This window comes from Lissotriton vulgaris, chromosome 4_1 (assembly GCF_964263255.1).
Source record: "Lissotriton vulgaris chromosome 4_1, aLisVul1.2, whole genome shotgun sequence".
In the NCBI taxonomy this organism is placed as follows: Eukaryota; Metazoa; Chordata; class Amphibia; order Caudata; family Salamandridae; genus Lissotriton; species Lissotriton vulgaris.
In genome coordinates, this window is record NC_141691.1 from 825,763,363 (window position 1) to 825,835,451 (window position 72,089).

Genomic DNA, 72,089 nt, shown 5'->3' on the forward strand with positions numbered 1-72,089 from the left:
TAGGTAAATTCAAGGGACTAAAAACACTATGCAATAACATTGAACGACCTAACATGTCAACAGGCAATGAGCCACTATGTTATAATAAACATTCTTTAGTGAAAAAACATTACCATAAACATTTTATTCACCATACATATGCAGATGTTCTGGGTAGGCTTGAATGAACACCGGGTGGGCTGATCTTCGCCTCCGTGCCCTTAATAGAATTGAAAACTTTCCTGCACGTTAGCTAGGAAATTTTGCATTCTATTGCAGGACCAGAGGCTTCAGATTAGGCTAGCTTGAAGCTTGTCCACCAAGACCCCAGTGACACTACTGGTTTAAAGTAAAATATTTTGAAGGTGGAATCTGAAGACCAATCTGCGGCATTCAAAATATCCTCTAGCCGTGCTTCCAGGGAAAAGGCCTTGGATGCCATTGCACCCCTTACTGAGTAAGCTCCAAAATGGGAAGTATCTATACCTGCCTCCTGTGTCTCCCAGCGGAACTATCTCGCAATAGTAGGGGACGAAACCACCCTGTGTGGTTTAGTAAGAGCAATAAACAGTTGTTTGACGCCCTGTGGGCGTATATCTACTGTAGCCACTTCGTAGGCTTTGAGCGCTCAGACCACACACATCTTTGGGACGTCAGGAAATGCAGGATAGGACACAGACCGTGAATTACACTTAGTTCATCTGGACATGTGAAAAGTAACTCCTTCCAGAGTGAAGACCCGGCCCGTGACATCTAGGGCCCTTACATCCCAAACCCTGCGATAGGAATTCAAACACAGCAACATTGCAAGTTTAGCAGACATTTGCTTCCTCAACAAATACTTGCTGGATGGCCAGGATCGAAACAGGTTTGGAACTTTGTTCACATCCCATAACACAGAGTAACCTGGTTCTGGAGGCACTGATAACCTGTTACCTCTCAATAATTTACAAACTAAAGGATGTTCGCCAATCGGTTGATTATTCAATGGAACATGGCCTGCTAAGATCGCTGAATGAAAAGTGTTGATTGGCCTATAGGCCAGTCCCTCCTTTATATAAAGAAACAACAATATTCTCTTGGAACTAATAAAGATCCTTTGTTTGTTAAATAGAATCAGCTATGTATACCTCATACATCCAAATTTCCACACAGCTCAAATGGAAACACCAGAAATGAACCCAAAAACCAATTGTAATACACACTGGAATAAGGAATTTTACTTAATATGGAGAGAGGATATATTTATTCAAACATTTTGCTTCAATAAAATACAATTTAAAAACATGACATTTATGCGATGTATAAAAAACACATGATTCCAGAAATAAAAACAATCAATCAAGGAGAGACAGACAAAAAGTGAACAATTCAAATTATCATACTAAAGTTACTCCAAAGGGAATACATACATTGATTCTCATCATTCTAGTCATTCATGATAATCTTAGACATCAAGCAGTTTCTTGGATGTAACCCATAACTAAATAAACCAGGTAATGCTATATCCTCTATCACTTCTATGAAGCAGGCCCTCTTTTCTTGTACCTACCGCTGACAGCGGATAGCGTCGTAAAGAGTATGGATCAACAAGGACCAGAGTGGAGGGGGTGCAGAGTGGAGGGGGTAATTGCTCCTTTCCTCAATACCTCTAAGATCTCTCTGTCTATTAGTTCCCTCTGCTTCTGCATGAAGACTATAGGTCTGGGGCGAAGGGGCTGAGAAGGTAGGCCTAAATACTCTATTTTAAACCCTCTGACGGTTTGTAAAACCCAAGCGTTGGAGGTAAGCAAAGACCATTTGTGAAGAAAAAACTGTAGTCTGCCCCTCAACTTCACCTCCCCCAAACTCTTAACTCTTACCTCGTTGGTTGTTATAGGCACCATCTCCTCGGCCTATGCCACCCATGCCGCGGGATAACTCCTGGTCGGGTAGAAGTTCCAGAATTTTTCTGGATCCTGATACTGTCCTTTATGGGACCCGCCCTGCTTGTAGGAGGCTCTGTTGTAGGGTCGGCCAGCCGAGCCCCCCTGCCACGACCGGCTGCACCAAAAACACGTGGGGTGTAGATGAGTTTAATTGACGTTTGGGCTTTGTCCAGAGAGTTAAATGTATTAACAAATCTTCCCAGTTCCATCACAAAGGGATCTCCAAAGAGATTGCCCTCCACAACTGGACCCCCTTCTGAGGTAGCCAGTTCCCCTAGTTTAGGATCTATTTTTATAAGCAGGGACCTGCGACGTTCGGTCGATATTGCCACATTGGCATTCCCTAAGAAAATGATCGCCCCCTGCGCCCAACTAGAGAGGGTATCTGGGGAGATCAGAGTGCCCAAAACCTTGGCTTCTTCAGCCATTTCCAGAATTTTGCCAAGGGACCTGCCGTCCAACAGCTTATCTTGGCACTCTCTCCACGAGCGATCAATACCTTTTTTGGGTTCACGGATGAATTTTGCTAAAAAGGTGGACATCTTAGGGTCCACTTCAGGCGTAACTGCGACCTTACCCTCTAGGGTAGGTCTCGGGCACCCTGCACAAAGGCAACTTTGTACTTCTTGGTCCAGTGGCTTGCGCAGTCTGGCTGCCATGTAGGCTGCCACCTTGGGGGGGGGGCAGGGACCCACTGCAATGAGCGAGGGTGCAATAACTCGTCGGGATTATGCATGTCTGTGCCCAGGTCTGTATACGTTGACTGGAAAGGCTTAGATGGGCGCCATGGACGCTCCGATTCCCCATTCCCTTCGGAGGTCTGGGGGGACTCATCTGCGACCAGTGTAGCCACATCTTCGGGAACACCAGAGGGTCCCACCAGAGCCTCCTCCAGTTTGCTGGGTGGGACAGAAGCCTTGGCATCCAGGAATGCTTTTTTGAGGCATGTAAAGATATCTGTGTCCACACCCACATCTTCTAAACGCTTACGTTTGGGTTCCACCGTGCTAGTGGAGGGTTGGCCCAGATGTAGCGGAGTTGTAGGCCCCGGCAAATCTTCCCTCTGGGTGAGGGGTTGACATTGTGCTTGTAAAAGATCAAATTTCTTTTCCAACTGCGCAACCACTTGGGACACCGCCTTTAGGATGGAGAAGTCCATGACCTGACAAAAATGGTTATCCACGGGTAGGTACATGACCCACGGGTAGGTACATGACCTCCTCCTCCTCATAGTAGTCCTCATATTCCATAGTGGAGCGACACCCCAAACTCAAGGATAGACAAGGGGAATCAATATAGGGCAAAAACCTTTGATTATTAAAGCACAGAATGTGCACCTTAATAGTGGCACAGGCCTGCAACCCAAATGCCCCTCTTTATTCCGAGGGTACTAGAACCTGCCTGGGCCGGGCCCTTTGTATGAGCAATGGTCTTACCCATGATACGGGTGTGCAGGCTCCAGGCAGGGGTTCTCAAACTGCACAATTAGCCCAAACGCGGTAAACTCTGACCAGAATTCTTCCCCTACGGCCGAAGCGAGTCCATCTGAACCGCGCCAATTCAAAAGGCGGAACTAGACCACTCGCAGGTGCTTGGGGGTAAAAACGCACTAGTAGTGTGCAAAGCGACAGGGTGCGCGGTCCCCTAGCGGCGGGAGACGGCAACGTGCCGAGATCCTGAAGAAGACGTTGAGGCCGGGAAGGAGCAGAGAAACGCTGCCACGGCCAAACCTGAATCACAACGGTGTTAATGGGCAAATCAAAATATTCACGAGGCAAAAACCCACAAGTTTCGTAATATCGTCTAGGCAATACAGGTAAAAACCGAGCAAATCTAGAAATCCGTATCAAGAAAAACAAAGTCACTCATCTTAATGCTTCTGGAGCAGCAAAGAAAGAGGAAGATAGAGTATCCGTGGGGGAAGTTATGGGACGTCCTTGCTCAGGATTGGCTGCTTCGGTTTGAACTTTTTCTGTTTCCATTTTCCTTCTATTCATGGGAAATGTAGTTTTAATTGTGGTTCTTTGTAAAACTGCTTGAATGTAATAAATGGAGAAAGAATCAGCCTAATCTGAAGCCTCCGGTCCTGCCATCCAACTTGCACATTCAAAACATAATTTAAGAAGTTGGTGCCCGTGACGTTTCTAAATTGAACAATGTCCCAACATTCTCATGAGAGCATTACCTTGACCTATTTACCAAGAGTACTGAATTCCTTCCCCTTTATCGATTCCCACTTCGTGTCCTAGTCAGAACATATTTTAATTAACATCTTTAATATAAGATAGTTCTGCAAAAACCTTTCTTCCACTACAAAAGTAGTAGATTTCATAGAAATTTAAGCTTTAACCTGATTCTGGAGGCACCAGAGGAAATATTAGTATTGATTGGCTGATTAATTGATTGATAGATTGACTGGGAAGTTTTATAAAGCATGTTGCTATCTGTTTGGTAGTCCTGGCGCTATACAGGCAAGCTGAGTTTACCATGGAAGTTATGAATAGGAGAAAAAGCGGAACTCTATAAGGTGTTTCCTCTGATATGATGGTCCAGAAAGGAGAGTGGCATTTTGCTTCAAAAGGAAGTTGCCAGATAACTGTATTTAGTTTTCGTCCCATGTGGGACAACATAAAAGATTTTCAGACCTGAGACTGTGAGAAGGGATGTCAATGTGGAACAGATCCCTTAGAGCATTTTGACCCTAAGCCAAAGAGACCAGTATGTATTGTATTATTAACATTTTTAGATTTTTTCATATTATTTTCATGTAATAATGTATTAATTTAAAACGATTCTCATTCTATATTCCCAATCGTGCCCTGCGATCGGCCAACCAATGCCAATTGGTTGTTCCCAAATATAGATATGCTCGACTGGGAGGCCAATCTATCTCAGTTAAGGCAGCTTACGCTTGGAATGCCCTCCCCCTATACCTTAGAGCCTCTACAAACCATTACTGTTTTCAAGAAAGATCTTAAGACCCACCTTTTTAACGCCCCACTATAACAGACTTGCTCCTGATCTATCACTCAAGAGGTTAAACTACTCACCGCGCCAGGATACCCCGTGGTAATAGAGCGCGCTATAAAAGTTTTAAAATAAAATAAAATAAATAAAATTTAGTTAAATTAATATACTTAAAAATTTAACAATTACCTAACAAAAAAAGAACAATTATCAATAATAAATATTCAATTTAAAATGTAATATTTTAAAACAAACATTTACAGATACCATACTTACAATCACATTATAAAACATTAAATAAAATATAAATATTAACAAACACTTTTTTCAGTTAAATCAATCAAAATAATAAAAGACATAATAAAAATAAAATACTTAAATATATAAACACTACACATTTATTATTAGCAAAAGACACAAAAAAACAACAAAGTAAAAACATAGGGCCCGATTCACAGAACTAACTTACGACAAAATCCTAAACCTACTACTCCTGGAATTAACAGATTGCACTTACGACTGTCCTAAGTTTATGTCTGCACTCAGGCCTGAATTTGCGCACCCGGTGTGTAAGCTCCACACCCGGAGTGTAAGCTCCACACCCGAGCGGAATTTCCACCATTGGGTCGGAAACTCTGCTTCCGGGCCGGAATACCCACAATCTGGTGTTAATTTACTATTTCTGATGCATTGTGGGTATTCCGGCCTGGAAGGGGAGATTCCGGCTCGATGGTGGAAATTCTACTCCGGGTGTGGAGCTGACAGTCCGGGTGCGGAACTTCCGGCCCAAGTGCAGACGTAATCTTAGGACAGTCGTAAGTGCTTTCTGACAATATCATGAGTAGTAAGTTTAGGATTTTGTCGTAAGTTAGTTCTGTAAATCGGGCCCAAAATATTTTACAATTCCTTTACATTTTAAAATGAAACTTAAATGCATATTGAAATAATACATGTATACATTTATAAAATATCAACATTAACACATAGGGCCCGCATACGAGGTCGGGCGGAAAGCTTTCAAATGCTGGTCAGAGGCTTTCTGTCCGACATGATAAATTTAAAGTCTGACCACCCAATTAGGATAACGACGGTCGGAGTTTAAACCTGCAGGGGAATTCGACACGGTTCCAACAGGCTCAAGAAGCCCATCGGTCAGTCGAAAAGGCAGCATAATCCCTTAAGGACGGCAATTCCACCGTTAGGATTATGATGTATTTTTAAATTAACTACATAAAGTACATTTATAATCTAGCACAACAATTTAACAAAAATATCAATACTTTTGCAAATTATATATTGAAAATAAGACTAAAACAATATTGTTACCGTTGATAATTATATCAGCAATATTTTGGACATCATGATATTACTATAACAGCAATTTTTGTATCACAATATTGTTTTCTGATATTCTGTCTAAACTCCACCTATCGGTGCTATGGGGCCCTGGAGGAACATCAGCCATTTTTTTTATAATATATTCATTTTTTGCCTACCTCTCCTTCCTCCCTCCATGGCCTTGAAGAGACAGCAAGTATTTACTAAATAATTTATTTGACTTTTACCTGTCCCCCCTCCAACTCCCATAAAACCCAAATGGCCATAGAGGAACACTCAGTATTTTTTTCGGGGGGTTGAGACATTGATTCTCAGCTTCCTGAGGGACCTATTCTCTTGGATGCAAAGCCAGGGTTAGATACGGGACTAGCAGGGAATGTACTGAAGCCTTTAGAGTGGAGAGAAGGGTGAGACAGAGCTGCGTCCTGACTCCTTTTCTGTTCACCCTATATATACACACAGTGTGGGTGCAATACTTGCTGTATCTTCAAAAGACCTTACACAAGTAAGAACTCACCCTGTATCGGCCCTCCTCCACGCTGACGATGCATTTCTCATGGCATTTACTCCACTAGCTCTCCAGAGCCTGTTCACAAAGTTTATTGAATACATGAAGGAACTTGGGGGCATATTATCAAGCCTGTGCGCTAAAATTATCGCCGCTTTATCGGCCGAAAACGGCCGATAAAGCGGCGATAATGGGCTTGATAATATGCTCTGTGGAATTCCAATCGAAGCCCATGTTAGATGTCTTCACATCTAACATGTGCTTCGATTGGAATTCCATAGAGCATATTATCAAGCCCATTATCGCCGCTTTATCGGCCGTTTTCGGCCGATAAAGCGGCGATAATTTTAGCGCACAGGCTTGATAATATGCCCCTTGGTCTCTTAGTGAATCAATCCAAAACCTTGGTTATGAAATGTGGGAGGAACCGCTAACTGTCAAGATTTGAAAATACACGGTGCAACTATTGGTTTTACTAATACTTTTTCTTAATTGGGGATTTTAATTGACACAGAGGGCTTATGGAACAAGGCTACTTCCAATAGGAAATTACAATTTAGTAAAGCTTGTATGGCCCTCAGAGGGTTTGCCAGACAATTGGGTTCCAATCCACCAAAGTTGATGATATTGATTTACAAAGTTAAATGTCTTAGTTTTGTACTTTATGGGGCGGGCGTGTGGGGACACAAGAAATGGAGTGACATACAACTGGTCACTTCACTGGTAGAGAATTAATTATTTAGGTATCTCCTTGCCACCCCTAATAGCACCCCACTACATGTATGCCATGCCGAACTTGGCGGTCCATTCCTTACAGTACAAATAATGCTACGGCCCCTCGTATTCTGGTATAAAGTATGGACGTCTGAATACACTGATTTAAATCATGCTATAATCAGGGATTGCCCGAATACAAGTTTAGACCAGCGTATACCATGGCTTGTTTATATCCAATGTTTTTGTAACGACCTGGGTCACCCTGAGTATTTCAAGAAGCCTGAAAACTTGACCTCATTAGTAGGACATTTTTAATAAATGAAGCCATGTCACACTTGGAAAATCTTAGACTGACAATAGAAATTCCCAAGCCCAGTGTCCTGAAACATCAAATGATTTTAACCACTTTTGGTATGCAACCCAATCTAAAAGCAGTTTTAAATGCAAGGTTTGTTTTGATTAGTTTAAGAGAAAATGAATGACTGGTCCACAAATCTAACCAACTGTCCCTGTGATGACACGATGGCACAGAATACTATGCATGTGTTTTTTCTGGCAGATTTTATAACTATCAGAGTAAGCGATACATTATACCTATCATAAGACCTCAACACTTTACTCAATGTCGACCTGCTTATCTATACCTACAATCTTTGCCTTCCTTGGAGGTATGATATAGGATGGCATCCTTTTTATGGACTGTGTTTTACGCCAGAAAGAATATTTCCCTAGCTCAGCTACAGTAGAGGGATACAGTGTGCAAATCTATTATGTTCCCAGGATATGCACACACTACCCACTGTTTCTCTACGCCCTTGTAACTGGAAAAGATTTTTGCATGTTTGTTAGGGTAGCTGGAGAGTGCATGAAGGGCCCAATATGAGGCTTGTGTCCTCCCCTTCACTCTAGTTTCATCTAATCTTAACCAACCATGGTATACACATTTTGTGCTCCTGCTTTTTTCCACTGAACGTATGATGAACTTGGGGAAATAATTTATGTAGATGTGATGGTACTCTTGTTCTCTTTTTAATTCCTAATTGTTACACACCTGTCCTTTTATCACAGATATACAGTGGTATTGTTCTTCGATTTTAAATTATTTTATTATGTGTTTCATTGTATACCTACGCACATATTCTGATTTGATGATATGAATTTTATTTTTGTACGCTTTTTTTATGGCTGCTTTGTATTATATACTGCTTTTATGGATGTCTAACTGCCTCCGAATAAAGTTATTATTGATTTATTGAAAACAATGAGGTGAATCTGTGGCCAATATTTTACCCAACCAATTTCGGGTATCATCAGCTGCTACTGATGTTTTACAGTGCCTACTTGACACTGCCTCTGGTGTACTGGGATAAGGTGGCACGAATCCCCAAGAAGGAAATGACCTCAACAGCTACTAATTGCTGGCTTATCTCAGTTGCAGCTTTTTCAAGCAAAGTGTAGGGTTACAGCAAGAACCACTGAAAGTAAGTATCCCAGTTTACAGAGTGCTGGATGACTATAGAATCTTACCTTGGATTGCTTGTGTATTTGGAGACACAAAAGTATGACTAAGTACAAACTTAGGGTTTGGGACGAAGAAAATGTGGCAGAGTCGCCCAAGCAGTCAAGCAACATCACCAATTAGAGAATCCAGCTTTTCCCTGATTAGAGCTTTTGGTTCCAAAACATAAAGCTTCTGTGTGAGTCAGACATGATGAGGCAGATTTACAATTACTGAAGCATTCCTTTAAATTAGCAGGGATGCACCAGTAAGTGTGCGCCGCAGCTCCGCCACCCATGATGCGCCACATATACAATGCAGCGCACCAGGGGTAAAAATGGCACAGATGCATCACGCATCTGACCTGTAAAAGCGGCGCATTGCTGGAGTTGCTCGCAAGCGCGACCCAGCTCCAGCAATGATCAGGGGAGCCCTATGTGCACAATGCTGCGTCAATCCTTACGCCTGCTTCAAGCAGGCGCAGGGTTTTGAAGCAGCATGGGCCCAAAAGCGACTGAGTGAAATCTTGTAGATTTCACTCAGCCACTTTTGGGAGGCGTTCCTGTGACGGAACGCCTCGCCCTGCGATGGTACGCCTCTTCTGGCGCAGGGCTTTACAACGCGACGCATCTGGGAGATGCGTCATGTTGTAAATACCCCGCACCATGGCGCATCTTTTGCGCCGCCGCTGCATCACAAAAGTGACGCAACAGTGGCGTAAAAGAGGCGCAAGGGGCTTGTAAATCTGCCCGATGTATCAGATTTCATGAGTATCCTGCCTTGCCCTGATGGAGGAATTGCACTTTTAGAAAAACTACGTTGTTCTAAGTCAAAATATTTAACAAGTTTTTTAGAAAATCTAGTAATGCAAAAACATGAAAATAACTTTGAGACTAAGCATAAAAACAGTTGTAGCATTAATGTCCTTCCCCACCTGTACCCTGAACAAACAAGTGTGTTTGACCCGAATACATGTGGCCATCTTGCTACCATGACAAATTACGCATAAATAAAAATAGGTTGAATATCTATAGAGAATACACAGGCACAGTACATAGTATTGTACAAATGATTTATTATATTTTGTGGCAAAATCTACCCTAGAACCATAGAAAACATGTTGATAATCTCTGCTGTATGTAGGACATAACAGGGAACTGACATATTGCACAAATCCAGACTTTGTGTGTCAATTAGTCTTTGGCAGAGTAGGTGCATCCCTATAAATCGGTGGTGTTCCTGCGACATCAAACTCACAGCTGTCCCATCCCAGTTAACTTAGTTAGGCAGCAGAATTATGCTGCCACATAGTAGAGTTGTCAAAATGGTCCAAAGAGCGAAAAAACTGCCTTAGGTAATATAGTGCATCTGGAGGGACTCAGCTTCAAAATAATGGGGCATATTACCAAGCAATAGCGATAATTATCGCTATTGCTTGGTTAGAGACAAAAATTTACTGCTGAGCTGCGGCGATTTTTACCGCAAATAAAACTTGGTATTACCAAGGTTTATCGCAAATGCGATAAAAATCGCCGCAATGCATGAATATCGCTGAAAAGTCAGCGATATTCATGCATTACCGAGCTAATGCTCTTAGCCATGTTATCCACCTCCCATTGGATAACATGGATAAGAACTGCTCAGGGCAGGTGTTAGCTTTTGGAGATATTCGCGGTTAGCGCGAATATCTCCAAAAGTTGGTAATAGGAGATAGCGATGTTAGCCACTGTTTCCAGTCGCTAACATCTTGGCACGCCCACTTTGCATGTCATTAGTGATAAATATCACCGACATGCAAAGTGGGGCCCAAGATGGTCGCTATCTCCTACTAGCTGTCGCTAACTGGTGCTAGCGACAGCTTGGTAATAGGGAGATAATTTTATCTCTGCTTTCTTGGCTTTTAAAGCCAAAAAAGCGGAGATAAACCCCCTTGATAATATGCCCCAATGTTTTGTCAGGAGCACTGGTGGATATCGTTTAGAGGTCGCAACTGCAACCCCTGGCCTCAAAGGTGGCAAAATCAGTGCCAATAACACAGGGTGTGGCTCTGCATTCCTTATTTTTAGCCCTTTTTCTTTATACTAACAGTGAACAATAATCTATTATTCAGTATTAGTGTAATAAAAAATGAAACACACTTACATGGAATGGGACCTTTCGTAGCAGGTGTGGTAAGTAAAAAAACAATGTTGTATGTTGTGTGCGTTCTTGCGGGTGATAATGTATTTATCTGAGAGAGAGTGTGTGTATGTGGGAGCATGTGCCTGCATGTATAATCACGTGAAAGTGAGCGTGAGTCAGTGACAGGTAGTAAGTGACGATGTGTAAGATTGAGGCCCAGATTTGCTATTCTGTCACGCAAGCAATGCTGCACCAAAGATGCTGCGCCACCTTGTGTCAAAGGGAAACAAAAAAATGCATCATATCTAATAACATATGGTGCATTTTTCTCTCCCTGTGCCTTCGTGCACTTTCGACTGCCACACTCCAATGCACACACCCCTGTGTCATAGTGCAAGGGTGTGCGCGTTCTCTGAAGTATAGATTTTGTACTGGAAAGGCTGCCTCCCAGTACAAAAATCATGCGTTAAGCTTTTCCTACTTTGTATGTGTGCTGTGCAATGCGGTACACACGGAAAGTTGGGAAAACAAGCAAAAATAAAAACATTTCTCCTCGTTATGCCTGCCCCAAGGAGTCACATGATTGTAGTGCAAATTCCTCGTTAGTAAACCTGGACATGAGTGTCAGTATGAGTGAGAGTAAAAGTGAATGCAAGTGAGTGAGAATGGATACGAATCAGTGTAATGGGGTGTAAGAGAGTATGAGTGTGATGCTAGGGTCACGTGACATGCCTTCCTGGAAAAAGAAAGAGTCAAGGGACATATGACTTCCTGTGATGTAACTTCCACTACCCCTGGCACTTTCGTAAATTGACGCCCATGAAAGCACTGAAAATCACGACACTGTTCCTGAAAATATTTTCAATTAAATTGAAATAAAATGACATTTACAATGATTATGGCTACTGCCTAATAGTATCTGGTGTTTCAATTTTAATTGGCCGCCTACTCACTGAATCGAAGTGAGATGTACCTAAAGATTGGTAATCTGGCCTGAAATGTGCTTTAGTTCCAAAGTCCATGAAAGGGCTGAATTCACAGCACCTCTCTCCGGAAAGATAGTTACAATTAGCTGCTTACCACAGACCACAGAACACTGTTTCCACCTACTTCTCACACATACACCTGCACTAAAGATCATTCTCCTTATTCTCTTTCTAGTCAATGAAATCCATAATTAAAGTTTCAAAAAATTACACTCGCTAACATGTCTATAAGGAACAAACAGCTCAACTGCGCGGCCTCTATTTTCTCGTAAATAAATATGACCCGATGTAGTAGTGCTTGCAGCGCCGCCCGAAGGATTAATAATGTGCCCGAGCCTCTTTTGCTGGGCTCTGGGAACAAACAGCTAATTTATGATAAAAGTCAGTGACTTCTCCTCACGTCATGATATATATGCCTCTCATGTGATTCACGAGTCTCGAGGCCCACGCTTGTTATCACTACACCAGTACCACTTGTTGCAAAGGCCTTTTTTTCTAATCTCCATGTCATGCGTGTTCGTCACTGCACACACTGGGAGGCTCAATCAGTAAGAAAGCACTGATTGTGCTCGTTTTTCTAAGGCTATTCCCTAATGAATAGCCAGCACAGGGCATCTGAAAGTTGTTAAATGTCACTTGCAAACGTTTCTCTGATATTACAATTTAGCCATTCAGCTTCTGAATAATGAACTTGTATGGTTTGAATCAGACCATAAAAACATGCTAAATTTAATACATGAATAGGATCAATCGTACACTTCTTCTATAGATCACCCAAAGTAATTCCTGACTATTTCTGGGAAAAAAATTAAACTAGGAGTCCAGTATCCATAAACATAATACTCAAACTGTTTTTTGACACTTTGCATGTACAAAATACTCGAATTATCTGGTCAGTTCAGAGAGAGAGCAGGCAGAGTGCGTTTATAAGCTTGGGTGAGATCACATTGCGGACATGATAATGAGTTTATAGAGTGATTTCTACACTGGTTTACTGTGGAAAGACTAAGAGGTAGATTTTCAAACATTTTGCGCTTGGTCAGCGTCACGAAAGTGCTGCCAACCAGCATAAAATGTTTTCGTTACCAATGTATGTTCCACCGTAAAATTTGTTTTGTGTTGGAAAGTACCCTCCAAGTAATGAGAAGCATCGTGAAGCATTGCTTTGTGTTAGTAAGGCCCCCATTAGGATGGCGGGCGGACTTTGCCCGCCCACCATCCTCGTGGAAAACGGGACCGCCCGCGATCTGAGCTGCGGTCCCGCCATGCACATTATGATGCGCCCGCCACACTGGCGGGCGCACCATGCATGTTTACCATTGCAGCGGGCGGTGCTTTCTCCAGCACCCGCCGCAATATTAAAAATGCATGTTTTGCATTTGCATGCAAGCGGCAGGCACCGCGGGGTGCCTGCCGCATTGTGCGTACAAATGCAGGAGGGTAAAATAGGTACGCCCGATGTGCACCCCCCACCTCCCCTTCCCCATGGGGGCCTGCAACGGGCCCTCAAAGTAAAGACTGCATGCTTGCCGCCATGGAAAAGCATAGGACCGCCCTCATTGTAATATGGTTGGCGGTGTCTCGCAGACACCACCACCATGTAAAAGCACTTTTTCCGCCAGTAGCGAAGTCGACCGGCGGAAATGCGGCGGACGGTCTTTCCATCCGTCGCTGACCCCCCAGCCATCCTAATGTGGCGGGGGTCATTTTGCTGAGGATGGCGGGTGGATTGCCTCCTCCTGGCCGGCGGTAGCTAACGCCGGCCAGGCGGGGGCAATCCGCCCCCCATCCTAATGTGCCCCAAAGTGTCAAGGGGTCGTTACATGGGTGGTATATGGGCGTTCCCATGTCTTTTGATACAAAACCCTATCTACAAACAATTTGTAGACAGAGTTTAGCGCCAAAAGTTAAAACCATCTGAAAGGAGGAGTTCAGAAGAGAAATGTTTTAGTTTCTCCTTTCTTTTCCTACTTTGCATGCGTGCTGCACTGTGCGGAACACATACAAAGTGGAAAAAGTGTTTGAACCTGTCTAAGTATAGTGTTTTGTACAGGAAGAGTACCTTTCCTGTACAAAACCTATGTTAGACTCAGGTGCACACCTTACATGGGCCCCCTGGCAGGTGTTTGGATAATAATACAGCAGTAATCAGGGTACATTGGGCCCCTCAGGCCTCTGTGCGCTGGTGCCACTGATCCTGCTGCACCAAAGGACATTACAACCCTGCCTGAAAGGGCTTGGAATTTAGATAAAAACATGGTAATTGCTCCTGTCATTCTGTGGTCTGTGCATTATTCCCCATTCTGACCCCAGAAATATTCGTCCTGTAGTAGGGCGGGAATACCAGGCGATAATGGTAATACTACACTTAGGGCTTCATTTATAGGGATTTGGCGTAGAGCAAATCACGTTGCTGCACTGCCTTACATCAAAGTGAAAGGCCAGGAATGCACCATATTTAGCCAATTGGTACAAATCTGTCCTTTCCCCCTGCACTGGTAGTCTAGAGCCAATGCAGGTGCCTATGTTGTCGGCAGGATTGTTTAAGTGCAGGAAGAGGTACCTTTCTGCATAGAAACAATCCATTGAGTCACGTTCCTCTTTCTATGTGTCTGTAGCATGCAGCATACATAGAAAGAGGAATAAACAAGGAGAAATAAAGTTATTTCACCTCGTTATGCTTTACCTCGGGTGGTGTAAGGTTTTGGTGCAACCCCACGTTTACATGGTCTTGTTAATCTGGGGAAGCATCAAAATCGATGGCTGTTGCATGGTGACGCCCAAAGCAACACTCATGGATCGCTTCCTTAGTGCTGAGTAATGCAATGCAGCTATTTGCGCTTCCATGCCTTACTCCATACCTAAGAGGCCATTTAAAGCCATGCAAAGTGTTTTTGAGTGGCCTCAAGGTGTTCCCCATCGGAGCATCACAACAACCGGTACTACGGTAGCGCAACAGGCTCATCAATATGCTCCTTAGTATTACAATGCCCTCTGAGGAGACAGGGCTTTCTGGCCAGCACTTAGGCATTTCTAACTCACCCTACCCCCTCCAAAAAGGAAATAAATAAATAATTAAAGCCTTTCAGTCTGCTTAAAACATTATTGGGATATTTAAAATACCCCAATGTACATGGGCTGTGCGACTTCTCCAAATACGGGCTAGAAACCGACTGTAATCAGGAGTGTTCAGCTCACCTTGTGTTTCACCATGTGGCATCAGCTCCATACTGGGTAACCATGAGAAGGGAGTCTAAATTATGTGATACCATGTAATTCGGCCATTCTTTGTTACCTGGGTTTTTTTTATCAAACACATTGGGCCCCATTACAATGTTGGGCAGAAAGCCTCTGCCCGACACCGTCTCAGAATCAGGACCAACCGACTTGCAGTCGGCGGTTCTGAGTGAAGGATTAGAATGTGACCGAACACTGTTCAGTCGGAGTCCCATTGTTCCCTAAGGGAGCTCATGTTCCACCCGACAACTGGCAGTAACACAGGCTCCTATGGGGAAATGGGGTGTGTGCAGAGAACCCTGTCACGTGCAACCCATTGTACCTGCCACACAGTGCCGGGTTTTAAAGGGGGTCCCGAAAGTACCCCCTCGCCACCAACCAGAGGCCACAGGATGAAGGGGGCCCAAGTCAGTTGGAAGGGTTTCGACGTGGTCGAGGAAATTCCGAATGTCAGGTGGAGGCTTTCCACCCGACATTGTAAGAAGGCCCATTGTATGCCAAAATATCTTTAGTTGTGCAAGAGCGAATATCAGTTTAAAATATTTATGATTTATTGTTTGATATGCAGAGCTGATCCTCGCTCAATATTCTCTCAGATGTGCGGTGGATCTTGGCCACCTTGTATGAGAATAAGGAGCTAACCATCGTATCAATAACAACTATGAAGCTTAATACTAAATTTTAGTCAATAAAGAGAGTTTAAAATCAGATTGAAAGGGTTCATTTTCCTCAAAATTTTAGTATATTCTCTTCATTCAGTTAGTTCAATATTTCAGTCATAGAACAGAATTGATAATGAAAAATATGGTTAGATCAAATTATAATCAACAATACATTAAACGCGTTCCATGAAGGAAAAAATCACTATTCGAAGAATGGGGCGAGAAATGTTGTACGCAAGAACCTATATAGAGTTCAAGTTTGAGAGAAAAGAGTGAGATAGAGCATGAAGCACAAATTCAATAAATCAAATGTTAGCAAAACATCCCATAAAGAGAGGTTCATGAAAACCAGTCTCAGCAGCTAAAACAGAATAATCATGCAGCAGCAGTAGCAAACTGTAATTAGCAAGAGGTTCGGATAAGGATAACCATCATTTCGTCCTCAGCATTAAGCCATTAGCATTCAGCTTCTGTGTGGAAAGAGCATATAGGGTAAGCATCTAATCAAAGAGTTTTGAAAAGCGTTAAACTACACTAGCAACATGCTCTAATATAAGTAATCTGCAAGAAAGGTTGCAGTCCAGGTCTATCTTCTCCTTTCGCCCAATCAGGTTTCAGCATGCTCCTGAGAACAAGGCTCTCTTCCTTTCCCAAGTCTTGGACAATGCATTTCAGACAGTTACAGACAGTTATCGTGAGGTATAAAACACATTTGCAATTATGACTACATATGAGACCTTTCGGTTTCTGACCTTGCTTGTCTATGAGCATGTCTACATTTCTAATCTTCTAATAAAGCAAATTGTATGACACCTAAACAATGGATTATGTAAAACGGAAACATTAGCTGCAATGAAATCATCATATTCTTTATTTTGGCGTATGCCATAAAAGCACAAACACAAGGAAACAAGATTAAAATAAGAAGTTACATTTAAACAAACAGTTAAAATTAATAAAAACATATACAGTTAATATTAAAACAAGAAAGATCATAATTAATTTAATAAAAAGTTAACCAAACTTCATACAACACTGGGAGAGACAAAGCAGTCAATCAACAATTATAAATATAAATTGCTTTGCTGAAACCCGAAACTACTTTAATAAGAACCGGGAGATTACAAAAATAACATGTTGTGATCTGTCACTTCTTAATTCCCAGAAAGCACCCCAAGGTTCCGACAGAGAGGCAAAAGCTACCTTCTATATACATAATACGTAGGACAAAAAATGAAAACATGTTCAATGAATTCTGCCACTTCAGAGCAAAAGGGAACGGATGGATCAAGATTAGAACCAGATTGCTGCCATTTAACAGTTACTGTATGTAGAGGCAAGGACCTGAATCGAATTTTCACATACAGTATCTTTGACAATGTTGGCTCAATCTCATACAAACAGCCTTCCAATTTGAAATCATCTTTAAATTCCAGTAAGGCAGCATTGATTGAATACCCCCTTCTGTGCCTAAGAAAACTTTCATCTATATGCAGGCAGTAAGCCCCCTTGAGCTGATTTTGGAATTACACAAGGTCTTGTGGGGCTGTCCATAGCTCCTCTTGGCCAATTTCAATAAGGTGACTTTTCATGAACTGGAACCAAGGTATCCTAGTGGCACCTGGTAAGCTCAGGATTTCCTCAAGACCCAGCAGGTATGTCAACAATTCAAAGGAGACCCAGATCCGTCTCCAATAGAGCAAGGGTCTAAGACCAATTTTTGGTGCCAGAGATCTGTGCCTCAGCTCTAGCCTCAGTGGATGAGCGGAGTGCTAGTTGAAAGGTTAAGCAAGGAGCAAATGAACCAATTCTCCACAAGCTCTAATATGCCAATATCAGCATGGCCCTGAAGTTCCCCCCATATGAAGGTGCAACAAGGGCTTGCATAGTTTAAATTTGTAAGGCAGGAGAGACTGGGCAAAGGATAGAGCCTCTTAGAGCTCTTAGCAACCCTCCTGTGTATTGCTCCAATTTTATTCTGTTCTTTTGAATGTGCAATGTCCAACCAAAGTTTTCTGTAAGCAGAAAGTTAAAATCCTAAAAGTATATACTCTCTCCAAGGTGATTCCGTCTAACACAGGATGGGAATGAGATGATAAACAAGGATTGAGCATCATGTACTTGGTTTTTGTAACATTAGTTTCCAGGCCTCCCTGCTTGCTGAAGATCCCAAACTGGATTAACAGGTTTTGAACCCATTGGTGATCTGGAAACCCACAGGGTGTCATCAGCAAACAGGAGTGCCAGAACCTTACGTCTGGCCAGTAACATGGCATCATTATTACAATGCTCTAGCTGAAGCACCAATTCATTGATCTACAGTAAAAATAAGGTCAGAGCAAGGACACATCCATGCCTAACACCCTGAGTAACTGAGATGGGTGGACCTAGCTCCCCTGAAGACGCACACCTGACCTGTGCATAATTGTTGACATGAAGCCTACAAATACCTTTAGTAAGATACCTAGGGGCCCCAAGGTCAACCATAGCCCTCCACAGGGCCTCCCTTGGCACCAGATCAAAAGCAGATCTAAGGTCCACAAAAATCACATGCAAGCAACACCTTCCCAGTGTTACGTACTTCCAATAAATCAATTGAAAGTGAAATACTTTTTGTAAATAGGGATGATATCTGCCCCTGCCCATGTAGGGTGAATAGAGCGGTACAAAAGGAAGCTTGTTTCCGGTCCAGGGAAGGCATGGCTTGGCAGTTCGGGCGGGACTGTTGCCATGAGGCACAGGGTCAGACTGATTTGCATATGGCCATGTCTGAACTGGGGTAACAGAGTGGGCTAAAGAGCGGTGATGGATTAAACCCAGATCTGTTGACTGGGTGTGATTGTTTGATTGGTTCAGATGCTCTGTCCATCACCACCCCCTATTGTACCACTTTGTTTGCCATAAGTTGGCAGGGTATGCTCAGACGTGAGTCCCTTGCTCACTTTGCCACTGGATTCAAGCAAGCCTGGCTGCAGACGGCTGGAATGCCAGAAACCGGTCCTAGGAAGATTGTTTCCGGTCCAGGGAAGGCATGGCTTGGCAGTTCGGGCTGGACTGTTGCCATGAGGCAGAGGATCAGACTGATTTGCATAGGGCCATGTCTGAACTGGGGTGGCAGAGTGGGCTAAATAACGTTGATGGATTAAACCCAGATCTGTTGACTGGGTGTGAGTGTTTGATTGGTTCAGATGCTTCGTCCATCACCACCCCCTTTTGTACCGCTTTGTCCGCCATAAGTTGGCAGGGTATGCTCAGACGTGAGTCCCTTGCTCACTTTGCCACTGGATTCAAGCAAGCCTGTCTGAAGATGGCTGGAATGCCAGAAACCGGTCCTAGAAAGCTTGGTTCCGGTCCAGGGAAGGCATGGCTTGGCAGTTCGGGCTGGACTGTTGCCATGATGCACAGGGTCAGACTGATTTGCATATGGCCATGTCTGAACTGGGGTGGCAGAGTGGGCTAAAGAACGGTGATGGAGTAAACCCAGAAACAAGCATCCTAGGACCGGTTTCTGGGTTTCACCCTTATCTGCCAGGATGGATTTTGGCCCAGATCTAGGTACTGGGGTGAATGTATGACATTGTTCTGCATTCTGTCCATCAATTGTTCTTTTTGCATGTAGGGTGAATGGCAGACTCTCCTTACAGCATTGAAGTACAAGGCAATATATAGGCACTCCAAATGTCCTTGTCTGCCTTAAAACAATGCCCTGGAACTTTTTCTAACCCAGCTGCTTTGCTGGGTGCAATCCAATCAATAGCATCAGCATCCGGACTAACCAGAATAGGCATATAATTTTCCTACCTTAATATGCAGTCTCCCCCAGGTACAAAAAACACAGGTCGTTCCGGGCCTTCCTGCACTGTGGGCCCCATATATAACTGCAAAAAATGGTCACTCCAGGCATCAACAGTGATGCTGCAAGGGATTTCAGTAAATTCTCCCCCTCCCTCATTGACCAAAGCTTGCCAAAAGGAACGTTGGTCTTTATTCCTCGCAGCGGTCAGAAGGGTTTCTCCATTTAGCTAGTTCAAAATCTTTCCTGGCCCTGAATATGGCTGCTTAAACTGTGGGCCTAGCTTCCTGGATTAATGCCCTTCACCCCCCTTTAGGACATCTAGAAGTGCCCATTAGGCTATTATAAATGTTTTGGAGTACCATGACACTATTTTCGGTCTCCTTTGCAATGCCTTGGACTCCACTAATAAATTTGTTTCAAGGAGGAGAACAAAGTATTGTATATAACAGAAAGCAAAGTTGTTAGCGCTAACATTGGCTGCCATAACGGCCAACAACGCTGAGATAAAAACCTTGTAAACTTGCAGTATTGTACACAAGATACAGGCTACAGCACTCCATTTAAGCCTACGTCCAATTTTGGCAGGCACTAGCCTATTGTCAAAAAATTCATTGTCAGCCTAATAGTCTCAGAGAGAGGTCGAGGGCATTATGATCACTGGCTTGGTGGAAGATCCCCTCTATATCAACCAACTGTGGCCATAGTCGAACATCTAATAGAATGTAGTCTATTAGACTAGTACTTCCTGATTGATTGCAAGTATGTTTCCTCTCTTTATCAGAACAAGTCCTTCCAATACAGGCATGCAGGCCATTGTTCAAGGTGAGAGTGTTAAACTGAAGGGCAGCTGAAGACCATTTCTGGGTCGGGGAGAGTGACAGCACGAATAATGCATATGCTAACAAAAGAGAGAGCAAGGGATCGTGTTCACTGAAGGTGAACGGAGTGTACTCCCATTCCCCTGTGGAAGAACTAAATAAACAAAGAGAGGAGTACCATCATGGGAAAGTCAGAATGAGATTCCTAATGTGGTGGCAGGTTGATAAAAGGAAAGAATTTATCCTTTTGTTAAAAACCCCTCACTAACCAGCCTAGTGGTGACATGCTTCATCATCGGGGTCCACCCTAGTGGCCTAGCGTCACTAGGGTGTGCTATGACACCTGGGTTACAGTGGAGCAGGTTGTGAATGTAAGTGCAGAAAAAATGTTAAAAATCGTCCTGGTTTAACTTAAATAAATTTTATTAACAAGAAACTGGACAATGTTAAAAAGGGTGAGGCGAGATACTGTGTGGGTAAGTTAGGAACCAAAGTATCTCATATATGTGATGGTCTACATGTTTCAACCTTGATTGGGATGTACCAGGTTTTCATCAGGACCGGATAATCAGGGAACTGGTAGGTATGTGCCCCCTAAAAGGCACACCCTGTCCTCGTTCTCTGTGACCCAAAATAGCAAACATCTGCTATCTGGCGTAAAAAAGGACTCTAACCGCAGTGGGTGAGTCAAAAACAATGAAAAAAAGACCTGTGGGAAAGAAGAATAAAAACAGACATCAGTCAAACGTGAACAGTGTTACATGCCTGTTACGTAGTGCAGTGTCGTGTCATTCGACTCTTCAGGCTTACTACCACTCTCAGTAGAAGGAATCTTGTGAATTTATAAAGTGAAACTATCACCTGCTGACAATACCCAATGCAGGATATTTGTCTGGATGATGCACGCATATATATCAAGAGGTGCGTGCTCAACGGCAGCGTGATTGTTGCCGTTACTTAATTTTAATTCAGGCGTTCGTCCTGATTATATAGGTGTTGTGATATCACTATCTCGCCATACATTAATGGTAATCGCGAATAAGAAGTTAAAAGTGCGTAATTTTTCTGTGGCAGTTCAATCGACATACTCGGGCTTACTTGACATAAAACAAAGACAAGTACAGACACATGGTTGTTGTAAGTGCTTAGCTTACTACTGTTTTGAAGTCCTATCTTATCGGAGGGCGGGAGGGGGTATCCCCACTACTTAACCGATTTCTGTAACAACATGGGCAGATTCGTTAGAGGGCAAATATTTGTTATTAAAAGACCGCTGAGTTGCGCCGTAAGGGCGAGTGGGTCGTTTTCAGCATTGGTTCCTGTTGAGGGAAGAGTTTCTACTTACAGTTACTTCATGGTGGAAATGCCGGTTACCTATGCTTCTCCTCCACTGCCCTGCTACGAAGCCGGACTGTCTTGTGTGTGATTAAGTACCAGTTGGGCTTCCGGGTTGGGCAAGGACTGCCTTCGGTCACGTGATTGTTGCTATCGCAACGCGTGAGCGTCTCTATTCTACGGAGGCCGTGGGTTTTCAAAAGAGGTCAGCAGTTTTCTCAGGTTCTTATTTTAGGACTGTGGCCCAAGGAACATTGTCATTTAAACCCGACTTATTTGTAGAAAGTCTATAAATCCATCTTTGTTCCTTTTCAAATAGACGGTTTTGCAGGTTTGGGCCGGGTTGTATCTGCTCGATGACTGTCCACCTCATGTCATTTGGAGTGTGATTTGCTGTCAGGAAGTGTTCTGTGAGCTTGGTGATATTCTTTTTGCAGCGTATTGTGCTCCTATGTTCACTTATTCGTTGTTTTACTTTTCGCGTTGTCATGCCTATGTAAGGTTTCCACATACACATTTAATCAGATATACCACATTGGCACTGTTGCAATTGGTGTGAGCTCTTTGTTCCCTGATTCTTCCCGGCTCGAGGTTCAGGGTCTTGGTGTTCTCTGTGAGGTGGCATACGCTGCAGTCCCCACATTTTGAGAGTCCTGTCACCGGGGGAAGCCCCCATATTTGTGTTATGGAGGGATTTGTGTTGATGGTTGTTGTTTTTGGTCTAGTGTTGACCAGGCTGACTTTTAGGCTCTGTCCTTTTTTATATGAGAATAGAGGTTTGTCCCATTGTAAGTTGCCTGTGTTAAGTATCAACCAGTTTTTGTTAATGCTTTTGCTCACTTGATTGGATAGTGCATTATAGGTTGTAACACAGGTTAGTGGTGTTTCTCCAGGCTCACTTGTTTTATCTTCCAGTAGAGCGTCTCTGGGTTGATTTCTCACTCTCTTCTGACATTTGTTTTCAATTTTCGCAGGATAGCCTTGCTGCTTCAGTTTCTTTGTGAGGTCCTCTGCTTGGTTCTTGTAGTCTGCAAGTTCACTGCAGTTTCTCCGAAGGCAGAGATATTGTCCGTAGGGGAGGCTTTCCCTGAGTGGACGCGGATGGAAGCTCTCATATCTCAAGAGGTTATTTTTAGCTGTGGGCTTGAAATGGGTTTTGGTTGTTAGGTGCTCTTCTTCCCTACTGATCTCAATGTCCAAAAAGACAATTATGTCTTTGTTGTGGCAATGTGTGAACCGTAGGTGTGGATCACAGGTGTTAATCTAAGTTATGAACTCAGCAAGTATCTCCGGTGGCCCTTCCCAGATTGCTAGGACATCGTCAATATATCTGCGCCAAAACGTGATGTGTGTGGCGTACGAATTGTTGAATGATAGAATATGTTTTTTCTCCAAGTCATAAACGTATAGTCCCGCTACACTGGGGGCAAAAACACTCCCCATTGAAGTGCCCCCTATTTGTAGGAATAGTGATCCTTCATTCTCAAAAAAGTTTCTTTTCAGCGCTAGTGTAGCACATTCCAGTATAAATTTCTTTGCTGTTTTGTGTTCCCACTCGGCTTCCTCCAATGTTGTTTTCAGTACTGCGATGGTAGCATCTTGAGGAATGCTCGTATAGAGGCTCTCTATATCGAAGGTTACCAGGATGGTATCTGTCTTCATCTTGATTTCTCTCAAGAGAACGAGGAGGCTTTTTGTATCCTTCAGGTATGTTATAGTGTTTTGTACTATTGTTTTTAAGAAAAAATCACAGAACCTGGATAGTGGTTCAAGTAGTGAGCCTATCCCCGAGACAATCGGTCTTCCAGGGGGGGGATTTTTGCCTTTGTGCATTTTGGGCAAGATACAGAAATACGAGATCTTACCTTCCGTATTGCTTAGGTAATCAGCTTCCTGTTTAGATATCTTGCCAGCTGCCTCAGCTGTTTCCACTAGTTGTAAGATTTTTGTTTTTAGGTCTTTTGTGGGATCAGATAGGAGAGGTTGATAGTTCTTGATATCTCCTAGCAATCTTCTACATTCTGGGTCATAGTTGACCTTATCCATTATTACAAGGCCCCCACCTTTGTCCGCAGGTTTTATTATGACGCTGCTGTCTGCTTTCAGATCTGTAATGGCTTTGTTTTCTGCTCTGCTATTGTTGTGGTATTGTTTGGTCACTGTCATTGATTCAATCTTGTTAAACACAGCTTTCTCGAAGGTGTTGATCTCGACAGGGATAGTATGGGGTGGTGGCACAAACGTGGACTTTACTCTAAGTCAAGTTTCGTTGGTCATTGCATCAGATTGATCAGTGCCGTGTTTCTCAAAAAATGCTTTTAATTTGAGTTTCCTGAAGAAGGAGGCCAATTCGCAGTGTAATTTGAATTTGTACAGATTAGCTGTGGGCACGAAGCCTAGTCCTTTATTGAGAACCTTGGTTTCTGTCTCAGTGAGGGTTCTGGATGATAGGTTAGTTATTAGCTCTTCGCATTGCTTGGACCCGCTTTGTTCTGTCCGGTTCTGCTCCTGGTATAGCTCCCTATTGGTTCTTCCTCCTCCCATTGGACATTGTTCCCCTTTTTTTCAGCCTCTCCCGCGCCTGCCTCTGTTCGGAAAAGGAGGGCGGAATTGGTTCTGTGAGAAAGGGTATTGTTGGAATAGGGGTTGCCATCCATACATTGGGAATTGTTGAGGTGGTTGGAACGGGTGTTGGAAAGTGGCTTGGTTGTATTGTGGCCATTGGTAGTGTCCCCTGTATCCTCCTCTTTGTCTCTGTCTCGGGGTCCCGTTTCCCGAACCCCCGCTACTATTGGAGGTGTTGGAAGTATTGCTTGAAGCATCTGAGTCGGGATCTGTGGCTGTGGACGTTTTGTAATCTGGGTCTGAGTAAGGGTATGCTTTTACAAATGAGAATCTCTTTAGATCCTTTTGGAATTTGGTAACTTTTTGTTGAGTTAGGTTATCCCTGTACTCATTGATCTCTCTATTGAGATCGTCCAGTTTCTTTTTGTATCCCGTTATTGTAGCCTTGATTTGTGACTCGGTTACCTGTATTTCTACCTGTATTTTCTCCGATAGGCGCAGAGCTGTTTTAAGGATCAGCATAATCCAGTCGTGTGTACAGTGCCATGCTATGAGGGCCCAATCTTTTCTGAACTCGGGGTCATCCAGAAAGATGCGGGGAACGTTGGTAACTAATAATCCTTTTGGTGCCATGGTATTTGTTACATACTCTTTTAGTATTGTCCCATGTAGTATAGTTATTATGCGGTTGCGTTTAATCTCAGACAGTTTATCCCAATCTGAGGTTTGGGAGATGGTATTGCTGATATTTGCATCTGCGAATACTGTTAGATTGCTCATGATGGAATCAATCTCGTCCGTGGAATAAGATAGGCCTTGGTTTTCTACGATGATTGCCCGGTGTGTCTAGATGTATAACAGATGTAGCACTTTGTATGAACTCTCACAGCTGTGCGCTGCCAGAACATATGCTAACATAAGAGAGAGCAAGGGATCGTGCAGGTGAACGGAGTGTACTCCCATTCCCCTGTGGAAGAACTAAATAAACAAAGAGGAGGATACCATCATGGGAAAGTACGAATAATGCCCCATCACCATCTTCATTATTAACCTGCCCGACAGCCAATGTGGGACCCTGGAAATCTGCACCAAGGCCAAGGGGTTCAAAATTACAATCAAAATCCCCCAATATGAATTTAAAATAGCCTGGTGGGCATTTGTCAACGTAATGGCCAGACAATTAGCCATGCCCTCACACTTCTACAATAAATTTAATAAAAACTAAAACAATAGCTGAGGGAAACTGGAATACAACACACACAAAATTAGGGGAGGCAAGATTGATTACTTTGACTGAACAAAACAAACTAGTTTTAACCCAAACGACAAGCCCCCCAAAGGCAAACCCTTCCATGATGAACTTGAGGGGCAATCAAAATGAGCAAACCCACAATGAAAACTGGGTTTGGCCCTACCAGGTCTCCTGGAATAATCGTACATCAAAACAATCAACACTTTGACCCACTCTGGGCAGGCCAGCTTATTGCTTATCCCAGCACTCTTTCAGTAAATAATTCTAGTTTGAGTATTCTCCTGGAACCAAGTACCCCCAGAATTAATTGTGGGCATATCGAATGCTAAAAGAGTCTATACGCCGTCACCTACAAACCCACTGACTACAAAGGAGGACGGGTGCGGGGAGTAGACTAGTGTTGAAGGGTGGGCAACATCACCTGCCTGCTCACTGGAAAGGATTGATTAGAAAAGGCACTGCAGATACGTCCTTAGGCACAATAACTTCCAAAGCAGTAGCTAAATCATTATCCTTCTCTTTATTGTTCACCCCCCAAGTAGTATTATATTGCTGGTCGCTCTGACCCCTTGGCTTTGAAGAGCCTTTTGAGTGGATGATATCAGGTCCTTGAATTTTGATCAGACCAGGAACAGGTCCTTGCCTTATCTTTCTCTTCTGCCTTACATCAGGATCGTCTGGCTGGTATTAGGGCATGCAAGGTCAGCTGATCCTGAAGCGTTGCTACACATTATCAATCGGGAGTTACCAGAATCAGCTACATTGGACAGGCTCATTGTACTGGGGAGTAAATCACTAGATGTGTCTAAAGGTAGTGGCTTAAAACAAGACAGCAATGCGCATGGCTCTAGAACCATATCAAGCTAGGTCTATCTCCTTCATGATCACACCTACTGCACAGGCAAGAAATGAGCCAAGCATAGTCCCTGCTTGAGTCCCTACTTGGGATTTAGCAGTGATGTTGTGGTTCCCGCCAATCAGTTTTCTCTTGCCATGAACCATGCTCCTTCTGACACGATCCAGGGTAATTACTATGAATATTGCAAAACAGAGAAACAATATAGCTCACCACTGTCTGTGAGGAAAAATTGCGGCCAAGGTGGCCGGCCTAGGCCTGCCTCTTCCAGGCAATGAGAAAATACAAGCAAGTCCTTGGCCCAGGCTTTGCCCAGGCACAGCCTGCACATGTCTCATATTGCGGGACTCCAGCACAAATCAGTCACAGGTGGTTGTGGGGAGGGGGATGTGGGACATTGAGCCCCAGCCGCAGCTGGAGCAACCGGGCACCTCCCCTGATGACGTTTGTAACCCTATTCTAGTTCTTGGCAGTGAAAGTTAGCATTGTGGTCAAAGGGACTTGCCCCTGTGCAAGAAACAGCTCAGCAGCAAAACTCAGCCCCCAGGGATTGGGACTGCAGTGCACATTATGAAGCACAAATCAGTCACAGGTGGTTGTGTACAGGGAATGTGGGACACTGAGTCCCCAGCGGCAGCAGGAACAACCGTGGTGGCTTTCCCCTGATGAAGTTTGTGACCGTATCTGTAGTTCTTGGCAGTAAAAGTTAGCATTTTTGGTGCCAAAGTGACTGGCCCCAGTGCAGAAAACAGCCCAGAAGCAAAACTCAGCCTTCCTATTTCAGCCCTTCCTTTTCCATGGGCATGCCTACATTTCTAACCTTCAAATAAGGCAAATTGTATGTTAACTAAACAATGGATTATGTGAACCAGAAACATTAGCTGCAAATAAATATTATTCAGTACCGCATCTTTTCGTTATAAAATGAGAAAAATATATTAAAAGGGTCAACGCTTCGTATTCATGCTTGTATTCTTGAGAGAACTACTTACATTATTTCATCCAATGATAAGTTTTTCTAGCAAATATTTTCAAAATATTATTATTCAAAAACATTCTGCAGTGTTATATGAAGCTTTCATTCAAGGCATGTCGGGCACAGGGCAACGTTTAAACATTTTTTTACATAATAGCTTTGAGGATTCCTCCCCCTGAAATTATGAACCAGTTTCCAATTGTGTGTTTTCCGTTCCCTAAGTTTTCCTACTCTCATCTGGTATGTATGAACAGCAATGATGAACATTCAGCATCCTGCAGACCTGCGAGTAAAATGTAAGGGTGGGCGGAGCAGGCATAGGGCCTCAACGCAAAGTTACATGGAGTTGGAAAACAACTCAGTGGAACTTTGCTCCGCTCTGCTATGCACCCTCCCAAACTAATTATAATGTTTTAAAAAAGGCATGTACCTGCCGTGGCTGCCTCCTCCTAGCCATGGCTGATCTCCTTCGCGTCCTCGTCGTCCTTCTTCTTAGATAACACCTACGTTGCACGTCTGCCGCGTCTGCATGTCCACATGCTAGACTACAACGTAGGGGTTATCTAAGAACAAGGACAGTAAGGACAAGGAGGGAGAGCGGCCTAGGCAGCCAAGGCAGGTGAGTGCCTTTTTTAACCATTATAATTAGTTTGGGAGGGTGAAGGGGCCGGCTAACTCTGCTCCGCCACGGAGTCGGAGTTTTGCCTAAGCTCCGAGTTCGCAATGGACCTCGGAGTAGGTAAAACTCCAGAAACTCCGCTGGCAGAGCAGACTTACCTGCCCGGGGTTAGTACAATGTCTAATGCTACATTTAAGCATGGGCGGAAAATCCGTTCCGCTTGCGGATTTTGTGGATTTTCGGTAAATTTGCAAACAGCGAACTCTCGTGAATTTACCGAAAATCCGCAAATTCGCACGCAGCGGATTTTTTTTCTTGGTGATACAACATTGTGGCGTGTGGCGTTTACTTACCGTCATTCAGCGTTTGCCGAGTTGTTTTTCTCGATATTTTGCGAGTGCTGCGCCATTTTGGATCTTGCTGCGGGATCCCGCTGGAGTTTGGCGACCGCGATTACGTAATCGCGGCTTGCCACCTTGCACAGCACGCATCGCGAAAGTTCGCAATTGCAAACACGTAGATGCGGCGGGCAGCAACAATCGTGCACTCGCGAAATGCAGAATTTACAATTCTGCACAAGAAATCCACCAGCAAGCAGCATAAACCGTCTGAAAATGATGATTTTTATCAGAATAACTCCTCAGGTTGACATTTGTCTGCACTTTTTTTTGCAAGGAGTCCATTTTGGGGGGGGGGTGGGAGGAAGGAAGTGCCCCACAGTCTCCAACTTCCTGTTCCTGTCCAGCAGGCTCCTCCCAGTGCTTTCTTCATGTGCTGGTCACTTTCATTCGGATCTTGACCTGGAAGGATTACTTTTTGTGGATGCTGCTGGATATTTGGATTTGAGGCCTTTTTGGCTTTCTTTGGATCACTTTTGGATTAGAAATTTCACAAGTAAGTTTGTTTGGGGCATTACAGTTGCTGCAACTAAAATGTTGGAATTTTCGATTTTTGGGCTTTTGTTGGGGCCTTTTGACCAGGGGTAGTGAGTGGTGCATGGGCCTAGTCTTTCTGTGGGGTGTCTTGAATTTAAACATCATGGAGGGCATGGATGGCATGGGATTGTGCTGATTTTTCAGTGTTTTTCGATTTTTGGGCTTCTGTTGGTGCCTTTTGACCAGGGGTAGTGAGTGGCGCATGGGCCTAGTCTTTCTGTGGGGTGTCTTGAATTTAAACATCATGGAGGGCATGGATGGCATAGGATTGTGCTGATTTTTCAGTGTTTTTCATTTTTTTTGGGCTGTTGTTGGGGCCTTTTGACCAGGGGTAGTGAGTGGTGCATGGGCCTAGTCTTTCTGTGGGGTGTCTTGAATTTAAACATCATGGAGGGCATGGATGGCATGGGAGTGTGCTGATTTTTCTGTGTTTTTCGATTTTTTGGGCTGTTGTTGGGGCCTTTTGACCAGGGGTAGTGAGTGGTGCATGGGCCTAGTCTTTCTGTGGGGTGTCTTGAATTTAAACATCATGGAGGGAATGGATGGCATGGGATTGTGCTGATTTTTCTGTGTTTTTTGATTTTTTGGGGTGTTCATTAGGGCTGGCCATGTGGGTGGGGGCCATTTTGAGTGCTGGTACAGGCAGGCCCTGGCCATGTGCTGGGAGGCAAGGGGCCATTTTGAATGCAGGCAGTGTTCTCAGGCCTGCACCCATTTTGCCTAGCTTTCATACATTAGGCCCAGGGGTAGTGAGTGGTGCATGGGCCTAGTCTTTCTGTGGGGTGTCTTGAATTTAAACATCATGGAGGGCATGGATGGCATGGGATTGTGCTGATTTTTCAGTGTTTTTCGATTTTTTGGGCTGTTGTTGGGGCCTTTTGACCAGGGGTAGTGAGTGGTGCATGGACCTAGTCTTTCTGTGGGGTGGCTTGAATTTAAAAATCATGGAGGGCATGGATGGCATGGGATTGTGCTGATTTTTCTGTGTTTTTCGATTTTTTGGGCTGTTGTTGGGGCCTTTTGACCAGGGGTAGTGAGTGGTGCATGGGCCTAGTCTTTCTGTGGGGTGTCTTGAATTTAAACATCATGTAGGGCATGGATGGCATGGAATTGTGCAGATTTTTCAGTGTTTTTCGATTTTTTGGGGTGTTCATGGGGACAGGCCTTGTGGGTGGGGGCCATTTTGAGTGCTGGTACAGGCAGGCCCTGGCCATGTGCTGGGAGGCAAGGGGCCATTTTGAATGCAGGCAGTGTTCTCAGGCCTGCACCCATTTTGCCTAGCTTTCATACATTAGGCCCAGGGGTAGTGAGTGGTGCATGGGCCGAGTCTTTCTGTGGGGTGTCTTGAAATTAAACAACATGGAGGGCATGGATGGCATGGGATTGTGCTGATTTTTTTAGTGTTTTTCGATTTTTGGGCTGTTGATGGGGCCTTTTGACCAGGGGTAGTGAGTGGTGCATGGGCCTAGACTTTCTGTGGGGTGTCTTGAATTTAAACATCATGGAGGGCATGGATGGCATGGGATTGTGCTGATTTTTCTGTGTTTTTCGATTTTTTGGGCTGTTGCTGGGGCCTTTTGACCAGGGGTAGTGAGTGGTGCATGGACCTAGTCTTTCTGTGGGGTGTCTTGAATTTAAACATCATGGAGGGCATGGATGGCATAGGATTGTGCTGATTTTTCAGTGTTTTTCGTTTTTTTGGGCTGTTGTTGGGGCCTTTTGACCAGGGATAGTGAGTGGTGCATGGGCCTAGTCTTTCTGTGGGGTGTCCTGAATTTAAACATCATGGAGGGCATGGATGGCATGGGATTGTGCTGATTTTTCAGTGTTTTTCGATTTTTTGGGCTGTTGTTGGGGCCTTTTGACCAGGGGTAGTGAGTGGTGCATGGGCCTAGTCTTTCTGTGGGGTGTCATGAATTTAAACATCATGTAGGGCATGGATGGCATGGGATTGTGCTGGTTTTTCAGTTTTTTTCGATTTCTTGGGGTGTTCATGGGGACAGGCCATGTGGGTGGGGGCCATTTTGAGTGCTTGTACAGGCAGGCCCTGGGCATGTGCTGGGAGGCAAGGGGCCATTTTGAATGCAGGCAGTGTTCTCAGGCCTGCACCCATTTTGCCTAGCTTTCATACATTAGGCCCAGGGGTAGTGAGTGGTGCATGGGCCTAGTCTTTCTGTGGGGTGTCTTGAATTTAAACAACATGGAGGGCATGGATGGCATGGGATTGTGCTGATTTTTTAGTGTTTTTCGATGTTTGGGCTGTTGTTGGGGCCTTTTGACCAGGGGTAGTGAGTGGTGCATGGGCCTAGACTTTCTGTGGGGTGTCTTGAATTTAAACATCATGGAGGGCATGGATGGCATGGGATTGTGCTGATTTTTCTGTGTTTTTCGATTTTTTGGGCTGTTGTTGGGGCCTTTTGACCAGGGGTAGTGAGTGGTGCATGGGCCTAGTCTTTCTGTGGGGTGTCTTGAATTTAAACATCATGGAGGGCATGGATGGCATAGGATTGTGCTGATTTTTCAGTGTTTTTCGTTTTTTTGGGCTGTTGTTGGGGCCTTTTGACCAGGGGTAGTGAGTGGTGCATGGGCCTAGTCTTTCTGTGGGGTGTCCTGAATTTAAACATCATGGAGGGCATGGATGACATGGGAGTGTGCTGATTTCTCAGTGTTTTTCGATTTTTTGGGCTGTTGTTGGGGCCTTTTGACCAGGGGTAGTGAGTGGTGCATGGGCCTAGTCTTTCTGTGGGGTGTCATGAATTTAAACATCATGTAGGGCATGGATGGCATGGGATTGTGCTGGTTTTTCAGGGTTTTTCGATTTTTTGGGGTGTTCATGGGGACAGGCCATGTGGGTGGGGGCCATTTTGAGTGCTGGTACAGGCAGGCCCTGGGCATGTGCTGGGAGGCAAGGGGCCATTTTGAATGCAGGCAGTGTTCTCAGGCCTGCACCCATTTTGCCTAACTTTCATACATTAGGCCCAGGGGTAGTGAGTGGTGCATGGGCCTAGTCTTTCTGTAGGGTGTTTTGAATTTAAACATCATGGAGGGCTTGGATGGCATGGGATTGTGCTGATTTTTATGTGGTTTTCGTGTTTTTGGGGTGTATAACTGAACTGATGTTCCTCTGTCTTCCATTGCTTTTAGGTGCACAAGACTCAAGAGAACCACCAGTGCCAGGAAGAAGTCCTGCAGCGGTGTGTGTGTGCAGCATAACGTCACTCGACATCACGTCTGGCCACAGACAACTCTGCAACTTGTGCAACTGCGGCCTGCTGTTCTGACCTCTGACGAAGATGGCCCCAAAAACAGTTCCCCGTAGCTCCTCTAGCAAGAAAGTTGCCAGCAAGGAGCAGAAGAAGCAAGTTACCAAGGAGACTGGTGTGCCGCCCGCCACATTTTTTGGAAGTAAAAAAAAAAGTACGCCTGCAGCAGCAGCGGGATCTGCTGGGGACCAAGCTGGGACCAGCACCCCCCCACTATTGGGCTCAGTGCCACCACCACCACCACGCGAACTTAAGTCCAAGCCCTTGAGTACTGCAGAGGCACTTAGTCTAGTTGTTCAATCACCATCAACCAGTGATGTTGGCTCATCGCAAGAAAGTAGTAGCAATGTCCTTCAATCAACACAGGTTGTTGTAACTCATCTGACGAGTGTTGAACAACCACAGCCGCAACAACAACCACATGTGCAAGTATAAGCCCAAGTACATGTGGAAGGAGAGGCAGCGCAAGGAGATGCGCAAGCAGAGTTGCATGGAGGGTCACAAGTGCCCACAATAGATGTTCCTCCCGAAGTAGGGGCACATCAGGAAATCGACAATCAAGCCGAGGTATCATTTGAGGAAGCCACTCCTCCTGATGATGAGTCATTGTCTTCCACATCCCTAGCAAGGAAAAGATCAAGGGTGGTGTCTACATCTTCTTCAAGCCCACCTCCTTCTGATGATATGGATCAAAATTGGGAACCATCACTGCCGTCTGAGAGTGAGGCACACCATGATCTGACAAAGGTAGCTAAGCGTAAAAGGAAGGTCCCCGAAAGTCTCGTACTTATGGAGTGTGATGATGACGCTCAACAAGAAGTGGCGTATACTCCTGCTGATGAAGACTCTGACGATGACGACGCAGTCATCATACACGTCACTCCAGGTTTAGCGGGCATGCAGCAAACAGACATTTTGACCCTAGCCCGAAAAGCTACTGAGCGTGATGATGTTGTCGGCGAGGAGGCAATGGCAACAGCACAATCATTGGAGTTAACTAGTACACCACCACCTACTGCTTCCATATTTCTTCCTCGCCAGAAGGGACCTCCATCCACCTCGACCTCAATTAGTGGTGGTGAAAGTGCACAACGTAGTAAAGCTCGGCAATACACATCCTCCACTACATCTGGCATTAGCAGCATGACCACCACCAGTATCGCCTCCTCCGGCCCCCACAGACATTTCAAGTCCGCAGTTTGGGACTTCTTTAGTGTTTGCCCAAAAAAGGAAAACTTCGCCATTTGTAGCATTTGTAAGCTTGCAGTTAGTCATGGTAAGTTTGGTACCAACTATGGTACCGGAGGCCAGAGAGGTCATCTTAAGAGACAGCACGCTGTCCAATGGTTTGTGCACCTAAAGGAGATCAAGGAAGCCCGAATTGCAAGTCAAGAAAACGTTGATGTTTCATCTGATGATGACGAGGAGGAAGAAGTGTCAAACACTTCACTTACACCCAGTACCCCTGTCAGCAGCACACCCCCTGTGAGCCACACTAAGAGTGTGGGAGAGAGTGAGACACCAATGCGAAAAAGTTCAGCAGCGAGCGTAACTGGGTCGAAGAAGTCATCATCATCATCATCCTGTAAAAGCATGGTCCAACCACCCACGGACGCGTCTGTATAACACTAACCTGGCTAAAATGCTAGCTCTGGACCTTCTACCTTTTTCTTTTGTAGAAGGGGTTGGTTTTCTAGAATTAGTGGCAGCGCTCAGCCCTAAATGGAAGGTTCCTAGCCGGTTCTATTTTGCCAGAGTTGCGGTTCCAGCACTACATGAAGATGTGCTGGAGGTGATTGGGGCAGCTTTGCAGAAGAGTGCTGTTCACACTATACATCTGACAACAGGCATGTGGACCAGTGGCGCAGGCGCTGATTACATGTGCATCACTGCACACTGGGTTTTTTTTTCAGGGGTTAAAGCAAAGCTAAACGCAGGTGTTGACCCGGACCAAGTTTTTAAAGCTGCTCGGAAACATGCAACACTAGCCATGTTTGGCTTGGAGAAACGGCATACAGCAGAAAACATTTTGAATGAGTTTAACACAAAGGTCTTTCACTGGCTGTCCCCCAAAAAACGCCAGATTGGTTATGTTTCCACGGATAATGGCGCTAATGTGGTTAAGGCCATGGATCTGGGTCACTATTTCAGAGTGCCGTGTTTGGCGCACTGTATAAACCTGGTTGTTAAAAAATTCTTGAGTGATGAAGACAGTCCAGCGTGCGAGTTAGTGGCCACCTGCCGAAGAATGTGCAACCATTTCAGCCATTCTTTTAAGGCCCGCAAGCATCTGAGGAGCCTGCTACATGAACGTCGAATGCCAGTGAAATCACTCATCCAGGCAGTGCCAACACGTTGGAACTCAACCTTCTACATGCTTGAGCGTCTGTATGAGCAGTATACGGTACTCGATCACTATTTCTTAACACTGGGTACAGCTCAGAAGGACCTGAGGCTAGATGCGGCGCAATGGAAGCTAGTTAAAAGCCTGACAGACATGCTTCGTCCTTTTGAGGTCTTCACGCGTGCAGTCAGCAGGGAGAACTGTAATTTGGGAAAAGCTATCCCATTGTTGCGCATGCTGGAGCACCAACTGAAGGCGGTGTCTTCTATGTTTCAAAAAGATAAAGAAAAGAAAGACGCTTTTGGTTTGGCGGAGAAATTATTAGACCGCCTACTTGGCGATTAACGTCTTAAAATGATCCACTCAGAACAGCATTACATTTGTGCTACTATTCTGGATCCACGCTACAAAAAGGCGCTGGCAGGCCAAGCATTCTTTCCTTTTGATGATGAAGATGTTACAAAGTACAAACGTTGGCTAGCCTTGTCAGTCATGAGGTTTGAAAGAGAACGGCAGCAAATTGAAGGAAAAGGCAGTACATCAGCATCAGCAGGCCATCCCCAGTCAAAAGAATCCACTTCTATCCCTGTGGCTGTGGCACAAGTGACCTCTCAGCTGTTAAAAACACCGGCAACCGGATCATCTGCACCAGACACAACAGTAACATTGGGTGAAGAAGAGGATTGGCTAACTCGGCTTGGGTTTGGTTCTCAAAAGGTCCCAGCAAAAAGTAAGCAAAGTGGAGGAACCTTGGAGAACCTTGAGTCGATGGTGCAGGACTATCTGAATGACTCAACAGAGGTCTATGTTAATGCTGACCCATTGGCGTATTGGCATGGGAAAAAAGAATTGTGGGCACAGATCTCCAACCTGGCTATAAACTACTTGTCTTGCCCACTCGCAAGTGTGTCTTCTGAACGTGTTTTCAGTGCTGCTGGTGGCATTGTAACTTCCAAACGGACCCGCCTCTCGCCCAAAAATGCGGAGAGGTTAACAATGATCAAGATGAATCAGCACCTCATACCACCAGATTACAAAGTACGAGAACACACGCCGGATGAAGACGAGGAGGACAGCAACTTAGATGAGGGAATTTCTTCTCTGTTAGGTGACACTGACCTACTCCTGCCTGAATTCGCAGAGTATGAGGACGAACTCTTATTCTTATTCCCTGACACCGAGCCCTGAAAATGAGCCAATGAATCAATAACTTTCTTTTTCGTCGTTAGTCACTTTTATTCCTGTGTGTCTGTCTTTCTTTGTTTTGCACAGTTAATATATTTAAAACTTTAATCACCTAATCACAAAAACAAGCCCATCAGCAGAACTGTCTTCTCTTGTTTGCTTATTGATTTGAAGGTGCCGCAGTCTGCATTCCTCAGGTTCACAAGTTCACAAGAACATGGTCCTCTATTCTCCTCCTCCAGACTCCTACTTCCCTCAAAGCAGAGGGCTGGATTACGCCCAAAGAAGAAAGACTCTGCACTTGTGGGGGTGTTCTACTTCTTTGCGGGTGAGTTGGCGGGTCTTGGGGCATTGCTGGGAAGCTCTAATACCGGATAAAAGTGGTTTGGACCAAATCGGAGGCAACATTTTTTTTGCGTTTTTGCTGACTTGCTTGCCTTTGAGGTGCTCTTTGGGGGTGTTCCGGGTGTTTGTGGGTGGGTTTTGGGGTCTGGGAGCACTGCTGGGACAGTCTAATTTTGATTGCATTTGCTTTTCAGGAAATCCGTGAGGGAAAACGGGAGTTATGACCTAGCTGCACAGCGCGTTTGGACCGAAGGCTGATAAATATTGTAAGTATGAGATTTTCCTTTTTGGCTGTTTGGGGGTGTTGTGCTTTTTTGCGGGTGGGTTGGTGGGTCTTGGGGCATTGCTGGGAAGGTCTAATACCGGATAAAACTGGTTTGGAGAAAATCCATGCGGAAAAGCCTTTTGGCACTTTTTGTAACTTAGGGTTCGTTAGGGTTAGCCCTAGCAGCAGGATTGCATGTGTTTCGGGGTGTTCTAGATTTTTGCAACTGAGTTCTGGGGTCTTAGAGCACTCGTGGGAATGTGTAATTTTGGTTGCAAGTGATTTGAAGAAAATCCATGGTGGGAAAGGGGGGATTTGGCATAGTTAAAGAAAGCGTTTGCCACTATTCTTAACTTAGGGCTCGTTAGGGTTAGCAGTATTTGTATTGCATGTGTTTTTGTGGGGGGTTTGCGAGTCTTGGAGCGATCATGGGTATGGATACTTTTGCTTGCTTGCAAGTGGTTTGAATACAATCCACGGTGGGTAAAGGGGGATTTGGGCCTACTTTTACTTTCAAAGTACGTTTTGTCACCAGTTTTCTACTAGGCCTCGTTTTTTGAGATCTGATTGGGGGTCTTCTACATTTTTGCGACTGGCTTTAGTAAGGGTCTGGGTGGGAGCACTGCTGGGAAGGTCTAATTTTGTTCTAAAACACAGTTTACAGTACACCTAGCTTGAGGGGAAAGATCCGCTAAATTAATTTGCCCATACTTATTTATCCTTCAAAAGGAGACTCAGACAGAGTACGCACTTTCAAAAATATTGTACTGTCTATTAGGAAACTCAAAGTGTGACTTTTTGCACTACACAGCATACATACCTTATATTTATTTATCAGTGGTGTTCTAATATCACTTCCTGTTTTTCCATCAATAATTACAGGCCGGGTTTCAGTCTGTGCAATGGGAAAAAAAGGATGAAGTCAGGCTTCACATTAGCGTGCCGCAATTCAGCATCCGCCAGGCAGGCAGTGGACAGGGTGTCTTCTGGTCACCAACATTGATGGACGAAGCGTCAGCTGGAATGGAGGAGTGCCGCTAATAAGAGGAATGGTTTTATGCGTGCAACTTACTTACCAAATTCAACAGGACAACTACAACAACATACAGATACAGTATCCATTCTTTTCAAATTATTTTTTAAGTAATGTTATTGCTGTGAACTTCTATGAGTGTGACTCTGCATTTCTTGGATCTCTCTCTGCTTCTAAATTGATCCCTACAGCCATTCTATAGGTTTTACTTCTGCTATTTTTTAAACCTAATTTAATCTAAGAAGTGTTTCTCTGAGTGCAGAGATAGGCAAGTGAAAATGCTGCAGCCCTGTACTGTCGCATTCTGTCATTCACGGTTGTCGAAAGTACTACTTACTTTTCAGTAACAATGCATGCAGTAGTGCATGCACTTCCTTTATGTCACTTAAAAGATTTATGGTTAGCTTTGTACCCAAAGATTTCTTTATCTTCAATTATTGTTTGTCCATGCTGTGCTTTTTTTTTCTTCTCTCAATAACACTTACCCAAAAAAAAAACATTCCCATCCATTTTCCAAACCCTAACCCTCTTCCCCCGGGCTGTGTGGTTTTGATTGATGTGTGACTAAATGACAGCAATAATTCCACATACTTGCTGGGGAGGATAAGGTCATAGCAACAGGCTGGTGAAGGAATCCGAGGATATATTCTAGACTTACTCAGCTTCAGTACTATTTCTTGTAGTAGTAGCCAATGCCAAAGAAATTCAACGCAAGTACTAGTTATACTTTCAATACTTTACCATTTGTTAGGCTACATTGTGGCACTGTTCTAGTGTACTGTCACCTGCTATATTCTCTATCGTACCGTTCTAATGCTACGGTAAGGACAAACAAGGTTTCATTTTCTTTTTTTTCACATGCTGCAACTGCCACTGTGTAACACCACTAGTACCAATGCAATGATGACATTTCATCCGCCCAGGATTGCCATATCACCATTTGACGTGCAGCCAGCCCTGTGCCTAGCCCTATTTCCAAACACAAATTGCAGGTAAGATAAGCGTTTGGGGGGAGGAAGTATAATGGAGTATTAGGAGAGACGAGAGACTGACGCTAGTACTAGTAAAGTCCTAGGACTATTGAATTCACTTACTCTGTGAGAGGCACTTAGTTTTGAAAACATTTGGGCAATTAATTACACAACTTGAATCAAGATGCTACTTAAGTGTCACCAAAACACAGATACTGTTAAACCCCCACCCACCAGCCTCAAAAGCAGTAAAAAAAACACGTATGCTAAGATAAAGTTTAAAGTATATTTATATCCCTGACAAAAATAATCTCCCACAAGACCCAACCCACCCCCACTCCCTAACCCCAACGAATGTCCGTGAAAAGTCCTAAAAAGTGAAAAAACCCAACTCCCAATTCCCACCCCCCAGAAGTCTTCAAAAAAGGGCAAGGGACAGTCTCCTCCTACTGCTGGCTGCTGCTGTTGAATTTCCGGGCCAGGTCGGAATGCTCCTTGCGGAGGGTCTCGAGCAGGGTTTTGGTGTTGAGCAGCTCCTGCTCGAGGTAGGAAGCCCTCAGGGAAAGGCGGTGCATACTTTTCTTGCAACTGCTGTGGGGGGCAGCTGATTTCTTTGCTCGGCGGTGGCGGGGTGGCTGCGGTACCCTGGCTCCGTACCTCTGGAGACCTGCGCCGTCTGGGTGACCCAGGGAGCGCGGAGGAGGATTCAGCTGTCCCGGTAGATGTTGTGGTAGACTGCGTGTCTCCCTCCTCCTGGGCCACCGGCCGCAGATATTCAGCGACAGTGGCCTCCAGCCTCTGTTGCCGGGCCCATCTAGCCAGCTCCTTCCGGGTTGGTTTGGAAGGAGCATCTATATGAAGAAAGAAAGACATAGTCTGTAACCAATGCTCTTCAAGATTAACAAAAAATGATTCAGCAAAAAGTTGTGTCACAGTAGAACTAGCAACTTGCAAGTGCAGTACATAACTATTGTGGCCAGTATCTATCTAACCTCCCACTTCTTCACCCTTGCTCAAACATTAGTGGGAGTTTAAGGAATCAATTCTACGAGCACTATGGACTCACTCCATTAGAGTCGACTATGACAGTACACCAGTCTTATTCTTCTTCTTCTCTCTTGTTTAGCAAAATTGGAACGTTAACTTCTGCAAGCCGGCATAATGCCAGCGCAGTCAACTTGCACCCGAGGAAAACAGACGCCCGCCATGATGAGTGAGACAGACTTGCGTTACTGTATCAGTCCAGTACATACAGGTGGTGATGCTCTTACTTTTCTATTACGGGTGGCACTGAGAATACACTGTTACAAGGGCTACTGCTTAATTAATTTAAGTTTCACCCTACAGTGCCAATGAACACTAGAAAAGGAAAATGAAGAAGATAAATAATCTGATTATCTATCACTGCACATGGTATGTATTTACTTACATATGGGATGACCTTAGGTGTTTTGCTTTTTATTGAGTGAACAGTGATACATCCACACATGAATGACCAAGTTCTACTAAACTTATTAACAGAGGTAGTGAGTGGCCATCGTAATAGCCGGATATATGCTGTGCTTGCAATACAAACTACTGCTACTATGCATGGTAGTATTCGGAAAAAATTACAACTTCTTTTCCTTGCCTTTCCTACACTGGGACGGACGTGCGGGTGCTGTGATACATGCTCTTCAAGTAACACTTAGTTCATCCAGTGACCGTCTACTCTCTCTAGATACACATATGCTATCTAAGAGTCAGATAGTACCATGATCCAGGCATCCATCCTTTCAAACTATGGGGCAGATTAGGATTGCGGATTTCCCGCATCCTCCGGGCCGGCGGAATCCACCGCCGGCCCGGAGGATGCGGGAAATCCGCAGCGGACTGAAAAAGACCCCCCGCCAGATTAGGATGGCTGGGGGATCGTTTTTTAGTCCGCAGCTTTTCCGCCGCGGTCGCCTCCCGTCCGCAGCGGAAAAGCACTAACATGGCTGGCGGTGTCTATCAGACACCGCCAGCCATATTAGGATGTCTGGAGGAACACAAGCCTTTACACAGCAGCATTTCCGACGTGCAAAGGCATACAGATTTTTGTTTGGGGGCCTGTTGCGGGCCCCCAGAGGTGAAGGGGGGGTGGGGGGTGCACATGGGGGGTACCTATGGTGCCCCCCTGCATTTGCCTGCACAAAGCGGCAGGCACCACGCGGTGCCTGCCGCTTTGTGCATGCAAATGCACAACTTACATTTTTATCATTGCGGCGGGTGCTGCTTCAAGCAGAACCCGCCGCAATGATAAAAATACAGGATGTGACCGCCAGGGTGCCGGTCACATCCTAATTACCACGGAGGGACCGCCACTGCCCCTGCGGACGGTCCCTCCTACTCTATGGTGGCGGACGGACTCAGGTCCGTCGGCCATCTTAATAGGCCCCTGAATGTCAATCATTCTTCTTCATGTCTCTCATCTGGACAAACCTTACGTTTTCTCACGGGGAGCAGCACACTATGCAGTCTGCAATCTCAATAAGTAAGGAATATAAGAGCTTACCACTGCCCGCCACTACCGTGGCAACCCGCACAGCAGTTTGGTCCGGCACTTGCACCGCCTCCTCCCCAGAGCATTCCTCCTCCACCTCCGCGCTGGGCCCAGCACCTGATGTTCCACCTACAAAGTACATTTAAGAATGTTAGATTTCATAGACATACACCACTCACTAGAATTTTGTCTAGGAATGAAGAAATGTGAATACAGAAACCAATCTAATAATTTGTGACTGTCTACTCTAAAGTAAAATTTTCCAGTGAAGGGTCTTGTCTTGCTGCACTTTTTGGCACATCTGATGAATGCTTGCTTTTTAACATGTACCATTTTTCTCATAACAGACAGAAGCTTCACTTGTAAGAAAAAATCATCATCATCACCACTAGGACAGAGGGACCAACGATTCATCACCAAAAAGAAAAATTAAAGTTCAAACCAGGTGAGGGCTCGGCTCGCCCACAATAAATGTGTCAAATAAATCACTATTAGCACTTTTCCATTTTTAATCAACCGTTTCTGTTTTATGACAAGCTTGATTTTAATAAATATTTTTTACTTTTAATAAAGCTTTAAAACTTAAATAGACTCTGTGGTTTTTCGTCATGAGTGAATGAGCAAAAGGTTTTGCAATTTGCAATCATGAGCCCGTGCCTCTGACACTTCTGGACTCTGACTCCATACTCTTGTCCTGCGTTGGATAATCATCATTGGGGATCAATCATCGATGAATTCGGGAGCTAAATGACTCTGCCACACCATCTAGTCAGTAAGGAGATTGGGGGTTCTTCAAAGTCTAATATCACTGAGGTATGTGGAAAGTCTACCTGCGCCTATTATAATTGATAAACAATGCACTATTTAGTGTCCATAGTTCTGTTTGTGCAGATTTGTCCCTGCAACAGTAGTAGAATGGATTGTCCTCCTATCCAAACCAAAAGTAAAGTAGTATCTTATTCTTTCTTGGTGGTCATTCACCTTTTTATTGTTGGCAATTGTCAAAGCATAAACATTTAGAAGACTTGAAAAGACATTATGGACAATCATCCACGGGGTCCGGAGCAGGAGAAGCTAGGTGCCGAGCGGGTGCCAGGCGTTGCGGGCGGTGTGCCATTTTCGCCTCCACCCCCCTTCGAGACCCATGGGGCGTGGATCTTTTACTACACAAACTATACAGGTTCCTCTGCGTGGAGGTAAATCCCACAACTTGTGGTTTGTGTTCTGTTTTGCACCTTTTTTTACACATAAAACAGTTATTAACTTTCACGTCCTTTGGTAGGGTGGGCCTTAGCGCGCCCATACCGCAGAGGTACACGCTACACGGTCCTGACTAATGCCCACGTAATTCTTACACTTAGTAAGGGCAGAAACATGTTGACCCCACTTTAAGTGGAAACTCCCATCATAATCTGTGGTAGTTTTTCCACACATACCCTTTTTTAACTATGTCTAAACTGACCAGTAAATAAATCATTTTGAGTGGTACAGTATTAGACATTTTTAACATCACTTTTCACATCACTGTCACAAAATCCAGCTCCGCAGTAATCTGGCGTTGTAGCACACCAGGGAGGCACTCGGCTTCTCCTGGTGGGCCCGATGATGAAGCATGTCACCAACCAGGTTGGTGAGTGAGGGCTTCTCACAAAACCCTTGAATGTTTCCAATGTGTCAACAAGAGGGTATCTTTCTATAATCTTTTTTCACAGTCTTTGCCTCTGTGCCTTGACATAGACACCTTTGCATATGACACTCTTCTTTTGTTTTGCATACAATCCCAGAGGACTGCACTCAGTGCATAGAGCTATTGCTGACTAGAATGGGAGTCCAATGGAATTGCCAAATGTGCAATCCTACTTAGCTACACAGACAGACTAATAAGAATAATCTAGTAATACCACAGGGAGTCATAGTCGAGGCAGGATAAGAATTTAGATACAGTCTACAAGAAGATCAAAGACGATTTAGAAAAAATCGAATGAGGAACACTAGGAAAGAATAGGTACTCTATATTAAAATTAAAACTTTTCGGGGCCAGCAAAGGAGCCCTCGCCTGACCGATCCTGTTCAGCAGCAGCAGCAGCCTCCTCCAATGCCCTCTTGCCCCTGGGGGGAGCTGATGTACAACATGAAAGAAAGAGAGACCAGAAAACATGGATGATATATGTCAACCAAATCAAACATTTCAAAAGAACAATAACAAAATATTTTGGCGAAATAGCAAATAGACAACTATTCCACGGGATATATTGACCGATCTCATGTGGTCTACTACGTTATTAGTATTGCTTGATTTGCGGACCATCGACTTGGAAAGTTCTTATGTAACTCACTAAACAAACTACTAAAAAGGTTCGCCTAGGACTGGCAGGCAGCAGTCCGCAGCATGCGAAGTGACAGACAAAGTCCATCGTGATTGCAGATCAGCGACAACACTAAAAAGTTTCCTACTACATTAACCAGTCATTAAAATACTCAAACTATCAATCCACCACCACTATTTCTTCTTATCGCCATGTGTACAAAGGAAGGACTGGACTTGAGTCTGTAGGGGCTGATTTAGAAGCCCCTTGCGGCGCTTTTGCTCCATTGTTGCATGACTTTTGTGACGCAGTGGCAGAACAAAAGAGGGGCCATGGTGCGGCGCATATTAACAACGTGACGCATATGGGAGATGCATCACGTTGTAAAGCCCTGCTCCATCAGGGGGCGTTCCGGCGCAAGGGAGGGCGTTCCTGATTAGGAACGCATCCTAAAAGTGGCTGAGGAAAATCTACAAGATTTCAATCAGTCACTTTGAGGACAATGATGCCTGACTCAAACCCTGCGCCTGCTTGAAGCAGATGTACGGCTTGACGCAGCATTGGGGAGATAGGGCACCCCAGAGCATTGCTGGAGCTGCGCCATCGTTGCGACGCAACTCCAGCAATGCGCCGCCTTTACGGCACAGATGCGTAACGCTTTGGTGACGTTTTGGGCCCATGGTGCGCGGCATTGTAAATACGGCGCACAATTACTGGCGCATCCCTGTTACTTTGCAGGGATGCGCCGGTAATTAAAAATCTGACCCTTAGTGTCTAGCATTACGCAGTTCTTTAAACTACACTCATACATAATTTCACAGGCCAATGAAATGAACACACAATCGAAAACAAATAAGCATAGTAGCAACGCTACTGAGAATGAGAGCAGTGCACCTGAAATGCACAGAAGATTTTGAAATATAATTTACCTACAATGTAATTAGCAGCATTAATGCTCTTGGTAAAAACAAAAATTTGCAATATAATAACACACAGAGCAGGAGAAAACAGAGTAGTAAAGAAATAGCTACTACCACTCACCAAGCCCAGGGATCTCAAGGCCGAGCAGGTCGAGCAGATCGCGTTCCCGGTCCAGGAGATCCGTCCAACGGTGGGTGGCCTGGTTGTAGGTGCGCCGGACCCGAGAGTGTTGGTAAATGGCCCGGCACACCTTCTCCCACCGCTTCCGGCGCTCCTGGATCCCGTACCCGCTAGCGATCTTGCCGCCTGCCATGATGATCCTGGGGAGGCGGCGCTGAACATAAAAAATTAGTGCGGCCACCTCCTCCGCGCTGAAGATCTCCCGGGCTGCTACCTGCTCCCCCCTCAAACGCCCGCACGGGAGCCGGGCACGGGGTGCGGGACCCTTCCCCTTCTCTGGATGCTTCCCGGCTCCCTTTACCATGGCCTGGGCAGAAAGGAAGCTAAATAATAAAGAAGAAATAGAATAGGGAAGAAGAAAAGAAAAGAGTTTAAAAAAGTAGTTTAAAATTTACCAAAAGTAGCAGAGAACACAAAAAAATAGAGCTAGAAAAATAGAGGGATAGATAATAAGTAAAATAGATTTAAAAAAAACTTCAAACAAGCAAAGGATGGCAGAGATTCAGAGAGGATACAATAAGCATGCCCAGAACCATAGCAATGAATGAGAAACAAGATGGCCGCGCCCGTTCACGACCGCGTGGGTAAGTTCGCAAGAGATTTTCCGCGCGATCACACGCGAAATTGTACTAGCGAGCCGCACACTTTGCGAGATTACACATGGCGCCCGGAAACGGAAATACGTCATGCAAACAAGATGGCTGCACCGTGAACGACCGTGAGGGTAACTTCGCGCCGATGCGCTACAAGCGGCTCGCTAAAACGCACAAAACCTTGCGAACTAACACGCCGCAAAAAAACAAATCGCATATTCGCACGAATTTGCGGCTTCCCGAATTCGATCTCGCGCAAGTTCGTGCCCCGCGAATCCCGCGAAATTGCAGAAAAACTAGTTTTGCAAAACTGAAAGCACTCAGCAGGTGCAAAAGTTCAAACTCATCATTAGTAACCATTCCTTGTAGTGCTTCCTGAGGGGCCCCTCCAGAGTTCAGTTGCCTACTTGCAACTATTCTATGACCCTGCTCTGACCCTCACAGCAGGCTCATAGAATAGCTACAAGTAGGCCACAAAGGTCCTGGAAAAAAAAATTGCACTGCAACAGAAAGCAAATTACAGATAAGGAAGCAGGTGACACATTAATAAATCAACCCCAAATTAATTCATGTCAGTTGAAGCAGGGCAGGTGTGCTTGCTTTTCCCCCCCATAATCTACAGTGATGATGAACCAGAGGGTGGCATTGATGTACCAGAGGGTGGCATGGGTGAAACAGAGGGTGGCAGTGGTGAAACAGAGGGTGCTGTGAACCTGTGATGATGAACCAGACGTAGAAACAACATAGTCGCGACCGTTGCGAGCCGACAAGTAAGTTCGCAATTGCAAACTGGTACAAAACCCTCGCGAACTGGCAGAAACCCTTGCGAACACCAAAAAAAAATCCGAAAATTCGCGAGAATTAGCGGATTTTGCGGATTGCGAGTTCGCAAATACGCAAATTCGCAAACGCCAGATTCGCAAAATTCGCCCATGCTTAGCTACATTCAGTACCTTATTCACGCAGTAAGTCCATTCAGGTGCAAAATACCTTCGACAAGTCACTCTCGGTCTTTTTGATTTTTCAGTCCTTGTTGATCTCTATAATTATAATATATTAATTATTAATTTTTGGAAGGTATTAATTGAAAATATATATATACTGTGTTTTAGTTCTGTAGTGGGTTGTGGATTTATAGGGGAATAGGGTGGGAAGTAATTTAATTAAAATTAATTAATGAATAATTTGAGTAATTAATATTTTAGTTTTTAATAATTTATATTGTAAATTGTGTTAATTAATTTGTTAATAATTATTTTTAATTGGTTATTATTAATTAATATTTAATTGGTAAATATGTTAATTGTGTACTTTTTTGGGAGTGGGTTGTGGTTTTATAGGGAGTGGGGTGGGAAGTAATTTAATTATAATTAATTAATAAAATGTTTTATTAATTATTATTTATGCAACTAATATTTTATATTGTTAATTGTGTTAAAATATGTTAATAATTAGTTATTAACTGGGTATTATTTATTAATAATTATTTGGTAAATATAATAATTGTGGTTTTTTTTCAGAGTGGGTTGATATGGCAGTAGGGTGGGAAGTAATTTAATTTTAATAAAATATTTATTTTCTTTTCATATAATATTTATTTTATAGTGTTAATTTTAGGATATAATTTATTTTTGATGGTTTTTAAATTGCTTGTTAATTACTATTAATTAATGAATTAATCAATTGCTAATTAATTGTGCTAATTTTGTGTTATTTTGCAATATTGGCGGTGTTGTTTATAGGAGAATATGGTGGGAGGTATATTATTTTTGACCAATTAGTTATTTCTTAATTAATAATAATTATTTTGCAGGATTGTAAATACTAAATTATTCCCCTCCGCTATCCAACAGCTTCCCTACTGTTGCATTTTCTGGAGTGGGAATGGTAAATTATTCCTCTACGATATCCAACACTTTCCCTTGGTGGAGTGAGAATAGTAAATTATTCCCACCCGCTATCCATCAATTTCCCTACTGTTACACTTTTTGAAGTGGGAATATACATTTTTACATCCCCGCTATCCAACACTTTCCCTACTGTTGCACTCACTTGAGTAGGAATAGTAAATTTTCCCACTCCACTATCCAGCACTTTCCCTACTGTTACACTTGTTGGAGTGGGCATATTAATTTATACCTCTGCGCTATTCAACATTTTCCCTATTGTTACACTCAATGGAGTGGGAATAGTAATTTTACCCACCTGCTATCCAACACTTTCCCTACTATTGCATTTTCAAGAGTGGGAATAGTAATTTTTACCCAACCGGTATTCAACACTTTCCCTACTGTTGCACTCACTGGAGTGGGTGTAGTAAATTTTAACCTTACACTATACAACACTTTCCCTACTGTTATACTTGTTAGTGTGGGAATATTAATGTATACCTCTCTGCTGTCCAACACTTTCCCTACTGTTTCACTCGCTGGAGAAGGAATAGTAATTTTTACCCACCCAATATTCAACACTTTCCCTACTGTTGCATTTGTTGGAGTGTTAATAGTCATTTTTACCCTCCTGCTATCCAACACTATCCCTATTGGTGCACTCACAGGAGTGGGAATAGTAGTTTTTACCCTCCCGCTATCCAACACTTTCCCTACTGTTACACTCCATGGAGTGGGAATAGTAAATTAGTCCCATCCACTATCCAACACTTTCACTTTTGTTGCACTTGCTGGAGTGGGAATAGTAAATTATTCCCCTCCGCTATCCCACACTTTCACTACCATTGCACTCTCTGGAATGGGAATAGTAATATTGTCCCCTACGCTATCCAACTTTTTCCCTACGGTTATAGTTAATGTAGTGTTAAATATTTTTTTAGAAATAAATAATTATTTTTATAATTTAATTTATTATACATATATACATATATATATTGAATGTTTGTATTACAGGTATATGTATATTGCTTGAGCAGGTGGTCCTTTCTTCCCTTGAGGAGGTGGAGGTGGTGGTGGGGGGAACACTAGCTGAAGCAACTATTGAAGCCATTTCTCAACAATGAAAAAGGGTCTTTCTCTCACCAAGATGAAAGTCAGAGTGAGGAAAGAAGGAGGGGTTTTCATCATTTGGGAAAAGCAAAAGTTCTAAACCAATGAAAAGTGTTAATTTTAGATCACATGACGTAGTATTACATCATTAGGAAACCAAAAGTGAAATGAACCAATGAAAATTGTTATTACCGAGTCACATGACCTGCTGTGTTTACGTTTCGCGCTTTGCGCCGCTTTCTGGTCCGTTTCCGGGTCCGCTAACTTGGCGCGTCCAATGACGTATTACGCGACAACGCAAAACGTCATGCTAACGTAACAGTTACGCTAAAGGAACGTTTACTGGTTCGCGGACCGAGCCACGGCTTTAAATTGAGCTAACGGGAAGCAGACCGGTTCGCGGACTGGGAGCGAAACATAAAAAAAAATTTTTTTAATTGTCTAAAAAACATGTAAAAAATTTTTTAAGATTTAAAGAAGAATACATTTTACAGCTACAGATATTAGCTTTTAAAAAAACATTGAAATTCAATGAAAAAACCATAGGTTAAAGACCATATATAGTTAGGAATTTGCATTTACAAAACCTTGAAAATTCACTGAAAAAACCTTAGGTTATAGACCATATATAGTTAGGGATTAGCATTTTCAAAACCTTATTTTATTCGCACAAAACCATTGAAATTCCATATATAGTTAGTTGCACTAACTATATATCGCGCACCCGCAATCCACTGCTGATGATGTCACATATTACATCATTCATGACATGGTCAGTGACATCACTGATGACATCACTGATGACATCTCAAATGACATCACTGAAGACATCTCAAATGACATCACTGATGACATCTCATTTGACATTACTTATCACATCACTGATGACATCATTCATGTGATAATACGATGAACCTCTTCAGACTCTAATATAACCTTAGATACAATCAGTGTAAACAGACACTCACAGACTGTCACTCATCCATGGAGTTACTCACACATCTAGTCAGTCATGCAAAGAATCAATCACACCTACATTTCCTCAACTATACAGTTATACACACCTTACTTATTCAAACATATACTAACACATATTTACTCTTTTATACAATCCTTGATACAAGTTCACAATGATCCATACAGCCACTCACACATTCACTGGCTCTTATGCACAGTTATTTATATATGTCAACTCTCACATGTACTGTGTTTTACATATGTACTTACTTTGACATGTAGCACTGAGATATCCTTTCACTCACCAATACACTCATGCACACAGTCAACCGCCCATACAGCTGTTTCCACATGCACTTTTGAACCCATACATCTAGTGAATCAACTGCTCACACATCTATGCACAGAGTCACACACCTCCCAGTCACCCACACACACACACTCACTCTCCCATACAAATACTTGGCCAACCAATCAATAACCCATATAGTTACTCATATAGCTACTGATCAACACAAGCAACAGTTTACAGAACAACAGACATAATGATGCACAAATTAAGACAGTTTAGTCACTAACCCATGCACTCAGTGAGACACATTTAGTCACTCACTCATACAGTCAGTCACGCACCTACTAAGTCCTTCATCCAGACACTTCTACATCTACTCATTCTTCAATATGTAAAACATATTTAAACTTTACAGAAACACACAGTCACTGGATGATGTCATCAGTGATGTCATCAGTGATGTCATTTGAGATGTCATCAGTGATGTCATCAGTGATGTCACTGACCATGTCATGAATGATGTAATATGTGACATCATCAGCAGTGGATTGCGGGTGCGCGATATATAGTTAGTGCAACTAACTATATATGGAATTTCAATGGTTTTGTGCGAATAAAATAAGGTTTTGAAAATGCTAATCCCTAACTATATATGGTCTATAACCTATGGTTTTTTCAGTGAATTTTCAAGGTTTTGTAAATGCAAATTCCTAACTATATATGGTCTTTAACCTATGGTTTTTTCATTGAATATATATATATATATATCCTACTGGCGGTTGCCAGTAGGTAGTTATAGTTAGGATTTTTTTCAATGCAAAATCTCAAAATTCTATTGTGAATAACATTGGCGCCGGTTGACGAATCTGCCTGAAAATTTCCTCAAATTTGCCTCGCGGAGCTCCTTGAAAGTTTGGGGGGGATTCGTGAAGCAGGGCCTGAGATAAAAGGGGGGTCCCAAAACGTGTTTTCCCCATGTTAATTTCCATAGGGCGGTCAAACTCACTTTTAGCCCGAACGGCTGAATGGATTTCCACCAAACTTGGCAAAATTGTAGGGACTGGTAGCCCGATGTGCCTTTGCTATGTCTCAAGATATGTGCTCTTTTGGTTTTTGAGTAATTTAGGTTCAAAAAAATATATATATCTATGGCAGCAACCCCGGTACGCGCACCGGGGAGCGTTCTGGGCGCGCCACGTGAGGTGTGCACGGAAAGCTGATTGGCTCTCGGGTGTCTGTAAACATTCGAAACAGTCCGGAGCGGCCGCCATCTTGTGTCTCGATAGGATCGAGACACAAGAGGTGGGAAAAACAAAGGGGGAAATGACAATAAGGGGGCAGAGTAGACCCCCTTTAACCCCCTAGGTTTGATGTGGGGGCTATAAAAGGGCCCCCCGGTTGAAAAAAAATTTTTTTTTTTGATTTGCGTGGGGGAAGCGCCCGGTACGCGCACCGGGGAGCGGACCGGGGAGCGTTCTATGGAGAAAAATGAATGAAAGAGTTTTAAAAAAATGTAGCCTTTTTTTTAGAAATTGGAAGTAGTTCTAAAAAAAAGAACTGTTTTTTTCTTCTTTTTGTTGTTTTATATTTTTTTAATGTTTTTTGAACATTTTGTACTCTTTTTTGGCTTTTATGAACTATTTTGTATTTCTTTTGGTCATTTTTATGGGGAGAAACAAAAAACAGGGAATTGAAAATGGCTCAACAGGAGGAAAAAAAAATCAGGAAAAAAATTGGGTTTTTTGGGGCAATTGTGGTTGTCACCAGCAAGGAGGATGAGCTTTAGGCTCTGCTCAGAGAAGGTCTTACCACAAAAAATACAAGTGACCCTAAATTCTCCAAACCGTGGTTGAATGCAAGGGATTGTCTCCCTTGTCTCTGGTCCCGATGGAGTGGGTTGTTTTCGTTTGGAGGTGCTGGGTGTAGATTGGGGAGGGTTGCTGGCCAGTTCTCTCATTTCTGCGCCAGCATAGTTGTTAGGATGCTTGCGCTGCATATGCCTTATCATGGTATTGTTCCCAAATGAATATTTTTTATTTGGGTTACCCCTTGAGAGTTCGTGTCACAAATAAGGCAAGTCACCTTTGCCGCATTCACTTTCTTTTTTCCCTCAGGGATGGAAAAAAACTCCCATACAATGTGTGGCTTGGGTTGGTATGGGGTATTGTGTTCTTCCAGCCACCTCCTCCTTGTCCCCTCCTCCTCTTCCTCCTCCTCCTCTTCTTCTTGACCACCAATGTGATGTTGTGGTGGTCCTCTTGGTGGTGGTGGTGGTGGTGCAGATGCTCAAGCTGATGCTGCTACTGTAGCCATTTCAAAGTTCAAAATATACCTCAAAGATTGCAAAACAGGTCTTCCTCAGTCAAAGGACAAAGTCAGAATAAGGAAAAAAGGTGGGGTCTTTCATCATTTGGAAAAAAAAATGTCCTGAACCAATGAGAAGTGTTATTTTCAGGTCACAAGACTAGGTATTTCATCAATATGAAACCAAAACTGTTCTGCATCAATTAAAAGTTTTATTTTCAGGTCACATGACCCGACGCGCTTACCCGACACGCCCCCGGGCGCACCCGTAAGCGCCCCGGGTCGCGTCACGTAAGCGCGTTGGATGTTTACGTTGCGCGATCGTATTCGCTCGAGTGCTTCCGGATGCGCTTACGCTGTGCGTATGGAGCGCGCCCTGGGGCGCTTCAAAAGACTACGCTTTCCGGGGCGCTCACAATTAAAAAATATACATTTAAAAAATTGTTTTAAATACAAATAAAATATAGGATTCATTCATTTACAAAAATATTACATTTCATAGCTATAGACATTTGCTATTAACAAAATTTTGAAATTCACTGAAAAAAACATAGGTTTGGGGCCTTATATATAGTTAGGAATTAGCATTCAAAAAACTTATGAAATTCACTGAAAAAACCATAGGTTTCACACCAGTTATAGTTAGGAATTAGCATTTAAAAAACCTAATAAATTCAATGAAAAAACCATAGGTTTCACACCAGCTTTAGTTAGCTGGAAATTTTACTGACATAAAACCATTGAAATTCCAACGTTATAGTTAGTTGGACTCACTATAACTTGCGCGCCTGCAATGCACTGCTGATGACGTCACATATCACATCACTCATGACATGGTCAGTGACATCACTCATGACATCACTGATGACACTATCCAGTGAATGTGTGTCTTTCTGAAATATCAATATTTTTTATATATGTATTTGTAAAAGTCGATGGACGAATAAATGTTTAAATAAGTGTGTAAATGGATGTTTATTTTTAATAAAATATTGATTGGTTAACTGGCTTATAAAGTGTATCTTAGTGAATACATATATTAGCGAGTAATTTTTAAATATTTTAAATATATGTATCAGTGTTTCACTTTGTGTATAAGTGGCTGCATAGGTTGGTGAATGACTCACTGTTTGTGTGTGTTTTGAAGACAGCATATGTGCAGGACTGTATGGGTGGATGAGTGTGTATATGTGTGTGTTAGTGAGTGAATGACTGTCTCACTAGTGTCTTTATCAGTAACTACATATGTTTTAATCTAGTATATGTGAGTATTGATGTATATAAGTGAGTATATGTGAGAGTGAGAGATTGTAAGAGTTCCTGTTTAAATAAGTTTGTGTTTCTATAAGTGATTGTTTAAGAGAGTAAGTATGTGTAAGTTTCCTTAGAAGTAAGGTGGTTGTGTGTATAGCTGTATATGCAAATAAATGGATGTTCAATAGTTTATTTGCATGTGTGAGTAACTTTTGGATGACTGTCGGTGTGTAACAGGATGTATATGTGTATCACTACATATGATGAGTGAGTATATGTATGAGTGACTATATAAAACTGTTGGTGAATGAGTGGATGTGTATATAGATGGTGGAATTACTGAATTGGTTGTTGTAACTGGTATGGGTATCTGTCATGAATGATGTAATATGTGACATCATTAGCAGTGGATTGTGAGTGCGCGAAATATAGTTAGTACAACTAACTATATAGGAGCAATATCAATGGTTTTTTAAATGCTAATTCAAAACTGTATAAGGCCTGAAACCTATGGTTTTTTAAGTGAATTTGCAAGGTTTTTAAAATGCTAATTCCTAACTATATAAGGCCTGAAACCTATGGTTTTTTAAGTGAATTTGCAAGGTTTTGAGACGTCATCAGTGATGCCATCAGTGATGTCACTGACCATGTCATGAATGATGTAATATGTGACATCATCAGCAGTGGATTGCGGGTGCGCGAAATATAGTTAGTACAATTAACTATATAGGAGCAATTTCAATGGTTTTTTAAATGCTAATTCCTAACTATATAATGCCTGAAACCTATGGTTTTTTAAGTGAATTTGCAAGGTTTTTAAAATGCTAATTCCTAACTATATAAGGCCTGAAACCTATGTTTTTTTTAGTGAATTTGCAAGGTTTTTTAAATGCTAATTCCTAACTATAATACTATATAAGGCCTGAAACCTATGTTTTTTTTTAAGTGAATTTGCAAGGTTTATTAAATGCTAATTCCTAACTATATAAGGCCTGAAACCTATGGTTTTTTCAGTGAATTTGCAAGGTTTTTTAAATGCTAATTCCTAACTATATCAGGCGTGAAACCTATATTTTTTTTCAATAAATTTCAAAGGTTTTGTAAATGCTAATTCTATTAGCAGATAACGTTTATATATGTTATTATCCTTCAGGGAACACCTGAGCAGCCATCTTGTTTCTCAGGAGAAGTGAGGCACAAGAGAGCACAAAACAAGAGTGGGAAACACAAAAAGGGGGCAGGGTAGAGACCCCCTGACCCCCTAGCCCTTCTCAGGTGGTCCCAGAAGGACCACAAAGTGCAAAAACATTTTGTTTTTAAATCGCGGGGTACGCGCATGGTACGCGTACCGTACGCGTATGGGGTGCGTACCGTACGCGTATGTTGTGCGTACCCCTCGATTTTTTCAATTTTTTTTTGTTTTTTTGCCCTTGGGGGTCCTTCTGGGACCCCCTGAGAAGGGTTAGAGGGTTGGGGGGTCTCTACCCTGCCCCCTTTTCGTGTTCTCCACTCTTGTTTTGGGCTCTCTTGTGCCTCAGTTCTCCTGAAAAACAAGATGGTGGCCAACACTTCCTGGTTTGGACAGTTTGGAATGTTGACAGTCGACTGCCAGCCAATCAGAAACTCGCTTGCGCACGTAAGGGTACGCGCACGTTCGCATACGATACGCGTACCATACGCGTACGGTGCACATACAGTGAGCGCATATACATATATAATTTGCTCAAATTCAATTTTCTCAACAACTACTGGAGGGTTTTTCACCAAATATAGAAAGGCACTACTGCATACCTGTCCCTACCATTTCGCCAAGTTTGGTGTAATTCCGTTCAACCGTTCGGGCTGTAGCTGTGTCTAAAGGTCCCATAGAAAATGCCATTTGAAAAATTTCAAATTCAATTGTCTCAAGAACTACTGGAGGGATTTTCACGAAACATAGCAAAGGCACATGTGCATACCAGGCCCTACCATTTTGCCAAGTTTGGTGTAATACCATTCAGCCGTTCGGGCTGTAGCCGTGTCTAAAGCTCCCTATGGAAATTAACATGGGGAAAACACGTTTTGGGACCCCCCTTTCGGCCCCCGCTTAACGAATCCCCCCGAAACTTTCAAGGAAGGAGAGGAGCGGAGCTGGCCAAAATTCTGGAAAATTACACACAGATTCCTCAATTGGCGCCAAAGTTATTCCCAATAGAATGTTGAGCGCATATAGATATATAATTTGCTCAAATTCAATTTTCTCAACAACTACTGGAGGGATTTTCACCAAATAAAAAAAAGGCACTACTGCATACCTGTCCCTACCATTTTGCCAAGTTTGGTGTAATTCCGTTCAGCCATTCGGGCTGTAGCCGTGTCTAAATGTCCCATAGAAAATGCTGTTTGAAAAATTGCAAATTCAATTTTCTCAAGAACTACTGGAGGGATTTTCACCAAACATAGCAAAGGCACATCTGCATACCAGGCCCTACCATTTTCCCAAGTTTGGTGTAATTCCATTCAGCCGTTCGGGCTGTAGCCGTGTCTAAAGGTCCCTATGGAAATTAACATGGGGAAAACACGTTTTAGGACCCCCCTTTTTTCTCGGCCCCCGCTTGACGAATCCCCCCGAAACTTTCAGGGAAGGAGCGGAGCGTAGATGAGCAAATTTAAGGAAAATTACACGCAGATTCCTCAATCAGTGCCAAAGTTATTCCCAATAGAATGTTGGGGGTTTCCTATGGTAACTAGGTCCTAACTATATATACCTACTGGCGACTGCCAGTAGGTAATATATATATATATATATTCACTGAAAAAACCATAGGTTACAGGCCTTATATAGTTAGGAATTAGCATTTAAAAAACCTTTAAAATTCACTCAAAAAACTATAAGTTTTAGGGGTGTCAGAGTTAGCTGGACATTTCACTCATACAAAACCATTGAAATTGCTCCTATATAGTTAGTTGTACTAACTATATTTCGCGCACCCGCAATCCACTGATGATGATGTCACATATTACATCATTCATGACATGGTCAGTGACATCACTGATGACATCTCAAATGACATCACTGATGACATCATCCAGTGAATGTGGTTTGCTTCGTTATTTAAATATGCATTATATATATAGCAATTTGCATTGAAGAATGAGTGGATATATAAAAATAAATATTTGGATGGAGGATTTAGTAGCAGTGTAATTGACTGTTTACTTGACCAATTTATAGTGTCTCACTAAATATAGTGGATAGTGACTAAACTGTTTGAATATCTGTATCACTTTGTCAGTTGTTGTGTAAACTGGTCCTCCAGTTAGTTACTAGCTATGTGAAAGTCTATATTAGTTATTGATTAGTTAACTGAGTATTTGTATGGGAGAGTGAATGTGTGTGTGGTTCGGTGGGGGGTGTGTGACTGCCCAAAGATGTGTGAATAGTTGATTCACTAGATATATGAAGTTAAAACTACATGTTCTAACAGTTGTTTGGGTGAGTGAATATCTTTATGGGTGTGGTGATGAGCAAATATATTTCTCAATGGTACATGTCCAACAAACTAGAAAAAGAAAAGGCAGTGTATGTGTCAGTTGTTGTATATAAATAAGTATACATAATGTAATGTAATGTAATGTAAAAAATTCTTATAAAGCGTGGCTTACACCGGACGGTTTCTTGGCGCTGTTCACTTATTCGGTAAGAGGCATAAGGGGGAGGTGAGAAGTGCTTATGTGTAGATGCTGCGGAAAAGGTGAGTTTTGAGGAGAGACCTAAAGTGAGGGTAGGAAGGAGAGAGTCTAAGTTCCAGCGGGAGAGAGTTCCAGAATGAGGGGGCCAGGAAAGAGAATCTGAGACCACCGTGTTTTTTGCGCCTGAACCTAGGCGTCTGGAGGAGCGCATGGTAAGAGGATCGGAGGTGCCTGGAGGGGACGGAAGGGTGCAGAAGGGAGGAGATGAAGGAGGGACCGATGCCGGCCAGAGATTTGTGAGTCAAGCAGCCTAGTTTGAACTTGCAACGCTCCGATACAGGAAGCCAATGAAGGGCTTTGAGCAGAGGGCGGACGTGGTGATGTTTAGGTTGATGGTAGATCAGGCGAGCTGCCTGATTCTGTATCAGCTATAATCTTTTGATTTGATATTGTGGGATGCCTGCATACAGGGCGTTGGCATAGTCGATCCGGGAGATGACTAATGCCAGCAGTGCCAAGGTGAGGGCTTCGGTGGTCAGAAAATGGGCTATTTTTCCGGATCTTCCTAAGCTGGAAAAAGCAGGAGGACACAGTGGCACTGACCTGGTGGTTCATAGAGAGATCATGGGAGATGTAAACCCCCAGGCTTTTCACCTTGTCAGCAGGGCAAGGAGAGGGGCCGAGGGAAAGGGGCCAGAAGGTGGAATTCCAGGGGTTGGATGGGCCTCCGACAAGAACAAGCTCCGTCTTGTCGGGGTTAAGTTTGAGATGGTGAGCGCCCATCCAATTACTGATATGGCAAAGGGTGGACTGAAAGTCTCAATGATTGTGTGAGTGACTGTATGGATAACTTTATACTTGTAATAATGATTTTATAATTCACTAAGTATGACTTACTATCTATATGAATAGATGAAGTTGTGTTTGTATAAGTGTGTAGCTAAGTAAATATGTAAGTATGATCCATTGTTTGCATAAGTGAGTAGGATGACTTCATATGTGAATAGGATGTGTGCTGGTGTGTAATGTCGATTTAGGTGTATAAGTATTTTTGATAGTGTTCTATTGTTCATTGACAGCATGAGTGAATCTACAGGTGAGTGATTAGATGTGTGTATACATCTATGAATCACTGAGTGGGTTTTTAGATACTTGTATTGCTGTAACAATGGATTCAAATATGATACTCTGTATTTTACAAAGAGTGATGAAAGATTTTACTAGTGTACGAAAAGGTGTATGTGATTGTCACGTGGATGATGTCATCAGTGATGTCATCAGTGATGGCATTTGAGATGTCATCAGTGATGTCACTGACCATGTCATGAATGATGTAATATGTGACATCATCAGCAGTGGATTGCGGGTGCGCGAAATATAGTTAGTACAACTAACTATATAGGAGCAATTTCAATGGTTTTGTATGAGTGAAATGTCCAGCTAACTCTAACACCCCTAAAACTTATAGTTTTTTGAGTGAATTTTAAAGGTTTTTTAAATGCTAATTCCTAACTATACAAGGCCTGAAACCTATGTTTTTTTCAGTGAATTTCAAAGGTTTTTTAAATGCTAATTCCTAACTATATAAGGCCTGAAACCTATGGTTTTTTCAGTGAATTTGCAAGGTTTTTAAAATGCTAATTCCTAACTATATAAGACCTGAAAGCCCACCAGGAATCTCCAGTATGCGCCAGGGGACTGCATTGCAAAGAGGTGTAATGAAGCCACGCCACTTTTTACACCTCTCTACAACGCAGGCCCTGTGCATGTTTGAACAGGGGGAACTAATTCCCCTTGCATACTGGGGGCCCTTGGGGGCCAACTAGCCCACATGGAACCTCCAGTATGCGCCAGGAGGCAGCATTGCAGAGGTGTAATGAGGCTATGCCACTTGTTACACCTCTCTGCAATGCAGCCCCCTGGCGCGTTTGCAGAGGGGGAACTAATTCACGTTGCATACTGGGGTCCCTGGGGGTCAACTAGCCCACCAGGAGCCTCCAGTATGCGCCAGGGGGCTGCATTGCAGAGAGGTGTAATGAGGCCACACCCTTTTTTACACCTCTCTGCAACGCAAACCCGTGCATGTTTGAAGAGGGGGAACTAATTCCCCTTGCATTCTAGGGGTTTCTGGGGGCCAACTAGCCCACCTGGAACCTCCAGTATGCGCCAGGGGGCTGCATTTCACAGAGGTGTAATGAGGCTATGCCTCTTTTTACACCTCTCTGCAACGCAGGCCACTGGCGCGTTTGCAGAGGGGGAACTAATTCCCCTTGCATACTAGGGGTCTCTGGTTCATATCTGCCCAAACGCAGATATTCCGAATGATTGAAAATGACTTTTCTTGAGAAACATTTGGATTTAGATTATCATGTCCTATACTTTGGAATTTTTGAAAGACTGACTTTGAGGATGCTATAAATTACTCAAGTCTGCCCGAATTGTGTGGGTAAAATTGATACCTAGTCACTTTGAATAAGGATGTACTTACGTCTCGTCTAACATTTGGAAGAAATATCTAGTTATATGACAACAGGATACCGACATAATTTGAGGGAAATAAGAACGCCCTGAAGACGTTCTGTTGTACAGAACTGTTGTATCCAAAGGATGACAGGAGAAGGAAGTAAACTTAAGGATTTAAGTTTATTCAAGAACATCAAGTACAGCACTAAATCAGTCAGAATGCTCATCCAAGAAGCATCTGTCTTCAACTGAAGATCAGAGGCATAACATTCCAGAATAACCTAGCAACCAAGGCACTAGGATACAGCAACATAATGGATAACATACAATGAAGAGAATAACAGAAAACATAGGAAATAAGAAAACATAGGATATAACAAGAATGAAACGCGTCGGCTGGCTGTGGTTCATAAACTTAAGGAAATTAAAAGTATTTGAATATACACCAAGATTCAGCGCTTCAATAGGGAGTCTAAGTGATATGATTTGATTGGACTTATTGTGCAAGTGGTGCTGTGCTAAACTTTGGAATATTCTCCACTACTCTCTACTACTTACTCTTTACTACTCCACTACTTTCTAATACTAACTCTCTACTACTCATTCTCTACTACTCTACTACACTCTACTACTCTCTCTCTACTACTCACTCCCCACTACTCACTATCTACTACTCTCTACTACTCACTCTATACTACTCTCTACTCTCTACTACTCACTCTCTACTACTCTATCTACTACTCACTCTACTACTCACTCTCTACTACTCTCTACTACTCACTCTCTACTTATCACTCTCTACTACTCTCTACTACTCACTCTCTACTACTCTCTCTCTACTACTCTCTACTACTCTCTACTACTCACTCCACTACTCACTCTCTACTACTCTCTACTACTCACTCTCTACTACTCTCTCTCTACTACTCTCTACTACTCACTCTCTACTACTCTCTACTATTCTCTCTCTCTGCTACTCACTCTCTACTACTCACTCTCTACTACTCACTCTCTACTACTCTCTACTACTCACTATTTACTACTCTCTACTACTCACTCTCTACTGCTCTCTACTACTCACTCTACTACTTACTCTCTACTACTCTCTACTACTCACTCTCTACTACTCACTCTCTACTACTCACTCTACTATTCACTCTACTACTCTCTACTACTCACTCTCTGCTACTCTCTCTACTGCTCTCTACTACTCACTCTCAACTCTATTACTCACTCTCTACTCTCTACCTCTCTACCTCTCTACTTCTCTCTCTACTAGTCTCTACCTCTCTACCTCTACCTCTCTACCTCTACCTCTCTACCTCTACCACTCTACCTCTCTCTACACGCACACATATACACATATATATCCATATATATGCATATGCATTTATATATATGTATGTGTATATATTTATATATATACATACATATATAAACATATATAATCTGCATATCTATATAAATACAAATATAAATGCATGCATACATATACATATATGCATACATATGCATGGTATTTACATGAAAGTTTTAAAAACACTAATAAAAGCAAAGCTAAAAAGCCACCTCATTACAAACAGAATGGCTTTAACGTAAACGAGGGTGAGATCTATTGCATTTTCAATGCTTGTTTACTTTGGTTCCATCAAGAAGGCATTCAGATGTGTCACACATTTGCCATAAATTCTGAATGTTAGCACTCTAGTTGCTCATTAGATCACTGTAGTAAAGCTACTGCTCCCAGGGAAGTCTGCTGCTGGTATTCAAAGTGCATGTTTCAGTCTGCATGTCAGAATATTTTTAATGAAATAGAAGAGGATTTGAGAAGTCACTCAAAATGTGCCCTAATTTTTCTTTCTGAAGCACTAATCATACTTTCTATGGCAAAATGAACCCCTCATTTTGTTCCTTTTTGAATTAAATGTTTTCAGACTTACCACTTCATTCTAATCAAGATGGCTTCTGGTGTGCCATACTTTTGTCATAAGTAAGACTGTTAGCGCTCTAGTTGTTCTTTAGAACACTCTGGGACATTCTGTCATTGGGCTATACTTGGGCTACATCTGGGTGATATTTGGGCTACATTTGGGCTCTTTTGTCTCTGGTGGCCATCTTGGGAGACTGCATGTCAGAATGTTTTAATGAAATTGAAGAGGATTTGAGCAGTCACTCAAAATGTGCCCTAATTTTTTTTTCTGCAGCACTAATCATACTTTCTATGGCAAAATATACCCCCTGATTTTGTTCCTTTTTAAATTAAATATTTTAAGAGTTACCACTTTATTCCAATCAAGATGGCTTCAGGTGTGCCATACCTTTTTAATAAGTAGGCCTGTTAGCGCTCTATTTGTTCCTTAGAACACTCTGGGACATTCTGTCATTGGGCTATACTTGGGCTACATCTGGGTGATATTTGGGCTACATTTGGGCTCTTTTGTCTCTGGTGGCCATCTTGGGAGACTGCATGTCAGAATTTTTTAATGAAATAGAAGAGGATTTGAGAAGTCACTCAAAATGTTCCCTAATTTTTCTTTGTAAAGCACTAATCATACTTTCTATAGCAAAATGAACCCCCTCATTTTGTTCCTTTTTAATTAAATGTTTTCAGACTTACCACTTCATTCCAATCAAGATGGCTTCTGGTGTGCCATACTTTTGTCATAAGTAAGACTGTTAGCGCTCTAGTTGTTCTTTAGAACACTCTGGGACATTCTGTCACTGGGCTATACTTGGGCTACATCTGGGTGATATTTGGGCTACATTTGGGCTCTTTTGTCTCTAGTGGCCATCTTGGGAGACTGCATGTCAGAATATTTTAATGAAATAGAAGAGGATTTGACAAGTCACTCAAAATGTGCCCTAATTTTTCTTTCTGAAGCACTAATCATACTTTCTATGGCAAAATGAACCCCTCATTTTGTTCCTTTTTAAATTAAATGTTTTCAGACTTACCACTTCATTCCAATCAAGATGTCTTCTGGTGTGCCATACTTTTGTCATAAGTAAGACTGTTAGCGCTCTAGTTGTTCTTTAGAACACTCTGGGACATTCTGTCATTGGGCTATACTTGGGTTACATCTGGGTGATATTTGGGCTACATTTGGGCTCTTTTGTCTCTGGTGGCCATCTTGGGAGACTGCATGTCAGAATTTTTTACTGAAATAGAAGAGGATTTGAGAAGTCACTCAAAATGTGCCCTAATTTTTCTTTCTGCAGCTCTAATCATACTTTCTATGGCAAAATATACCCCATCATTTTGTTCCTTTTCAAATTAAATGTTTTAAGAGTTACCACTTTATTCCAATCAAGATGGCTTCAGGTGTGCCATACCTTTGTAATAAGTAGGACTGTTAGCGCTCTAGTTGTTCTTTAGAACACTCTAGGAGGCTGCAGTAGAACACAAAGGAATCAACTGACAGTCTCTGTCCTTGTTGGATGTACATGTTTTACTGAGAATGTCAGACTTCCTTCTCACATGACTGAGAAAGATAATGTGAATTTACAGAAAATATGCTTTCAGTTTAGCTTATCGATCCCCTTCCAAACCACTGTGGGAAAAGCATGAGATAATAGTTTTCTTTCAAACATGATTCATGATATCCCAGCAGAAGGCTTTTCACATGGTAAAATCACCTTAGAACACACCACAATTCCTAAAATGAGTATGGTACCATCAACAAATGATTTATAATGTAACTAAAGTCCTAAAACCCTCTATTAACTACAATGCTTTTTAATGAGGTGCTATCATGTATATTGGTCCCAAGATGGCTGCCAACACTTCTTGGATGAAGTGCTGACAGCCAATCAGATCTCACGATGAGATGTGTGGTTAGGCTCCGCCCAGAAATATATGTGTTTTTGAAGTTAATTTTTGAAAAAATCACTGGAGCAATTTTCACCAAATATAGCAAAGGCACATCTGCGTACCAGTCCCTACAATTTTGCAAAGTTTGGCGTAATTCCGTTCAGCGGTTCGGGCTGTAGCCGTGTTAGAACGTCCTATGGAAATTAACATGGGGAAAACACGTTTTGGGACCCCCCTTTTTTCTCAACCCCCACTTCACGAATCCCCCCGAAACTTTCAGGGAAGGATCGGAGCGGAGCTGGGCAAAATTTTGGAAAATTACACACAAATTCCTCAACCAGCACCAAAGTTATTCCCAATAGAATGTTGCGGATTTCCTATGGTAGCTAGGTCCTAACTAAATATACATACTGGCGGTCGCCAGTAGGTATATATAGTTAGGACCTAGTTACCATAGGAAATGCCCAACATTCTATTGGGAATAACTTTGGCACCGATTGAGGAATCTGCGTGTAATTTTCCTTAAAAATGCTTCGCTCCGCTCCTCCCCTGAAAGTTTCAGGGGGATTCGTCAAGCGGGGGCCAGAAAAAAGGGGGGTCCCAAAACATGTTTTCCCTATGTTAATTTCCATAGGGACCTTTAGACACGGCTACAGCCCGAACGGCTGAATGGAATTACACTAAACTTGGCAAAATGGTGGGCCTGGTATGCAGATGTGCCTTTGCTATGTTTGGTGAAAATCCCTCCAGTAGTTCTTGAGAAAATTGAATTCGAGCAAATTATAGATCTATATGCGCTCACCGTACGCGCACCGTACGTGTACGGTACGCGTACCGTACGCGTACGTGCGCGAGCGAGGTTCTGATTGACTGGCAGTCGACTGTCAACATTCCAAACTGTCCAAACGAGAAAGTGTTGGCCACCATCTTGTTTTTCAGGAGAACCGAGGTACAAGAGAGCCCAAAACAAGAGTGAAAACACGAAAAGGGGGCAGGGTAGAGACCCTCCAACCCTCTAGCCCTTCTCAGGGGGTCCCAAAAGGACCCCCAAGGGAAAAAAAAAATTGCGGGGTACGCGCACCGTACACGTACGATACGTATACCGTGCGCGTACCCCGCAATTTAAAAAAATCATTTTTTGCACTTGGGGGTCTCAAACCTGCCCCCTTTTCGCGTTTTCCACTCTTGTTTTGTGCTCTCTTGTACCTCACTTCTCCTCAGAAACAAGATGGCTGCTCAGGTGGTCCCAGAAGGATAATAGCATATATAAATATTATCCGCTAATAGAATTAGCATTTACAAAACCTTTGAAATTTATTGAAAAAAAATAGGTTTCACCCCTGATATAGTTAGGAATTAGCATTTAAAAAACCTTGCAAATTCACAGAAAAAAAAATAGGTTTCAAGCCTTATATAGTTAGGAATTAGCATTTAAAAAACCCTTGCAAATTCACTTAAAAAACCATAGGTTTCAGGCCTTATATAGTTCGGAATTAGCATTTAAAAAACCTTGCAAATTTACTAAGCATGGGCGAATTTTGCGAATTTGCGATCTGCGAATTTGCGAATTCGCGATCCGCAAAATTCGCGAATTTGTGCGAATTTGCGGATTTTTGGTTTTTTGCGTGTTCGTGGTTTTTTTTGCGTGTTCGCTGGGTTTTTGCGTGTTCGCCGGGATTTTTGCGTCTTCGCGAGCCGCTTGCATAGCGAAGTTACCCATGCAGTCGTTTATGGGAGAGGGAGAGAGAGATAAATAGATAGATAGATAGATAGATAGATAGATAGATAGAAAGAGAGAGAAAGAGAGGGAAAGAGAGAGGGAGAGAGAGAACGAGAGAAAGAAAGAGAGGCCGGATCTCTGAAGGGCCAGATTCCTGAGTTGCCGCTACAGAACATACAGCTTTTTATTTTTAGCAAAATGCATATGAAAATTGTGCTGTTAAGGGTCTCTTTTAGTTTAACCCCTCCTGACAACTCAAAATGGGTGTATTTGCCATCCTCTCCCTTCTTCCTGTTTTTTATATCTGTAAGTGCTTCCTGATGAGGTTTAATTCCTTGGACAGGTGCCTCGTTGCCTACTTGTAACTATTCTCTGATCCTGCTTCAAGGGTCAGAGCAGGGTCAGAGAATAGTTGCAAGTAGGCAACGAGGCGCCAGGAAGCAATTAGCAGCAGGTGTCCAAGTTGAAGTTAATTTGTTTGTAACCCTTTTGTAAAAGGTTACAAAGAAATTAGGTTCAACTTTTGCACATGCTGCTGTAACCGTTGCTTGGCTGAAAATTCGTCCCCGCTGATTCGCGGATTTTACCGCGATTTCGCAAGATTCGCAGATCGCGAAATCGCGGAAAATCCGCAAATTTGCTTGCGAAACGGATTTTACGCCCACCCTTAAAATTCACTTAAAAAACCATATGGTTCCAGGCCTTATATAGTTAGGAATTAGCATTTTAAAAACCTTGCAAATTCACTTAAAAAACCATAGGTTTCAGGCCTTATACAGTTTTGAATTAGCATTTAAAAAAACATTGATATTGCTCCTATATAGTTAGTTGTACTAACTATATTTCACGCACCCACAATCCACTGCTGATCATGTCACATATTACATCATTCATGACATGGTCAGTGACATCACTGATGACATCACTGATGACATCTCAAATGACATCACTGATGACATCACTGATGACATCTCATTTGTCATCACTGATCACATCACTGATGATATCATTCATATGATAATACGATGCACCTCCTCACACTCTAATATAACCTTTGATACACCCAGTGTTAAATACAGACTACCATTCTTGAAACCATTGACACACCAATACCAGTTACTACATATGCACTCACTGATTCCTAGGTCTACACACACATATCACTCATACATACAGTCACTCATCAATACAACACTATCATATGCACTCATACACCTATACAGACACTCACACACTGCCACTCATCCACGAGTTACTCACACACCTAGTCAGTCATGTAAAGAATCAATCACACTTCCATTTCCTCAACTATACAGTTATACACACAACACTTTACTTATTCAAACATATACTAACACATACTTACTCTCTTATACAATCACTGATACAAGTTCACAATGATCCATACAGCCACTCGCACATTCACTGGCTCTCATTTATAGTCAGTTATATATGCCAACTCTCACATGTACTGAGTTTTACATATGTACTTACTTGGACATGTAGCACTGAGATATCCATTCACTCACCAACACAGCCATGCACACAGTCAACTGCCCATATAGCTGTTTCCACATGCACTCTTGAACTCATACACCTAGTGAATCAACTGCTCACACATCTATGCACAGAGTCACACACCTCCCAGCCACCCACACACACACTCAGTCTCCCATTCAAATACTTGGGCAACCAATCAATAACCCATATAGCCACTCATATAGCTACTGATCAACACATGCAGCAGCTTACACACCAACAGACATACTAATGCACACATTCAGACAGTTTTGTCACTAACCCATGCATTTAGTAAGATACATTTAATCACTCACTCATACAGTCAGTCACGCACCTACTAAATCCTTCATCCAGACACTTATACATCCACTCATTCTTCAATATGTAAAACATATTTAAACTTTACAGAAACACACAGTCACTGGATGATGTCATCAGTGATGTCATCAGTGATGTCAAATGAGATGTCATCAGTGATGTCATCAGTGATGTCACTGACCATGTCATGAATGATGTAATATGTGACATCATCAGCAGTGGATTGCGGGTGCGCGAAATATAGTTAGTACAACTAACTATATAGGAGCAATTTCAATGGTTTTTTAAATGCTAATTCCTAACTATATAAGGCCTGAAACCTATGGTTTTTTAAGTGAATATATATATATATATATATATATATATATATATATATATATATATATATATATATATATATATATATATATATATATATATATTACCTACTGGCAATAGCCAGTAGGTATATATAGTTAGGATTTTTTCTCTATGGAACTTTTGAAAATTCTATGTCTAATAACTTTGGCGTTTGTGGACGGAATCGGCTGAAATTTTTAGGAAAATTGCACATTTTGTTTCTGAGCAGCCCCTGAAAATATGGGGGGGGGTCCGAAAAAAAGGGGGGTCCCAAAACGCGTTTTTCCCATTCATTTTTCCATAGGGCGGTTGGCCTCACTTTTAGCTCGAACGGCTGAATGGATTTGCACGAAACTTGGCAAAATTGTAGGGACTGTTAGCCCGATGTGCCTTTGCTAGGTCTCAACATATGTGCTTCAGTGGATTTTGAGAAATTAACATTTAAAATAAGATATATATCTGTAACAGCGCTCCGGGCAGCGCTCCGGTTCGCGTACTTTTCGCGTAACGGAACTTTGCGATGCGAAACTGATTGGCTCATCGGTGTCTGTCAACATTCTAAACAGTCCGGAGCGGCCGCCATCTTGTCTCTCGGTAGGATCGAGAAACAAGAGGAGGCCAAAACAAAGGGGGAAATGAAGGAAAGAGGGCAAGGTAGACCCCTTCTGACCCCCTAGGATTGATGAGGGGGATATTATAAAGCCACGCTGGGCCAAAAAAAAAACAAAAAAAAAACGATTTTTTCGCCGTAGAGACGCGTCTTGGTACGCGAACCGGGCAGCTAACCGGGCAACTAACCGGGAAGCTAACCGGCAGTGTAACGGGAGTCTGAGGAGAAGCTGATTGGCTGTTAACATTGTAAACAGTCTGGAGCGGCCGCCATCTTGTCTCTCTGTGGGATCGAGAGACAAGAGGTGGAAAAAAAAAAGGTGTAAATGAATGAAAGGGGTAAGGCAGACCCCTCCTGAACCACTAGGATTGATGAGGGGGCTATTAAAGTTCCCTGCGGGGCAAAAGAAAAAAAAATTGCGATTTTTCGCGGCAAAGGTGCTTCCTGGTACGTTAACCGGGCAGCTAACCGGCAGCGTAACGGGAGTCCGACATATTGTGTTTTTTGAACGTTTGTGATATGTGCACGTGTGGATTTTGTCTAATTAAGGTTAAAAAAATATATATATATCTTTAAGCGTGTTCTGGCGCGCTTACGTTTTGGGTTTGGTTTGCGCTGCAGAGACGATACGTCACGGTTATGCGATGCATCATGAGGCGTCTCACGGGCTACGTGATACGTCACTTAATAAAGAATATATTTTACAGCTATAGATATTAGCTTTTAAAAAACCAATGAAATTCACAGAAAAAACCATAGGTTATAGACCATATATAGTTAGGAATTAGCATTTACAAAACCTTGAAAATTCACTGAAAAAACCATAGGTTATAGACCATATATAGTTAGGGATTAGCATTTACAAAACCTTATTTTATTTGCACAAAACCATTGAAATTCCACTATATATCGCGGACCCGCAATCCGCTGCTAATGATGTCACATATTACATCATTCATGACATGGTCAGTGACATCACTGATGACATCACTGATGACATCTCAAATGACATCACTGATGACATCACTGATGACATCTCAAATGACATCACTGATGACATCACTGACATCTCATTTGACATTACTGATTACATCACTGATGATATCATTTATGTGATAATACATCTTCAGACTCTAATATAACCTTAGATACACTCAGTGTAAACAGGCACTCACAGACTGTCACACATCCATGGAGTTACTCACACACCTAGTCAGTCATGCAAAGAATCAATCACATCTCCATTTCCTCAACTATACAGTTATACACACCTTACTTATTCAAACATATACTAACACATATTTACTCTCTTATACAATCCTTGATACAAGTTCACAATGATTCATACAGCCACTCTCACATTCACTGGCTCTTATGTTCAGTTATTTATATATGTCAACTCTCACATGGAGTGTGTTTTACATATGTACTTACTTTGACATGTAGCACTGAGATATCCATTCACTCACCAATATACTCATGCACACAGTCAACTGTCCATACAGCTGTTTCTACATGCACTTTTGAACCCATACACCTAGGGAATCAACTGCTCACACATCTATGCACAGAGTTATACACCTCCCAGCCACCCATACACATACTCAGTCTCCCATACAAATACTTGGGCAACCATTCAATAACCCATATAGTTACTGATATAGCTACTGATTTAAACATGCAGCAGTTTACAGAACAACATAACTAATGATTGCCAAATTAAGACACTTTAATCACTTACTCATGCACTCAGTGAGACACATTTAATCATTCTCTCATACAGTCAGTCATGCTCCTACTAAATCCTTCATCCAGACACTTATACATCCACTCATTCTTCAATATGTAAGACATATTTTAACTTTACAGAAACATACAGTCACTGGGTGTTGTCATCAGTGATGTCATCAGTGATGTCATCAGTGATGTCATTTGAGATGTCATCAGTGATGTCATCAGTGATGTCACTGACCATGTCATGAATGATGTAATATGTGACATCATTAGCAGTGGATTGCGGGTCCGCGATATATAGTTAGTGCAACTAACTATATATGGAATTTCAATGGTTTTGTGCAAATAAAATAAGGTTTTGTAAATGCTAATCCCTAACTATATATGGTCTATAACCTATGGTTTTTTCAGTGAATATATATATATTTGGCGCACCACTTTAAAACATTTCACAGGGGTGACAGGAGCCTTTTGACCTTTTTCATTTTGGATCATGTACCAGCCAATCCCAGAGGAGGAGATATGGTAATGAGCCTGAAAAGATTAGAATCCAGGTTCATTATCGATCTCCAATCAAAGACCCCAAGGGGTTTAAATTCGCATGAAGAACTGGCTGTACATTTGGGAGAGTAATCGTAGGTGCATTTCTGTGACTTTGAACATTTGGTTTTATTCTCGTACACAGATGCTGCAAGAGATATTTGTAGAATGAAATTCAGGGAATGGGACAGGTTATTACTATTATGGAGAAAAAAATATTTTGTATGGTTTTAATAGGTATGGTTACATTTGTGTTCAACTATGGGAAGAAGAGGTGGAACAGATGGGTCGTACAGACTAATAACATATGCCCATGTGTGGGCTATATTTGATGTCATAATATGAGAAAACGGATGTGTTCAAAATGCAGATGTTACCATGGATGGTGCTATTCCCGCTGTGTTTATATAAGAACTGGGATAATGGGGGAAGGATACTCGGGATACATTTAGCGCTAAGGAACTCCCATCTGTGTACTTAACCATGGACATTTAGGAGTGGTTTCTGGATAGACTGTTTCAGCTCTCATATTGTTTGATAACACTCGCTCATAGAAAATAGTTGAATATGCAACTTTATATAATGTTTCTGACATTAACGTTATGTTTGTACATTTCAATATGTCGGCCAAAAAATGGCAATGCAGTCCTCTTTCACTTCTCATTGTTGACAATTGTGAATAGACATAAAAAACGGCCATTTCGGTTGCACCATAGCACCATCGAGAAAGGCGTCAGCCGAAACGTGTCTGGACACCGTGAGCCCCGTAAATAAACCTTGGGACTCGCCACCACGAGTGCTTTTTCTTTTGTGCGAGAGTGACACGAAGTATGGAGCAATAATATATATATTGAAGGTCAGTCAGCAGGACGCTAGCAGTTTAGAAATGTCGGAGGAGACAGTTAAAGAAAGGGAAAAGGCATCGCTGGAGCTCTTTCACAACCTGCCTAATGTTGCTAGAAAGGAAGCTGCTGCAGGCTCTGCATCGAATGTACAACAAGCACCATTAACTAATGAAACACAAATAAAAAACTTGATGAAACGCATGGAAAAGTGCATGAAGAGTGAATGCACGAAATGGTGGGAGCACAAACCGCTCTCAATGTATGTGGCAGAGGGGCGGGTCCCACAGGGACTGAGAATCCTTTTGGCCCCCAGCTATGATCAACCACATCCAGACATGTTAAAAGAATGGGGTCTAACCAACTTGGAATCATCTACTAAGCTGATCAACATATTAATTAAATATGCTGAAATAGACCGTTTGCAATTGTTAAAAGATATGGAAAACATCAATGAGGAACTGACTAGATTTGAACCAAATGAATTGATACCGAAATTAAAAAAGGAAATTGAGGAGCGCCTTAAAGTACATGAGGACAAAATTTAAACAAGGAAAGCGTGGAAATTTGCACGCAACAAGGACGATTTTGAAAATGGGAAAATCTACACTTTCGCACGCAAGTTCGATAATGCAAGACGCTTAAAAGCCAACCCAAAAGCGACCCAAGTCACCAATACTACAACGGAGGGCAGCACAAATGCTAGCCATGACACGGAAGGGGGAATCAGTGAGACTGAATCCAATAGCAGCAATGTAAGTAGTCTCTATTCTGATGAAGATCCCAGGGGAGCGGCAGGTGGCTCAAAACCAACCCATGTCCTCAATGTTGGTGAAGAGGTTGATTTTTTAGTCAACGCCCGCTTACAAAGTCTGCGCTCACACAATCGACAGGGGCAATTTCAAAAAGGGCAAGGATCAATAGAAACCGAAAACAAAGGCGGAAAAACCACAAAGCCAAACAGCAACAAAAAGAAAAAGTTTTGGCGGAAAAACAAATACCAATAGGAATTAATAACAACAGCATTGTGAACCTATCAAATGTGGTTCTAACAAAAGCCGAGGAACAACTACTAAGTTTAGGTCTCACATACTGCCCTATAACAGACTTCAACTATACATTCACCAGAGTTGATGTTTTCAGATATATAAGAAAACTTAAATTGCGAAAAATTTTCAACATTAAAGATGGCCTCAGTGAAGTAGAAAATACAGTGAGTGTGCCGCCAACAACTTTAGAGGCCAGAGATGCAAGAGGGCTTCTTACTTTGCAACAACTGGGTAGCTCACAAACAAACAGTGATGTTAATATGGAGCAATCCACGCAACAAGAACTAAGAGAAGCATCCATATACCAAGTTGGAGCTGGCGCCAGCCCATTCAAACCAGCCTCTAATTTCAGGCCAACCATGCCAAGAGACGCCATTGATTCTTTTCACGAAGTAGTTACGGCAGATCTCAAGAGACTGTACCATAAAGTGAAACACCGCAAGAGAATCAAAAAAGAAAAAGAATATTGGGCATTAATTAACAAACCGAAAAATGATCATCAAATGATCGTTTGCACCGCAGATAAAGGAGGCAATATAGTCATCTGGCCCCTGGTTCAATATGTGGAGGAAGCCCACAGACAGCTTTCAGACACAGTATGTTACGCCAAAACAAATATGCAAGAATACAATTTGTCTAGA